Here is a 72,089-nt window from a genome sequence, read left to right on the forward strand (position 1 = left end):
TCCTTGGACATAAACATCCGAGTCATCTTCTGTTTCCACTGATGCATGATAGCGTTTGATAAATTTTTTTTTGTACGACCGTCATACCACCGCATAGAAAATCGGTTGTTCGTATGCGAAACGACATTTTTTACTGTTGTTCAACCGGATTTCGTTCACAATATCGTAATCGGGTAAAACATCCTGCTCATCAACGAAGAGAAAATCGTCCGATCAGTGGTTTCGCTAAATTTTTCGTAGGATTTTCTTGTCATGTGTACGGGGCATAAGGCTCCTTTCACACAAAGTTCCAATCAGGTCTGCCTGTCAGTTTTTCAGGCGGACCTGATCAGACCCTCTATTAACCACTATGGACCAGTGGATGTAAATGGACTTGTAAAAAAAAAAAAAAAAAAAGGCGGACCCGTCCCCTCCAACTAGACATATTGGAGGGCAGTTGGGCCTGTCCGTCCATGTAGCAGAGGGGGCTCTGTTTGTGTTCACTCTGCATAAACTGAATGGACAGGGATGTGACATCTGCCTGCTCTGCTCAGTAGGGGATCAGCGGACAGATCCCTTGCTGATCAAATCGGATTATCCCAGTGTGAAAGGGGCCTTATGCTGCAGTGATCCCGGAGATTGCAGCTATGGTGGCCATATTGGTTTTCCCTTGCTGATCTCCCTGATCTTACTGCAAGTCTCCCAGACAGCGCATGTTTAAAACAGACCTCTATTGAGATGAAACAATGCTCGTACAAGCAGTTGATCCTTGGCTATGTTGCTTTTGTACCATGCATGAAAATACTACTGTACTTTGTTACTAACGCTTTCTATGTTACTTGGCAGTGCTGATACATGAAACCTGAATTTTAATGTTAGTTACATTTTAAAGCGAATCAGTCACTGTTAGCAGGGGATTCATGGAAAAGCTAGAGCTGTTGCCATAGCAACAAATCAGATGCTTGTTTTAAAGAGCTCCAATAATCACTGCTATTTCAGCCTAAAATAGTTGCGTGACCCAGTGTAAGTTCAGATCTAAAATTACTGTTTATGGTGTTCTTCGACCTCATGCGCACTGTGCTTAAATATCACTGAATTTACCGGCATTTGGCATTCTTTTTCAGCATGAAAGTCTGTGTCTATGCACACATAGGCATTTACAAGGAGTATTAGAAGGGGAGTGTTTACAGGCTGAAAAAATAAATCAACAGCGCATTCAGGAGAAGAGATGAAGAGCAGAAAAAAAACACTTTACACACCATAATGCATATAGAAGCGTTTCAGCATTAAAATGGTTGTAAAGTCACTGATGACAATTACTGGCATCCCCTCTGTTATACAAGCTATACATTACAGTGTGTGCGTGTTCTTAAATTATGAAGCTAAATATCTCATTTCACTGTGCCGCTGTGTGGTCATGTGACCTCCCGACTCTCCTTACCTGATCTAAGGTCACGTGACCGTACAGCAGCGCTGTGAAATATAGTATTTAGCTTCATAATTAAAAAAAAAAAAAACACACTGTATAGCTTGTTATAACAGAGGGGATGCCAGTAAATGTCATCAGTGACTTTACAGCCACACAAAATAGTGGCAGGAGTGGAGGGGCAGGGAAGAGATCAGCTCACACACACACAATAGGAACTGACAGGCAGGGAGGGAGGGGGAGACTCTGAACACAGTGGGATAACAGAACATGGTATCATGGATCAGCAGTCATGATTTCCGTGGTCAGTACATACAGGGGGACACTGGAACAGGCAGGATCAACTAGGTATTTTACAGCATAGAATGGGATAAATGACACTGCGGAAGCAATATGCAGTTTAACGTGTTTTAAAGGAACAGGATCTTTTTTTTTTTTTTTTTTTTTTAGGGTTACAACCTCTTTAATGCATTCCAGTGGCTAGAATAAATTAATATTCTGGCCAATGGAATCCATTAAAGGGTTACTTCACCTTTACCAAAAAAAACCTGCCTATGTCGATAAGGGACATCTGTAGATAAAAACAAACTGTGCAGCTCTAACTAAAGTTGAATAATGTCCTTGCTATATGTGTAGGCCATTTATGTGTGGGCGGGGCTTAAGAAGCCCTAGTGGGGACATTGTGGAACTGTACTTGCTAATGGCTGTAATACAGGCAGCAGCCATGGTCATGTGAAATCAACATTAAGGCGGTACTCCAGACTTAACTTGCACAATTAACATTTTGTAATCCATGGCCATAGTTCTCTGATAACTACGCAGATGACACTAATGCACTGCAGACAACTTCTGTTAGAGATCACCTCTCCCCAGGTGTGCAGCATTTCAAAGTTGGTACCACAGAGAGTGTACCGGTTGCCGCTAACTCAGAAGTCCTGTCACCTGACTCCCAGTGACAATGTTCCATATCTTACTAAAGGATGCAAAAACCACTTCTCCATAACTCCATGCTTGTTCTCCTCCAGGCTTCCCCACTACATCTCTCTCAGTGACTCCAGGTTAGGTCCCTAGGTATAGGGGCCAAGCATAACGCCCCTTCACTACCAGCATGTCTGTTGTCCCTGCCAAGTCACCTGTTTCCTGGCTGGATTGCTGCTTTAGCAATTGACACAAATATGGTAGTCATGAGAAACAGGAATATAGCCTCCCTAGGTCAGCTTCTCTGCTCCTAATACCTATGCACTCTATCCTCTCTAACTCTTCTCATCCCTAGTTGTAAGCCCTGTTCTTTTGATCTGCCATGCATGCACCCCTTAGAGATTTCAAAGCAGGTGGATAAAATGAACCATGCAGATCTTTTACTTAGGTAGTTAAGTAGGACTGCAGAACAGTTCTCAAAAGACATCTTCACATACATTCCTAACAAAGTTCTCTTGTGCCCTTGAAAAGTGCCCCATGTGGCAGCCATACCTTTTTTAGGTAGCAAGTTCATAAAAGAGTCCATTTCAATGTAAAAGTCCATTATTGGCAGTAAATCCACAAGAGGTAGTAATAATCTATAGGAAGGGTCCAACATAAGATAGTACAAGTCCATATCGCTCCAGACCCTACTGGAAACCCTGATTGGGCTCTCCCCTCCCTCCAGGGCACTAATGAGCATTTATTTATATGAAATGACCTGTAAAGGGTGGTAGCCTTCATGGAGAGAGAGGAAAAACCTGGCCAACAGTGTTAACGCTTCCTTCTCAGGAACCACCAAGTCAACCAAGGACACAATATAAATTATTAGGCTTACATTGTATTGAATGGCGTTTACACCCAAATACAGTTGCAATAACCAACCCCAGAGCAGATAACACAATACAAGAAAAACCTTTGACATACAATAGATAATATAGGATCTGGGATTAAAAATACCGTTTCAGCTTTTGTAGATGACACCAAGCTGTGCAGTGAAATAACGTCCTTACAGGAAGTCTCCAACTTACAAGCCGACCTCAATGCACTGTTTAATTGGGCAACTATGTGGCAAATGGGGTTTAATGTTGATAAATGTAAGGTTATGCACTTGGGGGCCAAGAATATGCATGCATCATACATACTAGGGGGGAATACAACTGGGGGAATCAATGGTGAAGGATCTGGGGGTAGATCCCAAGCATAATAATGGCATGCAATGCCAAGCTGCGGTTTCTAAAGTTAGCAAAATCCTCTCTGGTATTAAAAGATTTATAGACTCCAGAGAGAGAGAGATATTTTACCCCTGTACAAATTTAGTAAGACCTCATCTGGAATATGCAAGTCAATTTTGGGCACCAATTCACAAAAAGAACATTGGGGAACTGGAGAAAGTACAGAGAAGGGCAACCAAACTGATAAGAGGCATGGAGGAGCTCAGCTATGAGGAAAGATTAGAGGAACTGAATTTATTCTCTCTTGAGAAGAGGAGATTAAGGGGGGATATGATCAACATGTATAAATACATCAGTGGGTCATATAGTGAACTCGGTGTAGAGTTATTCACCCTGAGGTCATCACAGGGGACAAGGGGGCACTCTTTATGTCTGGAAGAAAAGAAATGTAATCTCCAAATACGGAAAGGTTAATTCACAGTGAGAGCTGCGAAAATGTGGAATAGACTCCCTCAAGAGTTGGTTCTGGCCAGCTCAGTGGACTGCTTTAAAAAAGGCCTGGATTCTTTCTTAGATACACAGAATATAACTGGATAATAACATTTATAGGTAAGGTTGATCCAGGGAATACCTGATTGCCTCTCGGGGGATCAGGAAGGAATTTGTTTTCCCTGCAGGAGCAAATTGCATCATGCTTTGCTGGGTTTTTTGCCTTCCTCTGGATCAACTGTGGGTGTAGAATTATAACTTTTTTTTTTATGGTTGAACTGGGTGGACTTTTTTCTTTTTTTTCAGCAAGACTAACTATGTAACTATATATATATATATACACAGAATGTTTCAGAAACACCTACCTACAAACATACTTACTGAAGCTTGGCCAGGAGGTTGCTAAGTGAGGCTTAATTGTTAATGCTCACCTCCACCATCACAGGAGTGAGCTCTCAAATGCTGAGCTCAGAGCTTCTGCATCAAGGAAGAGAAAGAGAACGTGAGAGCGTCTGAATCAAAGAAAGAGCTCACTCTTGTGATGGTGAGGTGAGCAGTAATGACTAGGCCTCACTTAGCTATGTACTCGGAGTATTCCAGTCAGGCCCAGATCTAGGGGGTGCTGGGGTGGGCTATGCACCCCCAGTTCTTAGATGAGCCTCTCCAGATCTCTGAGAGCGCATCCAACTGATCCATCAGACCTAATGGGGACAATTGATGTAAGGGGGCACTCTGATAGGGATAGTTGATGCAAGGGGGCTCTCTGATGGGAACAATTGATGTAAGGGGGCACTCTGATAGGGATAGTTGATGCAAGGGGGCTCTCTGATGGGAACAATTGATGTAATGGGGCACTCTCATAGGGATAGTTGATGCAAGGGGGCTCTCTGATGGGAACAATTGATGTAAGGGGGCACTCTGATTGGCACAGTTGATGTAAGGAAACACTTTGTTGAAGCAACTGATGTAGGGGCACTTTGGGGGGGATTAATATCAGGGGGTACTCTGATGTACACGTTTATATAAGGGGCAATCTAATGAAGACATCTAATGTAAGAGGGACTCTTATAGGAACCCTGATGTGACGGGGAAACTTTGAGGACTTCTTATGTAAGGAGGGACTCTGATAGGGACACTTGATATAAGGGGCCACAGGTTCTATTTAATCATCCTAATACATAGTAGCGCTCTCTATTCACTCCCGTACTGCCTCTGCCCTGTCATTTGTTACTTCTGAGTTATGACTCTGTGGTACAGAAGCAAGCCAAGTGAACAGGGAATACTGGTTCCATGCATCTCTGTCACACTATTGACATTATGCCCCAACTTTTTTTTACTGCACCCCCAGATCAGATAGGCTAGATCCGGTTTCCAGTCATGTGATAGACCCGCTAGCCTCTTGCCTACTGAAAAGACCCTGTCCCGGTTGGGTCTGTCACAAGTCAGACTTAGGGAGATATGTAAATGGCCCTCGCCTATAGCAAGGACATTCAACTTCATTCAGGGCTGCACAGTTTGTTTTTATCTACAGACACCTCTTATCTGCATAGCCAGTCTTTTTGCAAAGGTGATCTAAACCTTTAACGCTCAAATGCTTGACGTGCATCTAAACCTGCCTAAACGTGTGAAATGGGCAGCACAGTGACTAAATGGTTAGCACTTCCGCCTGGCAGCACTAGGGTCGTTGGTTCGAATCCCAACCACAGCACCACCTGCCTGGAGTTTGCATGTTCTCCCTGTGCCTGCGTGGGTTTCCTCCGGGTACTCTGGTTTCCTCCCACACACCAAAGACATGCTGGTAGGTGAATTGGATCCTGTCTAAATTGGTCCTAGTATATGAATGTGAGTTAGGGACCTTAGATTGTACGCCCCTTGAGGGTTAGGGACTGATGTGAATGTACAATATATATGTAAAGTGCTGCGTAAAATTGATGGCGCTATATAAGTACCTGAAATAAATAAATACAGGGCTTTATGTGCGGTTTTTTTTAAGTACTCGAGTTTGTACACGATACGAGGGATGTCCTTTATAAGATACAGGAGTTAGAGATCCCTTAGGGGGCCCTTCTTGTTGGGATCGATGTGGAATCTCTGTATACTTCTATACCCCATCAATGTGGTTTACAGGCTGTAGCCTTCTTTCTTGAAACTTAATTTTTAGACTATGGGGCCTGAAATGAGTTTATCTTTGAGCTGCTGGATTTTGCACGTTTCAGCATAACATACTAGCACATTATAACATTTCCTTGCAGGGGGGAGTTTTTTTTTCATCCCTTTTTGCTCAGTTTACTACTGCTCCAACTCTAGGCTTCAGAGACAGGCAGAGTGCCTATCTCTGTACACAGTGTAGCAGAGAATGGCTGCTGTCTCTACTATGGCTGTCACTGTTCTCAATCCAACAAGCGCACCAACCATCCCAGGAAGGTGAGGGAAAGTGGTGTCACAGCTGTCACTCTGCGACTCCCATGCTGGGTTTGTTTGATGTGGACTGTACCACTAGGAAGGGGGTGAACAGCGCGTTACAGCAGCGAATTTTAGAGGCGGCTAGGACAAAAGTGAACAATTCTCTGTAGGATGTGATGTGTGTCGTCCGGGTGTTATCCAGAGCCATGTACCGGCACACAGAGTCCAGCCAACCGGTATGAGTTGTGCGGCCCCTCCCTGACCCCCCTCCTCTCTCCGCGCCCGGTCCTAATACACGTGCAGCCCCGCGCCACTTCCGGGTTTCCGCACACTCAGCTCTAGGTATGGCGGCGGAGCAGGAGGCGGCGGGGAGGGAGCTGCTGGCGGCTGTGTTGCGGGACCTGGCTGCTCCGGAGGGACACCCGAGGCCACAGAACCGGAAGCTGAGCCGTGAGGAGGCGGAGGGCGAGCTGTGCGAGGCAGTGCTGCGGCTGGTGGGAGGAAGGTGAGGCTGGTGCACGGAGAGCTGTGTGGGGGTGAGCTGGGGTGAAGGTGCATGCTGTGTATAATACCTTATTGGGTGCCAAGAGGGAACTGGCTTTGCTGCAGACACAGGAGTTGTATGGGCTGTGTTGTTCCAGCAGAACACTGAGACTCTGAGGGCCAGTTCACACTACATGCGTTTCAGTTGCTTTCTTCTCTGCATCCAAAATGCACAGAAAGTAGGTTATATGGTTGTCAATGTCATAGTTCACATCTGCTTGCAGAAAAAAAGTAGAACAGGCTGCATTCTTTCTGCACAGAACTGTATCGGGACGTGGTAAAATGCATCAGAAACGCACCGGAATGCACCAAAATGCATCATGAATGCACATGTCCCTATTTAAGGGCTAGTTCACACTACATGTGTTTCAGTTGCTTTTTTTCTGCATCCAAAATGCACAGAAAGTAGGTTATATGGCTGTCGGTGTCATAGTTCACATCAGTGCTTGCAGTTCCAGTGCGTTCTGGTTGCAGAAAACAAAGTAGAAAATGCTGCATTTTTTTCTGCACAGAACTGTATTGGAACATGGTAAAACGCAGTGGAATGCACATGTCCCTATTTAAGGGCCAGTTCACACTACATGTGTTTCAGTTGCTTTTGTCTGCTTCCAAAATGCACAGAAAGTAGGTTATAGGGCTATCAGTGTCATAGTTCACATCAGTGCTTGCAGTTCCAGTGCGCTCCGGTTGCAGAATAAAAGTAGAACATGCTGCATTTTTCTGTACAGAACTGTACCAGAATGTGGTAAAATGCATAAAAAATGGACCGGAATGCATAAAGAATGCACATAGTTCACATCAGTGCTTGCAGTTCCAGTGCGTTCTGGTTGCAGGAAAAAAAAACAGGCTGCATTTTTCTTGGCCAGAACTGTATTGGAACACGGTAAAACGCACTGGAACGCACATGTCTCTATTTAAATTAAAGAAGAGGGGGAAAACATGAACAGGAAAGCATCAAAAATGCACATGCAGAAATGTATCTGGAGTGCATCTGGACTGTTTCTATAGTGTGAACCGACCCAAAACTGAAGGAAGAGTTGAGAAAAAATGAACTGAAATGCATAAAAAACACACTGGAATGCGTCAGAAATGCATCCGGAACGCATCTGCGTTTCCATAGTGTGACCCAGCCCTGAGGAAGTCTTCACTGGACACTTAGCCAACCCTCTTCCTGACAGCGGCAGAAAATAAACCGCTTGACGCATGTAATTGTGTCAAGTGCTTGGGTGTTCATTTATTTTGTTGGCCAGGATAATGTATTCTGGTTATTGAAGTGAATTAATGCTCAAGCACTATACATGCCCAGCGTTAACATGCATTTACATGTGTCAAGCATTTTTTTTTTTGTGCACAAAAATACTGCTGCTCCTAGATGCACTGGCAGTGTTTTCTGCCTCTAAGCATGCATGGACACATAGGCTAATGCAGACCATAGACGGGTTGAACATCGGCTGATTTTTTTTGAACGATAAACAAAAAATCGGTCGTTCATTCAGCCGACGTTACCACCGAGTAAAAAAAAAATTGGCCAACTAAATCATAAAGTTCACCCCATAACTTCTGTACCTTGCAGGTCACTGCTCATACACCGATTTTTTTTTTTTTATTTTATTTTTTTTATCGTTTTAAACGATCGGCCGATTTTTGCCATCATTGCCGGGAAAATCGACCGATCGTCCAAATCGGCCTAAAATTTTCCAACATGACCGATAATACGATAAAACGGCAGACCAATTAACCCACTAACAGTGCGAAAATCAGCCGATTTTTTTTTTTTTTTTTTTTTTTTTTTTTTTTCCAATCGATTTTCGAACCGTCTATGGCCGGCATTACATGCATGGGCATTTAGAGGCGGAAAAAAAAATGCCAGACGCTGCTGAGAGCAGTGCTAAAACCGGCTGAAACGTGTGACACAGCAGGCTCTGCTCATAGGGCATAGGGAATATGTGTCAGAATATTCAAGGAAAAAAAAATGTGGGGGGATCTTCACAAAATAAGTTTACACACTTCAAGATTCTTCAAATTATTAGGATGGGGCTTGAAATACAATGTGGAAACTGATTCCACATTCTGACCATAGATACGCTTTAACCATGTGCTGACCGCGCTGTAGCTGAATGACGCCTGCAGCACAGTTGTCATGTTATGGTCATATGACATCCTCCCAGAACCATGCCCACTGCGGTGCACACCTGGTGCTCTCTGTGATCACTGTGTCTTAAGGACACAGCTGATCACATGACACATAAAAGGCCCTTTACCATGTGATCAACTGGGTCCAATTACAACTGATTATGATGTAAACATACTTGCTGTTTAGCAGTACTCTTCTCACTGTCACAGCATGAGGAAAGTACTGCCGATAACTGGCAAATGTGAAAGGAGACATCTACAGTGATAATCAGGGCAGCCCCGACAGTGCCACCTATCAGTATTGCCAGTCAGTGCCACCTATCAGTGCCCACCAACGCTGCCTATCAGTGCAGCCTCATCAATGCACCTCAGCGAAGGCGAAACATAACCTGTTTGCAAAATGTTGCAATATAAACTAAGAAACTTTTGTTTTTTCAAAATTTTTCGGTGATTAAATACCACCAAAAGAAAGCTCTATTTGTATGAACAAAATGACCCAAATTTTCATATGGGTACAGTGTTGCGCGACCGTGCAATTGTCATCCAAAGTACGACAGTGATGAAAATTGGCCTGGGCAGGAAGAGGGTAAAAGTGCCTGGTAGGCAAGTGGTTAAAGGAGTTCACCTTTGGGAACATGTTACATGTTCACCTGTTTTTAGGGTGGAACATGTAACATGTTCCCGATCCTGCAGCTGACACCCGCTTCCCTTCCTGTGACAGAAGTACGGGAAGAAGTTCTTTGTACTAGCTGTCGGTTTTCAAAAACAGCGGGGATCTGCCCACATGGCCACGTCATTCATTCATAGTGTTCTGTGAATGGACTAGAAGTACCAACAACCTCAGCGGCTGTCGGCTTGTAGTCCTCAATGAACTACCGTGGCGCTTTGAGCACTGTGGTAGCTCACTGAGAGCTGATTCACACATGTGCGGTGTAGATTGAAGCTCAGGTTTCATAGCTAATTGACGCAGCAGTTCAGGTCAGGATGTTATCCTGTTCATACATATGCAGTTTAAAACAGTTCCCATAGAAGTTAATAGCCTGTAATCTGCACCTGAACCAGACTGCACTGCTCAGAAATTGAACAGGACTCTTTTTTCAATCCACACTGCCATTGCACCGGACATATGTGAACAGGCACCATAGGGCGCAATGTTATTTCACATGTCATGCAGATTGGATGTGGTTCATATATCCGCATATATGTGAACCGGCACTTAGTCTTCCTGTCAGCAAGTATCGGCTTGCCCGTATGGTATGTACGACTAGCCATATATACTGACAGATCTGCAGGAGACCTGCTCGGCACCAGCGACTTGCTGATCGCTGGTGCAATGGTTTACAGGCTCCTAACACAAAAAATAATAAACGCATATTTTTTTTACCTGCAAAAAAAATAGTGCATTTATTATTTGTGGAAAGGTGAACTTAGTGGATGCAAATAAAAACATCTAGAACAAACAATAAGCTTTTAACCACCTCCCGCCCGCCATATAGTCCAATGACGGGTGCAAGGTGGTACTCTCTTTCTGCATGTGCGGCTCAGGGAGCGCACGGTGATCGGCGGTGCGCTGTGTCCCTCGGACACAGCGGTTCACCGATCCACGGAAAGAGCCGAAGATGTCGGCTCGGTCATGTGATCAGCTGTGTCCAATCACCGCTGATCATATGTAAACAGGGAAATGGCAGTTATTGGCATTTTTCTCCTTACAAGCTGTCACATTGATAGCTCGAGAGGAGAGCTGGTAATCGGCATTCCGCAGAGGGGACATGTACACTGATCATCAGGGCACTGATGATCAGTGTAGCCCCAGCAGTGCCACCTGTCAGTGTCCATCAGTGCCACATATCAGTGCCTACCAGTGCACATCAATGCCACATATCAGTGCCCATCTGAGCTGCCTTTCAGTGTCATCCATCAGTGCTAGTCAGTGCCGCCTATCAGTGCCAGTGATGCCTGTCAATGCCCATCAGTGCCACCTATCAGTGCCCATCACTGCAGCTTCATTAGCGCACATCAGTGAAGGAGAAAAATCACTTATTTACAAAATTTTATAACAAAAACTAAAACGTTTTTTTTTTTTTCCAAAATTTCAGTGGTTTTGGTTTACGAAAAAATAAAAACCCCAGAGGGGATTAAATACCATCAAAATAAAGCGCTATCTGTTTAAAAAAAAATGATAACATTTTCATATGGGTACAGTGTTGCATGACCGTGCAATTGTCATTCAAAGTGTGACAGCGCTGGAAGTTGGCCTGGGCAGGAAGGGGGTATAAGTGCCCAGTAGGCTAGTGGTTAAAGAAAATAATGCACATACAACCCCATCAAAAAGTATGGAATAACCACTCTTGGAAAATGTTTGTTTCATTGTGTAGAAAATATTCAGTTGTTTAATTGTATAGAAAAATAATCAGACATGCCTCAAAACTATTTTCATTTAACATTCCAACCTTCTGGCTTTAATAAACACTTATAAATAAAAAAAGAAAGAAAACTGTAGTCAATTGCAACTTTTTCTGCAGATCAAGCAGAGGAAAAAAATATGGAATCACCATATACAGTAATACCTCAGTTAACATAATTTTCGGTTTACGAATGAAAATCCATTGAAAAAAATGCCTCTGTTTACAAATTTTTTTCGCAATACGAAGTGTATGTTGGTGCCGATTTTTAAATGCAATTGCCAGTTTTTTTATTTTCTTCACTATAGCTCACAAAATTAGTTTTCCCTTTCCCCGGAGTTAATAGATACTTTGTTTCTTTTAAGAAACTAAAAGGAAACATTGTTTCTCTTAACTCTGGGAAATAAACTAAAAGAAAACGTTCTTTCTTTTAGCTAGGGGAGGTTGTGACAGCTGAATGTCTGAGCTGTAGTGAAGGAAAAAAAAGCGATTAATTACATTTAAAAACCGGCACCATAATAAATAAAACACCGTGGGATCCCCCCTCCCATCCATACCAAGCCCTTCGGGTCTGCTATGGATTTTGAGGGGAACTCCCATGCCAAAATGAAAAAAAAAATGGCATGGGGGTCCCCCCCCCCCAAAATCCATACCAGACCCTTATCTGAGCATGCAGCCTGGCAGGTCAGGAAAGGGGGGGGGGGGGCGAGTGAGCACACCCCCTTCTGAACCATACCAGGCCACATCCCCTCCACATGGGGGGGTGCTTTGTAGCAGGGGGGGCTCCCCCCACCCCAAAGCACCTTGTCCCTATGTAGGTGGGGACAAGGGCCTCTTCCCCACAATCCTGGCCGGTGGTTGTGGAGGTCTGCGGGTGGGGGGGCTTATCGGAATCTGGAAGCCCCCTTGAAAAAGGTACTCCTACTCATTCACATAAAAACAAAGTGTAGTGTGAAAAAAGACAGGACATGGTCTTTGACAAGTCCTTTATTAAAAGAAAAAACTAAAAGAATGTCTCCCGCAGTGTCCAACTTCAATCACTGTTGGGAGACATTCCCCCAACTGCAGACCCCCACAGCCACAGGCCAGGGTTGTGGGGAAGAGGCCCTTGTCCCCATCAACATGGTGGAGCCCTCCGTGCGCCAAAGCACCCCCCCCATGTTGAGGGCATGTGGCCTGGTATGGTCCAGGAGGGGGGGAGTGCTTGCTCGTTCTTCGTGCATGCTCAGATAAGGGCGTGGTATGGAGTTTGGGGGGACCCCCACGCCATTTTTTTTTTTTTTTACTTTTGGCATGGGAGTTCCCCTCAAAATCCATACCAGACTCGAAGGGATTGGTATGGATGGGAGGGGGGACCCCACGCCATTTTTTTATTTTTTTAATTGCCGGCAGTTATTTTACATTCAGCTGTCAGTGGGGAACGCCGCTTACAGCGGAGACATTAACATATGGCTGTCACTACTAAAATACCTCATGACTTAGTAAAATAACTCATGCGGTATTTTAGTAGCGTTTACTTTTTTTCTGACCTTCGGAACGGATTCATTGGTTTTTAATGCATTCCTATGGGAAACGGCATTTCGGTTTACGAATTTTTCACTATACGAAAAGTCCTGCAGAGCGAATTAACTTAGTAAACTGAGGTATTACTGTACTTTGCAGTTCTAAAGCAAACATCTGCATCAGATTACATTTGCTAATTAGTCTGCAGTTAAAAATGAGTGCTTACACTCCTTGGTGAGCTGATTGACATGAATCATGGCTCCAACACGAGAGATGTCAGTGGAAACAAAAGAGAGGATTAGAAAACCTCTTCAAGAAGGTAAATCATCACGGAATATTGCAAAAGATGTTTGTTGTTCCCAATCACCTGTGTCTAAAATCTGAACCAAGTACAAATCAAATGGGAAGGTTATAAAAGGGAAGCATACTCCTAGACCAAGGAAGACATCAAAGCGTCAAGATAGAAAACTTAAAGCAATATGCCTTGAAAACCGAAAACAAATGAGCAGAAACTGGAGTCAGTGTCTGTTACCAAACTGTAAGACATCGCCTAAAGGAAATGGGATTTAAATACAGAAAATCCAACCGAAAACCATCATTAGTTAAAGAAAAGCAATCATGGACTGTGGCTGACTGGATGAAAGTGATAAATCACAAATCTGTATTGGGTAGGGTGATGATGCTGGAACTTTTGTTTGGTGCCATTCCAATGAAATAGACTATTTCCTGAAGAAAACATGCAAATGTCCACAATCATTGATGATATGGGCTTGTATGTCAGGTAAAGGTACGGGGGAGATGTGCATTTATTGAAGCTATTGACCAATCAGTGATCACGTGAATCGGGTCTTCACACAGAGGTCCCGTACAGCAATCGTTGTTCCCCTGGGTGCCGTCCGCAGTGGCTCACTCCCAGGGAGCGCGCACAGGCACTGCATGCAGGGGGGGGCGTTTAGAAACGTTCACCTGCTCTGGCAGCGCTCCTATCTGGCTGTTTATGTACATGGGCCAGATGGGAAGTGGTTAATGAGACATGCAGGGTCTAAAAGACCCTGCGTGTCTCCCCTGTCCTCCGCTGAATGTAATGCCGATCACACTGCATTACATTGTTTCCTAGCCATGCTGGCTGGGGAAACTGTCAACGGGGACCAGGAAGTGACATCATACATGTTGCTTCTGGGTCAGGGACGAGATGGGGAGGAGAGTGGATGTGTGTGCACTCTCTTCCCTGCCCTCTACCTTGCAGCACCCGCTGTGCTGGTCCCGGGCCAGAGATGGCCAAGCAGAGCCCGGGATACATAGTGGGGGAGCTATACCCTAAGAGGCATCAGTGTTGTACAGCTTTCCCTTTTTGAATGTGTAAAGAACTGGCAGCTGCAGACAGCCAGGACTAAAGGTGCCTACAGACTTTAGATGGTGGCTGACAATGATCTTTCCTTTTGAAGGATCATTGTATAAACATGCAGGTTTGCGTTAGATCAACTTGAATTTTTGTGCCTTTTGTATTTGTTGTCACCAGAATGTTTTAATGCCCCCATCACATGCTTGGCTTCACATTTTTATGAACGCAGAGTCCTGCAAAATTGCTGCAGGTTTAAAGAAGTTTTTGGAACTGTAAAATGCAACATGCAGGACTCATTTGCCAGCAAACTGCAATACAATACATTTTATTCAAGTTATATCAAAATGAATAGCAATTCATCAAGGGAAAACAAACCAAAAAACTAAATATTTATCTCAGAAGATTTTATTAAAAAGTAACTTTCCAATATGGCAGCCTGGGGGCTTCTGCCCATCACTGACCTAAACCATGCTCTCAGCAGTCATATTTTCTACTAGTTTGATAGGTCCACTGATTTTCCTGAATTTCACATTTCAGTCATCCCTGCAATAGAGATGATTTTTTTTTTTTGATAATTCCTAAGGGCCCTTCACACCATTGTGGTGGGGTAACGTTCATTTTGAATGGCACCTCACTGCACCTACTTTACAGTGGAGCGCAGTGATGCATTATTGTACAATACAATGCACTGTCAAAAATTCATAATGCTTCATTTCTGGTCTATAATAGTGCTTTGGGCAGCTTATTATTTGAATTGGCTGCCCAACTGGGCTAATGTGAATGAACTCCAAGATTTGTCCTCCTCTAAGAGAATTCAGACACTGCATCTCATTACAAACTGAGCTTGATCCAGTGATTACAGTAAAGGCACACTACAAAAAAAAAAAAAAAACACTTTGAGAAAGGACAAGGTGAACAAACTGCAGTTTCCTCAGACTAGAGAGAAGTATGAATCATTATAATGCAGAAAGCATTGTCAAAATTCTTGCAGTGAAAATTCACCTGAAAAAGATAACCCCCACCAACAGTGTCATACGTTGTTAAAGTTGATCTCCAGGCTTTACAAAGAAATACTTGCCTGAAATGATGGCCTTGTTCCTTGGCAGGTTCCAGTTCTTTCTTTGCTATTTGGGAGGATCCTTCTTGCAGTATCCATGTCTCTTCTTGGTGATGTGGGCACTGCCTGTTGGCTGCTGATGGTGACAATCCCCTGGATCCTTAAGGTGGTTCTAAAGTCTCTAAAGGTGTAGGGTTGTGTGTTTTTTTGTTAAACCTTTAATGCATTCTGTACTTTAAGGTTACCTTCCACTGTGTGTCCCCTCTCTTCCTCCCTAACACTTGCCTATCTCCTGTATCTATCCAGCGCTATGCCCAGCTGCTGGTCTTCTCTCCCTCTTTCTGGTCTCAAAGACTGCCAAGAACAGTGGGAGCCATTGGGTCTTGCTGATTTCAGTCAAATCCAATGAGCATAGAACAGGGGGCAGGGCTGAGCCAGGTTGTGTGTCTATGGACACACACACAGCTTGGCTCAGCAGCAAGCGCACGTCTGCCCCCATAAGTGGCTTGCTATCTGGGTAGTTAAAGAAGAGGAGCCAAGACCACTGGCAGGGGAGACCCCAGAAGAGGAGTTTCAGGACAGCTCTGTGCACTACCATTGCACAGATCAAGTAAATATAAATCTTTGTTTTTTTTTTTTTTTAAAAAGAAACTTTACAGTCACTTTAAGTAGTCAGTTCTGTAATTTGTGATAGTGATGACTTTTTTCTTTTTTTTTTTTCTTTCTTTCTATGAACGAAAATGCCAATTCCCAGTCCTTTGTAAATTTTTTTCACCTATAGATCAAATACTATTAGGCCTCTTGCACAAAGACATAATATTTTAATGATGTTTATACTTGTTGGCAGGTCCTGAGTAAAATGTTCTGTAAAGACCTTGAATATAAGCACGTAAATGTGCTTTTGCATATACATACATAAAATTCTTCCTTTTCTAGTTGCCAGTGTTGCAATATTTGCATGCATGTGCGCCTAAATTGCTGCACGCAAATGTATGTTTTTTTTTTTTTCTTCTAAGTCTCTGTACTTATCACTGTATTACTGATTACACAGCTGTGTGCATTGTTCCAAGGACAACAGTGCAATCGTGTTCAGATCAGCAAAAAAGTGGTGATTTTTAATTCTGTTTGCAAGATGCCTTATTTTAAGTATTACGTGCAAACATAATGTTGCTTTAAAGAGAATAAAATGTACAGATCCTCAGACAGTAGTACTAAGTAGTAAATCAGTGAGTGATGCAAGTTAGCTAGGAAGAAATAAGTAACTGTGAGTGAGCAGTCAGATGTCTCAGCAGGCCCAACCTTCATACCTATCATACCACAAATGCACTTTGCCTAATACCAGTTGTTTTCTCCTTGTGTAACGACAGCAATATTTAGTCTCTTTTTAAACGAAGAAATCTGCTTAGCTTGGACACCACCTTGTTTGTGGGTTTTGCTTCTTGGTGTATAATATAACAAGCACTAATAGGGAAGTGCAGAAGTCATAAAAAATATTCAGGTTAATTTGAAAATGCTGAGTATGCCAATAGATTATTTTAGCCTTTACTTTGCTTTAAGTTTATATTTGAAGGACACATAACAGCCCTGATACCTTGAGCTCACAGGAAGTTGTTTGAGTGATGCTTCGTGCCCTGGAATCAAGTGTATCATCTCTTTTCCTTTATTTTTCCCAGTGCATGTATCGGCAACTCATTTTATTTGATTTATTTACTTTTTTAAATGTAATCCTAATACAGTAATCCAATTGCAGTTCTCAGGTAATCTTTAAAGGGCAGTTGTACATTTTGGTACAGTTTTCCTTAGACTCCCCTCACCTCTCCTGCTGGCTGCATCATTAGTGTTTTGTGAATGGGAAAACTACAAGTCCTGACAGCCTTTGCAGTTTTCTGCTTGTATTTCTCAATGAACTACCAGTGCGCTGTTGATCGCTGTAGGTAGTTCATTGAGCTTCCTGCCAGAGTGTAACTGCCTGCCCCTATTGGAGGTAAGGGTAGTAGACAGATACAGTCTACAGGACCGTAGCATTACGCCCATGATTTGCTGATTGTGGGTGCAATGCTTTACAGGTCCCTAACAAAACAAAAAAACAATGCATATTTTTTTACCTGCCAAAAAAAAAAAAAAAATATATATATATATATATATATATATATATATATATATATATATATATACATATATACATACATACATACATACACACGCACATTTTCATACTCTTAGATTGTAAGCTCCAACCCTCTTGTATTGAACTGTATTGTCTCCTGTTATATTGTAAAGCGCAGAGCAAACTGTTGGCGCTATATAAATCTTGTATAATATTTATATAAATATATATACATTTATTTTATTTTTTGGGGGGAAAGTGAACTTATCTTTTTAAGACAACACTTTGCTTTACACTTTTCAGTTTAGCACTTTTTATTGTTGTCATCTGTATTTAGCCTGTGATTTTTATCAGTGGATATTGCAATTTGCAGGATCTTCCTTTTCACATACTGTGGTGATTATCTTGGCTACCTAGTTTGTTCCTGATATGTTTCCTCTGTATTACAATTGCATCTGTCTCAGCATACTTCCTGCTATGACAACATTTCCTCCCAGACTTCCTTCCGCCAATGGCATTTCCTGGCGTGAAGCCTTTAGAATATGATCGAGAATGAATGACCATTTTCACTTATGGATCCTGATTGATATGTCTACCAGTAAAATCTTTACTCATCTGTTGTAATTAAGTGACACGGACAGAAATCTTATGACTGTATTTCCAAGTCATACTATGCATACTTTTTCTAAATACCATTGTTCTATAAGAAAATACAAAGCATCAGCTTCAGTCCACCCAAGGCCAATTGAATTATTTTTTTATGTACTGGAGAACAAAATTTTTTAAGCTAACATTTCAGGATATCAGACATCAGGTAAGGGTAAAACATGCAACTGTGTGACAGGTATATTGGTCTGAACGAGTACATCTTGCATCACTTCTTTTTTTCACCACTAGATTTAGCTTTTTGGCATCTGTTTCCCATTACTGTAGGTGGCCAAATTTATTGCAGATTAAACCACTGAAGTGTAAGTTACAGTGGGTATAGAAAAGAATTGCCCCCCCACCACACTTTAAAATAATCACATTTTTTTCCTTTGCAGCCTGAAATGGGAACATTATCTAGCTGTGTTTACACAGTGCAAATTATAACATCCAAGTGAAAGCTAGAACACTGTCATGTCAGAAAAAAAAATTAAAAAACAGAATTACTGAGTTGGAAAAAGGATCACCCCCCCTCCTAAAAAATGACTCAATTGGGTGTAGCTAATCACCTTCTCAATGGCACACAAAGCTATTTGACTATCAGCTGTGGTCATTTTCATTAGCTCAGCATAAAAAAGCTTTCCTGAAGCATTTTAGTCCCTGGTCGTGCAACTGAAGCAAACAATCAACTATGGGTGGCAAGGCACTGTCAAAAGATATCCGGGATGAAGTAGACGGGCACAAATCGGGCGATGGATACAGAACAATTTCAAAGGCTTTATCAATGCCTAGAAGCAGAGTGAAGTCTATTATTAAGAAGTGGAAGATATTTGGTACAACACAGTCTCTGTGAATCAGGATGTCGCTCCCAACTGGATGAAAGCCAGGAGGAAGCTGGTCAGAGAGACTATTAAGAGGCCTACTGCAAATCTGAAGCAGTTGCAGGAATTTATGACAGAGTGGTTATTGTGTGCATGTTACAACAATAGCACAAATTCTCCACAAATGTGGCTTGTATGGGAGGGTTGCAAGGAAAAAAGCCACTCAAGAAAGGCTACCTACAGTCACTCCTCAAGAAAGACCACATGGAAAAAGGTGTCAGCTGAGACTGAAATTGAATTATTTGGCCTCCACACTAAATGATATGTCTGGCAGAAATCCAGTATAGCTCACCATTTAAATAACACCATCCCTACAGTACAGCATGGAGGTGGTAATCTCCTCTTATGGGTTCTTGTCACAATAGAAGGAAAAATGGATGGGGCAAAATACTGTCAAATTCTTGAAGAAAATCTGCTGCCTTCTGGTAGAAAGTTGTCAATGGGAAGAAGGTTTACCTTCCAACATGACAGTGACCCAAAGCACAGCGAAGTGACCACACAGTGGTTGAAGGAGAAAAAGGTGAATGTCCTTGTAGTCCTAGTCAGAGCCCATTCATAAACCCCACTGAAAATCTGTGGAATGACTTGAAGACTGCAATCCACAAACTGTCACCACCAAATTTAACTGAACTTGAGCAGTTCTGCAAAGAAGTATGGGCGAGTATTGCAAAGTCTAGATGAAGTTAGTAGACTTCTCCCAACTGACTAAGGCTGTAATTAAAGCAAAATGTGTTTTTTCCAATTCAGTGATTCTGTTTTTTGTTTTTTTGTTTTTTCCTGACATGTTGGTGTTCTATCTTTCATTTGGATGCTATAAGTTGCACTAAGTAAATACAGCTAGAAAAAGCAAAAACTGTGCCTGTCTTAATTTCAGGCTGCAAAGCAACAAAACGTGATTATTTTAAAGGGGGTGATTCTTTTCTATACACTGTATTTGGTCTGCCTTTTTATTATGTTATAGGTTGTTCGATTAAAAACGAATGCTTTGTGACATTTTCAGTTTTATTGATATTGTGTTTATTTTCTGTTCTTATACAGAGGTGGTCCCTCGTGGCTTATTGCCAGCCTAACCAGGGCTGCTGTTGACCAGACGCTGCAGAATGACCTGGCCTCATTTGAAGAAAAGAAAGGGGATGTGGTGGAGGGATCACAAGGTGATGGCGAAACTGAAAATTGTGAGTATTTGAGATTTGTGTGATTTGAGATCTAATCTTTGAGATTTACCTCACCTTGTTATGGTGCATTGCCTGTATTTTGTGATCCACAGAGTCAGATATTGAACTTTAACCTTTTTGCTGCCACTGGTATATGTGGGTAGCAGCGGGGGGTGGAGGGCCCTGTCTCTCAGACACGCTCCCAGGTGCAACAGCAGTCAGCAATGTGTGTAAATCTTACAAGTTGGATGTCCAGTGGATCAAGACCCCCTGATGCCTGAGTTAGAGAAGAGGTCACCAACAATTTGTATCACAGGCTTTTCAGGCTTTGATACAAAGTTTAGTGGAGAAAAAAATACTAACCACACTTAAACCCCCAACGTACACACATAGGAAAGTAACCGCAAGCATTGGGGGTGCATATGTATGAAAACCTTGATTACACTACGTATGCTGCATATTTTAGGACCTTTATTCACAATGAACTCTAAAATGATGGGGCTTTTAAATCACGGTCTATGGAAAATATAGGGTACCAAAATTTGTTGCAGTTTCACAAGCCCACACAAAAATTGGAACTACCACCATTTAATTCTTCACATCTTTGGCAGTAAAAGGGGTGTACAGTTTGAAATATGTATGGCCTTTTGAGTTGTTGCACTTTAAGCGCAAAAATGTCCTCCGAATGCATTCTGAATGCTTTTTTTTTTTTTTTTTTCCCCTTTTTTGGGTCATTTCAATTGCAAAATCTTTTTTTATTTTCATCAAGACAATGCTTCTGGGTGACTTTTCCTGTGTGGCTCCAGGAAAATGGGGAAACTAGCCACGAGGTGGCTGTCTAACCCACACAGCACCCAGCAGCAAACGGGCACTGTCCAAACGATCCCAGATTTATGCCCAGGGAGGTCTGCCTATAGGAGGTGCCGAAGTTTTTTTTTTGTTTTTTTGTTTTTCTGCCCAGTGTCCTACTCCTGTAGGTGGGGCTATACAATCCTGTTTGGTCATGGATAAAGAAGATGATGCTGTGTCCATTAGTGAACGCAGAGAAAGGTAGTTTACGGTGAATCCCGTTTTTCATCAAGGCAATGCTTCTGGCACTTTTTCTGTCACACCACTTCCTGTTTATCCCTTGGAAGTGTCCTTTGCGTGTTGTGTAGAGAAGATATCTAGCAGGCTTATTTATGGCCATTGCAATGCTGAGACTGCATGCCTGCAACAGAAGGCATTATTGGGTCCATCCATTATTGATGGAGCTTGTCATTGTCCAGATACAGCCTTCTGTGCTTCATTTGTCCAGATGTGCATGTGGGTTCAGATCATTTTTTTAATTCTTTTTTAATGCGTTCCAGTACAGTTCTGTGCAGGAAAAATGCAGCATGTTGTACTTTTTTTTTTTTCTCCTGGAACTGAAATGCACTGGAACTGACTGCACTAGTGTGAAGTATGCCATTGGCACACGTGACATACTTTTCATGTGTTTTTGACGCAGAAAGCGCTGCATATGGTGTAAGCTGGCCCTTAAAGGATAAGTTCACCTTTTCAGGCAGAATTTCACTTTTCATAATAAATAGAAGCGTTTTCCAGTGCTATTTCTGGTCCAGCCATCCCAGTGTGCTTTTTTCTCACTTACCCAATCCAAAGGACGTTTAATTTTTTGAAAGTTTCTGTGAAATTTTGAACAGAATCTCAGATTGCATAATTTCCTGTAAATGGTCTCTCAGCATTCACTTCCTGTAGGCCACTTCCCAGAAGCCTTCACTTCCTTGTTGCATCACAGAAGGTGTGATAGGGTGTGTTCACCACTCTGGACCTCCTTCATTACAATACTACCTTCCATCCATCAGCTATGTAGTGCAAGTGCCTATCTGATTGGATACAGATTGAGTATTTTGTTCGGGTGTGTCCTCCTATTCCATATTTCTGGTAAGTCTAAAGGAAATTACAGAGATTGAACGATCAGATTTCATAATGTATGGCCATTTTTATACAAGTACATAGGGAGTGGACGGAGACACTCAGTTGTCAGGCCATGTAGTGAAGACTCACCTTCCCTCATGCATTTGTTTTGCAAGAAAAGCTCCAGAACTTTTTTTTGTGGAGTGGTGCGTTACTGAAGTTTTTGGTGCTTTTGCCGCTCTTTGTGTTGTCATTACATATTAAAAGGCACACCAACAATGCACATTAGCAGCGTGTTCCTGAAATGCTTGGCAAAGCATGCATTTTCTGTGCAGTTTGCCATGCGTTCAGACACACAGATGTGAATGGAGCCTTTTTGTTCTGTGTAAACGCACCATATTCAGTTTCAGGCCACAGTCACACCGACAGTAGAGGGAGTGCATGTTTTTTTTGGCTAGTTTTACAAGTGAGACACATAGGGCAGCCCGTTGATTTCAGTGGGCTGCACTACACGTGGCAAAGTAGCTCATGGTACATTTTGGCTTGATGCGAGTTGCACATTGTTTACTGCGCATTTTTTCCTGCATTTGTCACCCCTTTTTCATGTGGCAAAATGTGTGCTTGTTTCTGTGTTTAGTGTGCCCATAATAATTGACACTGTAAGCGCAACTAGTTAATTTTAGCTGTATAAATGTGGCCATACACTATACAATCTAATTGTACAATCACCTTTAGAATTGCCAAAACTATATAATAGGAGGACACAGCACCTATCCAATCACACCATATCCAATCAAGCAGGCCCTTGCGTTACATTAGGGGTGTCCCATGGGCTGCATGCGGCCTGAGCTCGTCTGAAGGGACGCTGGGGTAGCCAGGCAAATGCATGTGGAGAGATCCCAGGGATGCAGTGAAAAATAGTTGATGGGTGAAGGGTGTGTACTAATGAGGTCAGTGCAGGATGTGTGCACTAATTAGATCAGCTGGTAATCTGCTTACAGGCTTCTGCTGGCTCCTCTGTCCTGTCTACATTCCAGGAATTGAAAAAGCTTTCTAAGAAATTTACCAAGGGCTAAGGCAAGGCCTTTTTCTCCAGATCAAAGAGAGCTTGAATAATTTTTCCAACTGAGGTGTGTTATTCCCACTTCGCTGCCAGGTCCTTGTGCTGTACGGACCTGACAGCTAGGGGTTTTATATACAATCCACTGGCTGCAGCCCTCAGGATTGTGCATAAATCTGACAGGTAGACTCCTGCCTGCCAGGTGGAAGCAGTCAGGCGACTCTGCTGCTGCCGATCACTTCCACAGCCCCATGTTCCGGTGCGTTCATGACTTCACTTCCGGGATACGGTTGTCACTTCCGGATCATGGCTGTCACTTTCCTGGCTAGAATAACCAGATAAACATGTATTGCAATGCGTTTTGCATTGCAATACATCTAATGGAGGCCAGAGGAGATATGCAGGATCTTTTAGACCCTGCATGTCTTACTAAAAAGAATCTGTCACCAAAAATCATGTCCACTGTGTCCCTTGGGGGGGGGGGGGGGGGGGGGAGTTACACCCAAGTACACCCCCCCCAAAAAGAAACATTTAAGGCGCGCCCCCCCCCCCCCCCCCCGTAAATGCACGTACAAACATAAGTGCACACGTCGGGCGCCTACGGAGTCAGCGTTTGTTTTTCATTTATTTACCGGCTTTAATAGCTCAGCGAAGGAGCTGTCATTCTTGGAGGGCTAAAGGAAACAAAGGGCGCGGTCACCCAGTGACATTACCCAGTAATCCGCCCCTTAGTTTCCTTTAGCTCCGGGGAAAGTGAAGAAAAAAAATCCGATAATTACATTTAAAAACTGTCACTGACATATAGTGACAGCCAGTGAGGAAGCCTTTCTGTATACACTGCTCCTCTCCTGCCCCCTCCTTGCACACACTGCACCCCCCCACCCCCTCCCCGCTACAAAGAGGACCTGTCACTTTTATGTTATCACATAGGGGACTGTTGGTCCCCTATATGATAGCAATAAAATAAAGTTAAAAAAATATATACATTAAAGTAGAAAAAAATACAAAACAAAATTGGAGCCTTCCCACCCCCACATACACCGACCTTTTGGTTTTCGGCCACATGCATTCTGAATTTTATAGGTTTTGGCACCAGAATTTTCAGTTCGGTGCACCACTAATTGGAACTACCGCTGTTTTATTCTCGAGGGCAGGGGTAGGCAACCCTAAAGAGGTGGAAATCTACCTGAACAACGAGGGAGAAGTCAAAGATCACTGGGCACAATGCCGCCTTCTCACACCTTATTTAACCAGTTGCCATATGGCGTCCATCCAGGACGTGCATTGTGCATGCCCAAAGGGCCACGCTGTGGCGAGATCTGTCACCGGCCGTGTGCCTCGCACACAGCTGATGACAGATCTGTGTACTGACCCAGTTGCCAGTACCATGTGACCTGCTGTGACCAATCACAGCAGGTCACATGACAGTTGTATACAATGGATGGCTTCCTTTCATCACTGATCACTTCCCCAAAGTAGTACAATGTTACTATGGTAACATTGTGCTACTTTGGTCATAGTGTAATATGAAAACAAATCTTAAAAAATAAAAGAGAAGAAATGTAATAAAAAAATAAAAAGAAATTATATATATATTTTTTTCATACTGTCACCAGTCAGTGTCACTGATCCCTGCCACACCAGTTATATGATGAGGCTGTATTGCACTGGTGACAGTATGCAAAATTGTGAAAAATGTTTTTAATTTCTTCATTTACCTAAAAAATTTCCAAAATTGCAACTTAAAAAAACTCGCCATGCCTCTTATGAAATACGTCGGACTGTCTACTTTGCAAAAAGAGGTCATTTTGGGAATATCTGTACTGTTCTGACATTGTTTGGGCCTCAAGAAATTAGATTGGCTGTCAGTACTTCAGGATTGATCATTTTTCAGATATATCCCATAGTTTGTGAACTCTAACTTTCCTACAGACTAAATAATAAATACTGATTTGGGTTATTTTCACCAAAGAAATGTAGCAGAATACATCTTAGCCTAAATTTATGAACAATTATTTGCAAACTTTTATAACAGAAACAAAGAAAAAAGTGTTTTTTTTTTTCTCTTTTTTTTTTTTTTGTTAATTTTAGCAAAAAATAAAAACCCCAGCGGTGATTAAATACCACCAAAATAAAGCTCTAGTTGTGTGAAGAAAATGATACAATATTAGTTTGGGTACAGTGTTGCATGACCACGCAATTGTCATTCAAAGTGTGAGAGCACTGAAACATGAAAATTGGCCTAGGCAGGAAGGGGGTAAAACTGCCCGGTGTTGAAGTGGTTAAACCTCTAATGGCTGTACTACCTTATCAAAATCACGTGCACTGCACGGCAATCATGGGTTTAAATCAGACGTTGAGAAGGCAACATATCACCTGCTCACCACCTGTCAAACACACTTGGATTGCTTTTCAGAGGAGCAGCAGTGCCCACTGCACTTATGAATGAGCCCTTAGCCATTGGCTTCAGAGGTAGTTCATTTATTCAAAGCAGAACTCTGTACATGTACATCCTCTAGGTTGCTCTGCTCTGGGATCGCTGTGTTCGGTGGAGAAAGCGGATGTGGATCCTGGTACGTGGGGCCCAGGGATCATGTGGTCACATGATCAGTGTCAACAAAACTGTTATGAATAAATTCAACTAGTTGCTCTTAGTTCAGTTAGGATGCACAATAAAGTAGCTACCATTCAACCCAACTGTGGCCAAAATGCTCAAAAACTCTTAGGCTGGGTACACCATATATTGCCTGGTTCAGCAGGAACCGCCCGACATTCAGACCATGTGTATAGCTGTCCTTCTGGCAGAAGCTGGTCTAAGGACAAATATGTGGCAATAAAAACAGCAAAAAGTCATTATAAAAAGCAAGCTGTACAGTGGGGAAAATAATTATTAGATCCCCTGCAGATTTTGTAAGTTTGTCCATTTACAAAAAAATGGTCTATAATTTCTTAGCATGTGTATTTTAAATGATAGAGACGGAATATCAAACAAAAATCTGGGGAAAAACACATTTTACAAATTTTATAAATAGAGTTGCAGTTCAGTGAGTAAAATAAGTATTTGATCCTGTACCAACCAACAATAATTCTGGCTCGTACAAACTGGCTGTGTGCTCATGCATTACACCTATTAGTCCTGTCAATTTAAGAAGGTGCTCCTAACGACAACTCATCTGTATGAAAGACATCTGTCTATCACCCTAGGCAAGACCAGAGAGCTGTCAAAGGACGTCAGGGACAATATTGTAGACCTGCACAAGGCTGGAATGGGCAAGAAGCTTGGTGAGAAGGAGACAACTGTTGGAACGATTATTCGCAAATGGAAGAAATACTAAATAATCATCAGTTGCCCTTGGTCTGGATCTCCATGCAAGATTTCACCTCATGGGGTAAGAATGATCAGAAGAAAAGTGAGGGAGCAGCCCAGAACTACACAGGAGGAGCTTGTGAATGATCTCAAGGCAGTTGGGAGCACAGTCTCCAAACAAACCATTGGTTACACAATACACCGCCATGGATTGAAATTCTACAGTGCCCACAAGGCCCCCCTCAAGAAGGCACATGTGCAACCCCATCTGAATAAACATTTAAATGATTCAGAGAAGGATTGGGAGAAAGTGCTCTGGTCAGATGAGACCAAAATTGAGCTCTTTGGCATTAACTCAACTTGCCATGTTTGGAGGAACAAAAATGCTGACTATGACCCCAAGAACACCATCCCTACAGTCAAGCACAGAGGTGGAAACATTATGCTCTGAGGCTTTTTCTTTGCTAAAGGTACAGGCTGACTTTGCTGCATTGAAAGGTCAATAGATGGGGCCATGTATTGTAAAATCTTGGATGAGAACCTTGTTCCCTTAGCCAGAACACTGAAGATGGGTCTTGGGTGGGTCTTCCAGCATGAGAATGACCCAAAACAGGCAACAAAGGAGTGGCTCAAGAAGAAGCACATTAAGGTCATGGAGCGGCCTGGCCAGTCTCCAGACCTTTATCCTATATAAAATTTATGGAAGGATCTGAAACTTTGAGTTGCCAAGAATCCTTAAGGATTTAGAGAAGATCTGTAAAGAACAGTGGACCAAAATCCCTCCTGATATGTGTGCAAACCTGGTAACCAACTACAAGAAATGTCTTACCTCTGTGCTTGCCAACAATGGTCTCTCCACTAAATAGGAAGTCATGTTTTGCTTGGGGATCAAATACTTATTTTACTCATTGAACTGCAACCTAATTTATAACATTTGTATCGTGTTTTTTCTGGATTTTTGGTTTATATTCTGTCTCACAGTACAGGAGATGACCAGAGGCTGCGGACACAGTACAGGAGATGACCAGAGGCTGCGGACACGGTACAGGAGATGACCAGAGGCTGCGGACACGGTACAGGAGATGACCAGAGGCTGCGGACACGGTACAGGAGATGACCAGAGACTGCGGACACGGTACAGGAGATGACCAGAGGCTGCGGACACGGTACAGGAGATGACCAGAGGCTGCGGACACGGTACAGGAGATGACCAGAGGCTGCGGACACGGTACAGGAGATGACCAGAGGCTGCGGACACGGTACAGGAGATGACCAGAGGCTGCGGACACGGTACAGGAGATGACCAGAGGCTGCGGACACGGTACAGGAGATGACCAGAGGCTGCGGACACGGTACAGGAGATGACCAGAGGCTGCGGACACGGTACAGGAGATGACCAGAGGCTGCGGACACGGTACAGGAGATGACCAGAGGCTGCGGACACTGTACAGGAGATGACCAGAGGCTGCGGACCTTTGGGGGGGTGGGGGCGTATACTCGAATTTGACAGGTACCCGCTCCCACGTCCGTTGTCTTCTGGGACACGTGACAGGTCCCAGAAGACTACAGGTGGCCATTCACAAAGCGCAGCCGGGACAGTATTCTAACATGCCGGTGGCGGGAATATCCGGCCGCTCCATATTCACTCCATAAGACGCACAGACATTTTCCCCCATTTTTTGGGGGGAAAAAAGTGCATCTTATGGAGCGAAAAATACGGTACTTATTTCCCCCACTGTAAAGCAGAAACTGTTGCTTTTTTCACTTTTGTCGAAACGTGGTAACAATTTGTTAAGTAGCTTTTAAATGAGCAGAAATTAAAAAAAAATAAGTGAATTTCCATTCTGAGTTTGCAAGTTTCTAAATACTTTCTACATGCAGTATGTAGTATGTACTGTAGTATGACCCATAATAAACATAGCAGGGCCATAAATGAGAATGTTGGTGTTCATTTCAGGACAGGTAGAATTTAGTCCTTGGCCACTTTACCCTCCCGAAGATTTACCCTCCCTTCCTGATCAGGCCATATTTTGCAATACGACGCTGCGTTACTTTGCACGGTCATTCAATACTATACCCAAATTAAATTTATTTTTCTTTTTTTCCCACAAATAGGGCTTTCTTTTGTTGGTATTTCTGCGGTTTTTACTTTTTGCACTGTAAACAAAAAAAAAATCTGCTATATAACATATCCAATTAAAAAAAAATTAAATCAAATTTCTTCATTAATTTAGGCCAAAATGTGGTGTTCTTATTTTGGTAAAAAATAAAAAAATCTTGATAATTGTAAATTGATTAGTTTGCACAAAAGTTATAGCATCTACAAACTATGGTACCTATACTGGAATTTTATTTATTCTAGTAATGACTGTGATCAGCGACTTATAGCGGGACTGCGATATTGTAGTGGACATTTTAACACTGACACTTTGTGGGAACCAGTTACACTAATACAGTGATCAGTGCTAAAAATATGCACTGATCACTGTACTAATGACACTGGTTGAGAAGGGGTTAACATCTAGGGTGATCAAAGGGTTAAGTGTGTGCCCCGCTATGTGCTTAGTGTACACTGGCTGGTGCTTTTGCTATGGGAAGTGATGGATCATGTTCTCAGCTCTGCAGACACAGGAGATTCATGACTCCCTCCTGTCACAGCAGAACTGTGCCTGTGTAAACATACACACAGCCCTGTTCTTGCTCCCAGACTGATGACCTGCAAGTCGCTAGGACTTGTAGATCGGTTTGTGAAGTGATATTTCACAGCAGAAGCGATCCTCCAGTGACGCATGCGCACCACCATGTGGCGGAATGGCAGAATCGTGTGTATGTATGTATGTATGTGTGAGATTTATGCACAGGAATCATGCCCTGCAGCAGTAAAACTGCCATAAGGCGGATATAAAGTGGATAATGCCAAGTACAATGTTAGCAGAGGGTAAGCTATTGCTATTCAGACATACTCTTTGGCATATCAGCTGGTATACAGAATTTTGAAGTATCTGGGAGAAGTACATTGGTCAACAATGGCAAGTCCTTTCTGTCTCATTGACATAAGTCCATTACAAAATAATGGTGCTGTGAACCTACTACGCCTAGTCATTTAGGCTAAAGGTATAAACATTGACAATTAACTTCTTCTTTGTTAAATATCCCTCTTAATCTGTTAAATATACTATTGAAAACTAAAGATTCTCTACATCTTCTGGTAGTGTCCCAAATTGTCCAAACTTTTGAAAGGTGGTTAAATTGATTTGCTTAAAAAAATTTACATTTTCCTGCTCCACAATGACATTCCATGGAAATTGTAAAATTGTTCTCTTAAAGTGAAACTGCACTTCATCTGAGCATCGAAAACCAAAACGCTATTTAAATTAATTTTTAATATTCAAAGCAAACTCTCCCATCCATATCTCTCCATGTTTTGTTTTGCTGAGAAATTACATTGAAAAGCACCCTCTAGCATTTCTGGCACTGGCCTTCTTGAGTAAAGGTAGATGATTCATGTATCATTTGCTTCCTTGAATCCATCTGCCCTTAGCTCAGGCATGCAGGTAATGGGTGTGCTTAGCTGAGAGAACCCCTCTTGAAGACTTTTGGGATGTATGACATTTGCCTATGCTTGGAAAGCAGGAAGTAACTGAAAAACTGTTTCAAACAAGCAAATATGATATACTTTCCTATCTATTTACTAATGCTAGCAGCATAAGGATTAAAAATAGTCAATGTTGATTTGAGAGTGAAGGTCCACTTTAAAGTAGAACTAAATCTAACAAAAAAAATAGAACAGACATTATTACAGGCAAGACTTACTATATCTGTTTTACAATTAAACTTAAATGTCTGTTAGTAATCGTCTTTGAATATACACTGAGCTGCACACATGCAGCTTAGCATACGTTCTTGGCACATTGCAATGGTGCCAAAATAAATTACTCGCATGCGCAGTAGTCGTGTCCCTCAAGATGGTCAAGGTCCCAGTGCCCATTGAGGGATCTAATAGATGTTTGGATCAGAGAGTAGTATCTGCAGAATTTTAGTTCCCCTTTGATACACCTTGTGAATGCCACTAAAGCTTGTATCCCTCCAGTTTGGCACTTGTAAGAACTCCCTACACTGGCGCAATGGTTCTTGAGAATCAATTATATCAACCTTGTGGAAGACCTTACCTCTATGATCAAGGGAACCAAGGAGGCTTTTCCACAAAAATGGTTTTACTGGACAGGCTATGCCTATACCACTGATTAGAATTATTACCCTAGCATCAACTTTGAAACCCTTCCTAAAACGTACACAACATAGATTCAGATGTACTCCTGACATTACAGCGCAGGAACCTGCCCCTCCTTTACCGTCTCCCAGTTGCAATGCTTTGCAGGCTCATATGCAAAGAAAAAATAAATGCACGTTTTGTTCTGCAAATGTGGGTGCTTTTTATGTTTTTGCAAAAGGTAGGCTTTAAAAATTCCAGCTTACCATTTTAAGTTTCTTTTCTGGTAACTCCTGCACTGAAAAATCCTTCTTGGTTCACTGTGCTGGCAGATTTCTTCTCAGTTGTAAATTGGATTTGACCACTGCTTGTCCTAATGTAGGGTTAAATTTTAGGAGCTGGCATTCTACGTTTTTATAAGGGAGAACTTTTTCTGTCCTTTACCTCTCCCTCTGAACTTGTTTAGAAATGCTTGTAGCTGCCATGACACCTTCTCATAAGAAACACATGAGGCCCCTTGTACACAGGGCTATCCAGCTGCAGTGTGCCTGGGAGGGACAATGCGCTGTCAGGCCCTGCTATCGGCAGCGAGTCTTGTAATGGTAGGCTGCGGCTGGTAGTACCAGCGTTCATGCCTCTAAGCATTCAGGGACAGGGTTCCTGAATCCAGAAGCCCATTAGGAGCAGCTGGACAGTCCTGTGTGCAAGGGGACTTAAGGGTAATAAATATTTTTTAAAAGTTATACTGGTAATAAAAATAGGTATGCTGTGTGAATAAGAGCAAGCCACAAACATGCAGTGGAGCGTTCTCAAATTTGACTGCAGATGTGGAAATTCTTTAAAGAAGAACTCTGGGATAGGCAAAAAATTCACCTATTGGTACAGCCCCTGCACAAAACACTAAACCAGGGGTCTGCAACCTTTAAGACATAAAGAGCCACTTGGACCCGTTTCCGAGAGGGAAAAAAAGACTGGGAGCCGCAAAACCATTGCAACATTTAAAACAAATCCGACACTGCATATATTGCAAAAAGCGCTCTGGTCATGAAGGGGGTTTAAGGGCCCAGTAAGCAAAGGGTTAATCAGGGCCACAGTGTATCGTCATAATCACAATCATAGCCTTAGGTCAGTGGTGGGCAACCTTTTCAACTGAGCCAAATCTCGCCAAAACCACGATTGAAATTTATTTTGAGAGAAACATTTTTAAAACTGAAAATACATCCCCCCTATAGTAATTCATCCCCCCTATAGTAATTCATCCCCCCCTATAGTAATTCATCCCCCCTATAGTAATTCATTCCCCATATTGTGTCAATTCACTTACCTTTGCTCCGCGCGTTCCTCTCGCCATGTTCCCGCGCCGTTCTGGTCTTCAGGGCGGACTGTGAGAGGAGAGGAGTTCGTCACGCTGCCCCGCCTACATCCTGACAGCCAATGTTTGCCAGCGGGCGCCCGGCACACAGAAAAGCTGCATTAAAAGAGCCGTGGCTTGCCGACCACTGAGCTACGGCAACCCTATTGCCTGTCACCTGGTGGGCAGTGTGCTCCGGAGCCGCAGCAAAGGTGAAAAAGCCGCATGCGGCTCTGGAGCCGCGGGTTGCCGACACCCGCACTAAACCGTTAATACATTTGTTAAATTGTTAAATTCATGACCTTTTATGAGAAACCATACGAATTGTCTGGCAGGAGCTGAATTTGGGTGGGCAATGATATATTGTGTATAGAAATTGCTTTGTCCACAATCAATTGATACAAGTCTTCCGTGAAAAACAGCAGAGGGGCTAAATACAAGTGCTGGCAGCAAACGGGGCCGATCCTGCTAACACTATTTTTGGGGACACTATACAAAGGAGACACTAGTACACTAGTAGAGTTCTGTTTGTGATCAATATATTGATCTGTACAAACACTATACTAGTAATGGGGGTGATCAGCTACCTATAGCGTGAGTTTGATAGTGTGTTGGCAATCTAATACTAGCTGACCCTGGCTGGGAGGGGTGCTAACTGACTCTGACATTATCTGATGTCGCTAGTGGTAGGAATACAGTGATCAGTAAAAAATTCTATATACTGACACTGTACTAATGGCATTGGCTGGGTGACAGGGTGATCAAAGGGTTAACCGCTTGCCTACCGGGCACTTATACCCCCTTCCTGCCCAGACTAATTTTCAGCTTTCATCGCTGTTGCACTTTGACAATTGTGCGGTCATGTGACACTGTACCCATATGACATTTATCTTTTTTTTTCACACAAATAGACCTTTCTTTTGGTGGTATTTAATCACTGCTGGGTGTTTTTTATTTTTTGCACTATAAACAAAAAATTAGCAAAAAATGTAAAAAAAAAAATTTTCTTTCTATTAAATTTTGCATAGAGATAATTTTTTTCCTTCGCAGATGTGTGTTGATGAGGTTGCACTGATAGGCAGCACTGATGAGCTGGCACTGCTGGCTGGCACTGATGGGTACAGGTGGGCTGCACTGATCAGTGCCAATCGCTTCTCTGATAATTGCCGGTTATTGGTAGTGCTTTCCTCACACTGTGTGACAGCGTGAGGAAAGTGCAGCAGATAACTGGCAACTGTATTTACCCAGTGATCTGCTGTGTCATTGGACACAGGTGATCACGTGGTAAAAGGCCGCCATGATTGGCCGTTTACCGTATCCTGTGATCACCAGCGGTGCTGGGGGCGCGCAGGGAGCGTGTTCTGGAATGACCTCCATGGACGTCATCCCAGAAACAGACAACTGCGCTGTAGCCGTCCTTCGGCTATAGCACAGTAGGGAACGGGTTAATGGGGGCAATCAAAGAGTTAAATGTTCTAATCTCGTGTGTGTGTGTGTAAAGTTTAGTGGTTTTACTCAGTGCCATGTTTGTTCTCTCCCTGGATGGCATAGGGGGCGCAGTGTATGCGCGTGCATGCACACCTGGGAATAGAAAGCGACGTAAGATTTACATCGGTTTGCCCAGAGTTGCCATTCGCTGCACATTGTTGGCGGATGGCAAGTAGGTTAAGCACCTGCCGACCCCAGATAACCGAATGACGGCTACACTGCGGCCGGCCAGTTCTGGGAGGGCGTCATATGACGTCCTCCCAGAACGCGCCCTCCTGCGCACCCCGGCGATCTCTGTGATTGCTGTGTCCTACAGACACAGCTGATCACGTGATGTGGTAAAAGGCCAATCACAGCGGCCTTTTACCACGTGATCAGCCATGTCCAATGACACGCTGATCACCGGGAAATGCAATTGCCAGTTCTCGGCTGCACTTTCCTCACGCTGTCAGAGTGTGAGGAAAGTACTGCCGAGATCCGGCAGTTGTCAGAGCGGGGATCAACACCGATCATCAGGGCACTGATTATCTGTGCCCAGCAGTGCCATCCACCAGTTCCGCCCACCTGTGCCCAGCAGTGCGTCCACCTGTGCTCAGAAGTTCCACCTACCTGTGCCCAGCAGTGCCACCCACTTGTGCCCATCAGTGCAGCCCAGCAGTACCCAGTGGTTGTGCCAGTCAGTGCCTAGCAGTGCCGCCTATCCGTTCCGCCCATCAGTGCCACCTATTAGTGCCCATCAGTGCTGCCTCATCAACGCACATCAGTGACGGAGAAAAATTACATGTTTGAAAAATTTTATAATAGAAACAAACTGTTTTTTTGGGGTTTTGTTTATAGTGCAAAAAGTAAAGTGCCCAACAGCGATTAAATACCACCTAAAGAAAGCTCTATTTGTGAGAAAAAAATAACAATTTCATATAGGTATAATCTTGCATGACCGCGCAATTGTCATTCAAAGTGGGACAGCGCTGAAAGCTGAAAATTGGCCTGGTAAAGAAGGGGGTATAAGTGCCCGGTAGGCAAGTGGTTAAAAAAAAATCTCTCAATTTCTTCACCATAGGGAGTGATCAGGGATTTATTTATTTTTTTTTTTTTAATACTTTGCAATGCAGGAGTAATGAAGATGATTGCTCTGCAATGCAAAGCTTAATTTGAACTGTCATGAATGAATTAAGTTCATGACAGCTCAATATAATAGTGATCAGTGATTGGCTCCAGCTGGTCACATGGTACAGGGTGCTGTGATTGGCCCCTTGTGTCATGTGAGAGCTGTGGACTAATTATAGCTCTACAGGAACAGAAGCAAAGCTTTTATGAATAAGATTCATAAAAGCTTTTTTGACATTGTGATCACTGGGTCCCGCTTACCAGGATTCTCATTCTGCTGTGTCCTGTGGGCGTCACTGGTCCTGTAGCTGTCGCCCATCCACAGTACATTGCGGGCGGGCAGCCCAAAAGTGGTTATAATAAGACATTACAAAAAAAAATCTTTGCAGTGATTGCTGAGTGTTATGTGATTTCACACAATACACATCAAAATGAGAATAAGACAAAAAAATTTTAAATATCAGGGATGGTGGAAACCCCTCCTACAGAAATTTGCAATGCAGATTAACTTCTAGTGCTATATTTGGAGTGACGTGTGATTACACTTCAGAAGGATAGAAAAGACATAAAAAAATTTATATCCCTAGCAGGGATAGTGGAAACCCCTCCTATGGTTATCTTCAATACAGAGTAAGTGCAGCAATTCACATTATAATAGTAACTAAATAATTTTAAATTCAGTGTAACAATCATTTTCCTTCCCCGCCAATTCAATGCCCCCAGCACAATCACCATCTCACCCCAGTTTAATGTTCCCCAGCACAATCACCAAGCCCCCCTTCCCGCTGAGTATGGTCAGTTGACAGCCAACAGACCTTTTAGACACTTCTGGGCAGCTTGTGATATTTCCTTCCTCTTGGCTCAGGATGACATCACTGCCCAGTGATACCAAAGCTGCCCCCAGAATTGACAGCCACCTGCGGATCCTGAACAGTAACTGGCAAGGGAACACAGGCAGCGAGACAGACAGTGTCACAGTCATTAAATGCAGGCAGCTGTACACAGACAGCGGGCGCAGAGGTGTAACTAGAATCTTCAGGGCCCCGGTGCAGAAAACCCTGAAGGGCCCCACTAACCCAAGCCCAGGGCCCTTTACTCCCTTTGCAGGGCCCTTTTTTTACAGTCCTGCAGTAGGACCCTTTTACATGTTCTTCAGCAGGCCCCCAGCCTGTACTTGTATCACAGTTCCAGTTTTTTCCCAGAGCCCCCTTTTACATTAGAGTTCCCTTTTACAGTACATTAGAGTTTGCAGGTTTGCCTTGCAGTGGTGGTAGATCTTGATGTAAAGGGGAACTGTGTGGACCCTGATGAAAGGGGAACTCTGATTTTAAGAGGTGCTCTGGTCACCAGAACCCCCCCCCCTTACAGAGTTCTTTCTTCTTGCACTGTAATGGTAAACTTTGCTGACTTTGATGTAAGGGGGAATGCTGGGAACTCTGATGTAAGGGGGGGTCACCAGAGAACCCTACATCAGAGTTCCCCTTTACACCAGAGTCTGCAGAAGGAATACACTAAGGTAAAAGGGTTCACTGATGTATGAGGTGAGTGTGGACACTGATATAAGGGGGGACCTTTATATCTGATTCCCCCCTTACCTTAGGGTCTTCACTCGCCCCTTACAACAGTGAGCCCCCAATGAGTGACTTCCCCAAAGACTGTGTGGTCTGGACCTGTCACACACTGACTTCCTGTAATTGCTTGCAGGCATTGGTTCTCCTCTTATCTGCACCCCCTCCTTGTAGTCGCTTTCAAAATTGCTGGAAAAGGGACCAAATACCGTGATGTCATTGTCAGTGATCCACTGATCTTGTGTAGTGGCCGTTCATAGAATGGAGACTGGGGTGGGATGGATGGAGAGCTATGAGACTTAGACAGATCTGCAGGCCAATGAATGACAGGGATGGGGGGGGAAGGAGGGGGAAGGGAGAGCAGGGAAGGGAGAGAGTGGGAGAACATAATGTATGTGAGGGATGAGAGGAGGGGGAGCAGCAGCTGTTGCAGGCAGCATGGGTGCTAATAATGCCCATATGAAGGTGGCTTCTGTATGTGACAGGGGTTTTGGGGGAGGGAGAGTGGTGACAGGGCTAGACTGATTGAAGCCAGATAATGCAGAGATAACCATGGGGGCTTGTGTAGGAGGAAAACTGCATCTGGTGTAGCTGAGGACAGACTGTGCATGAAGCTGACCAGTTGATGACGTGAGGGCTGGGGGGGAGGGAGATGGTGAGAGAGAAGAGCAGCTGATGCCGACCGTGTTAGCTGATGGTGAAGGCGAATGGAGGAGAGAGGTTGGGGTAGCTATGGACTCCTATTGAAACATTGGATGAAAAATGAGGAGATGAAAGCGGCTGGTGCAGGCAGTGGAGGGTGCTGGTAATGCGGGGCTGCGAGTGAATGACATGTGAGAGCAGCTCCTTCAGATTGAGGGGATAGGGGAGGCTGGACAGACCAAGGGCATCCTGAACTGTCATTCCTAAGACACCACCTCCATGGGCGGTACAGACTGGGAGTCTGAGTCCCAGTACGCCCACTACAGCAAGCAGGGATGGAAGTACATCACTGCTTGCTGTAGATAGAACTACAAAAGGGAAGTGCTGAGGCTGGTGGCTGACAAAATAGAGAAATAGCAGCCACCAGTCTTTCAAACAGGAAACCTCTGGGAATTAATGGTTTGATTTGAAAATGATCAGGCTATTTCAGAGCAACTACTCAGTTACCAGAATATGGATGACATATTTGGTAAAGGTAGGAAATCAGCAACAAGGACACGTAATAACGTTTTTGCATGGAGTTCTGCTTTAAGCTCAGTTTCTGCCTTTCCCCTATTTACTGAGAATTTATTATGACAATACATGCGTTCTGATTTCTCAGTCCTGTATAACCAGCAGGTTTTGCCATGCCATTGTTCAGTCTTGGGGCTAGTTCACACTAGATGCACTCTAGTGCATTTTGTTTTCTGCATCAAAAATGCATGCACAGTGTTTTCCATGTATTACAATGGCACACTAGTGCAGCCAGTTCCAGTCAGTTTCCGGTGCAGAAAAAAAAGTAAAACATACTGCATTGTTTTCTGCACAGAACCATACTGGAACATGGCAAACTGCACCAGAACTGCGTGTGAAATGAACTGTAAGCAAAAACGTATGCGGAATGCATCTGGAGTGCATTTTTGTAGTGTGAACTGGCCCTTAATCCCTGCTGCCTTCTTTAACTGCTTGCCCGCCGCCCTATAGCAGAGGTACTGCTACAGGGCGGCAGGGCTGTGCAAAATCACGTGTGTGTGTGATTTACATTTCCGGGTAGGAAGCATGGGCGCCGGCATACCTGTGCCGCTATTGACGGTTAAGGTTGTCAATCACCGGGTGCCAGTCGGCACTCGGAGATCGTCGGGTAAGATGTCAGGGGAGAGACCTGTATGTAAACAACACGGGTCTCTCCTGTCAGCAAGGACATGCTGCTTTGTATTTCTGTGCACAGCAGAGAAATACAGAGCAGCAGGTCTCAATAGTAAAACACACACAGCACATAATGTAAAACACACACCGCACACAGTTAACTCTTTGATCACCCCCAGCTGTTAGCCCCTTCCTGCCCAGTGTCAGTGCTTTTTATTATCACTGATCACTATATTGGTGTCAGTCGGGATGTCAGTGGCAGTTCCCACCCAGTGTTTTTTTTTTTTTTTTTCTTTTCTCAAAATTGTCAGTCTTTTTGTTTATAGTGCAAAAAATAAACGCAGAGGTGATCAAATACCACCAAAAGAAAGCTCTATTTGTGGGGGGGGGGAAAGGACATAGGTTTCATATATGTACAGCGTTGAATGACCACGCAATTGTTAGTTAAAGTAACGCAGCCTTGTATTTCAAAAAATGGCCTGGGCAGGAAGGGGGATAAATCCTCTGGAGGGCAAGTGGTTAATAAAGAATTTATTTTAGAAATATACAATGGAAATTGTTTTGTTATATCTATATAAGTGCAAATAAATAACTGTTGCTCCTTCCGGACATCCTACAAGCTGATCCTTTCTGTACGCTCTGCCCATGCTGCAACTCTTCTCTTTTATATCAGGGGTACTGAATTAAAATTCATGGAGGTTCGGTTGGTAACATTTTCTTCCTGCAGAGGTCCGAGTCTAATTTTTCTTCCATTACTCAGGTCTTTCACATCCCAGCCCCTAATTAATGTCCTCAGTCCCCCCTTTCCCATCATAGCTCCCGAACATCAAAACACCTATTCACGTTAGAGCCCCCCAAACATTATAGCCCCGCTTACATCACAGTCCCCCTTGCAATCACAACCCCCGCTCACATCAGTCACCCCCCCCCCCCCTCTGACATCACAGACCCAACATATCACAGCTCCCTCCTCTCACATCACAGCCCCCCATATCACAGCTCTACCTCTAACATCACCGTCCCCCAATATCACAGCTTTCCTTCTCACATTACAGCCCCCATCTCCTATATCACAGCTGCACCCTCAAAGCTCACCCCTTTCACTTCACAGCCCCTATATCACAGATTCCCTCTCCCCCCATATTCTTCCCCCTACCTTAACTCAGCATTGTGGAGGGCGGGAGGAATGGCAGGGTGGACTCCCGTTCTGCATGTACTCACAAGCAACGTCATCGTCGCCACTCTTGTCACTGAAGTCACAGCAGGGAAGAAGGTGGGAGGAATGTAGTGACTTGCCACCACTGAACTCAGAGGAGGGCAGGAGATGCAGAAAATCTCCACTGATCGCATGAGATGCCCAATTCTTGTTAAAAGGGGAGTGACCTGCTTATTAATATAAAAGGTTGGTTCCCCTCCCCTGCTCCCCATGTAGACCTGCAGTGCCTCCCACTCTCCTCCCTGCTCCGAGTTTGGCAGCAGCAGCAAGCCGGTACATTCAGAAGAGGAGTCCTTCCTTCCATTCCTCCCGCTCTCTTCCCTGCTGTGACTTCAACAGCAGCGGCGACTACAGCGGTGGCAGGCAAGTGCATACAGAATAGGATTCCACCCTGCCATTCCTCCCGATTTCAAACAGCTGCAGGAGGAGAGAAGTCCACTCAAGCTGCTAAGTGGTGTGGCTGTGGTCCAGACAGGACTGTCACCTGGTCCGTATGCAGATTGCGGTCCGCCATTTAGTGATGTCTGATTAACAATCAGGTCCATAAATATTGGGACATCGGCACAATTCTAACATTTTTGGCTCTATACACCACCACAATGGATTTGAAATGAAACGAACAAGATGTGCTTTAACTGCAGACTGTCAGCTTTAATTTGAGGGTATTTACATCCAAATCAGGTGAACGGTGTAGGAATTACAACAGTTTGCATATGTGCCTCCCACTTGTTAAGGGACCAAAAGTAATGGGACAGAAGAATCATACTTTCACTTTTTAATACTTGGTTGCAAATCCTTTGCAGTCAATTACAGCCTGAAGTCTGGAACGCATAGACATCACCAGACGCTGGGTTTCATCCCTGGTGATGCTCTGCCAGGCCTCTACTGCAACTGTCTTCAGTTCCTGCTTGTTCTTGGGGCATTTTCCCTTCAGTTTTGTCTTCAGCAAGTGAAATGCATGCTCAATCGGATTCAGGTCAGGTGATTGACTTGGCCATCGCATAACATTCCACTTCTTTCCCTTAAAAAAACTCTTTGGTTGCTTTTGCAGTATGCTTTGGGTCATTGTCCATCTGCACTGTGAAGCGGCGTCCAATGAGTTCTGAAGCATTTGGTTGAATATGAGCAGATAATATTGCCCGAAACACTTCACAATTCATCCTGCTGCTTTTGTCAGCAGTCACATCATCAATAAATACAAGAGAACCAGTTCCATTGGCAGCCATACATGCCCACGCCATGACACTACCACCACCATGCTTCACTGATGAGGTGGTATGCTTAGGATCATGAGCAGTTCCTTTCCTTCTCCATACTCTTCTCTTCCCATCACTCTGGTACAAGTTGATCTTGGTCTTATCTGTCCATAGGATGTTGTTCCAGAACTGTGAAGGCTTTTTTAGATGTTGTTTGGCAAACTCTAATCTGGCCTTCCTGTTTTTGAGGCTCACCAATGGTTTACATCTTGTGGTGAACCCTCTGTATTCACTCTGGTGAAGTCTTCTCTTGATTGTTGACTTTGACACGCATACACCTACCTCCTGGAGAGTGTTCTTGATCTGGCCAACTGTTGTGAAGGGTGTTTTCTTCACCAGGGAAAGAATTCTTCGGTCATCCACCACAGTTGTTTTCCGTGGTCTTCCGGGTCTTTTGGTGTTGCTGAGCTCACTGGTGCGTTCCTTCTTTTTAAGAATGTTCCAAACGGTTGTTTTGGCCACGCCTAATGTTTTTGCTATCTCTCTGAGGGGTATGTTTTATTTTTTCAGCCTAATGATGGCTTGCTTCACTGATAGTGACAGCTCTTTGGATCTCATCTTGAGAGTTGAGAGCAACAGAATCCAAATGCAAATAGCACACTTGAAATGAACTCTGGACCTTTTGTCTGCTCATTGTAATTGGGATAATGAGGGAATAACACACACCTGGTCATGGAACAGCTGAGAAGCCAATTGTCCCATTACTTTTGGTCCCTTAACAAGTGGGAGGCACAGTCTGCAGTTAAAGTTCTTCTTGTTTGTTTCATTTCAAATCCATTCTGGTGGTGTATAGAGTCAAAAATGTTAGAATTGTGTCGATGTCCCAATATTTATGGACCTGACTGTATATCATTCTCCACTAACCCTGAGGACTAGAGAACTCCTCGCTACTATTTGAGAAGAGAAAACTGTTTAGTAGGCATGTCCTAGGGTGACATCGCTACTCCTTCATAGACAGTGCAGTGGGTGTCACCCCAGCACAGAAAGTGTATTACTGGCAGGATCACTAGATGAAAATGGAGTATGAAAAAAGGAAACTAATGCAGCTACCATATTTAAAGTATGCCTGATCTGCAACACTTTTCGATTTAGGGCCAATTCACACTGACTTGCGCTAAAATGTATGGAAAATGGATGTACATTTCCATCCATTTTAGTTGTACGCTGACATCCGCTGGCATACATTTTTTTCCGTCCACTGACATACATTTTTGACGTCCGTTGACATGCATTTCAACATGCATTAAAATGTACTGCATTTTCACAGCATATCCTGTATATTGCATTGACATGAGAACATTTTTCCACTATTATTTAGGAATTCAAAGCACAGTAGCCTGCTGAAGGCATTTGGCACTCTATTTCATTCATTTTAAATCCAAAAACTGTTGTGTAGCCGTACTATGATATCTGTACTTCGCTTTTCATAGTTGCTTTTTGGAGATGTTTGGTAGTAAACATTCTATTTATGTGACATTTACTGGCTTAAACAAGATTTTGCACTGTTCCTGTACAGATTTAGGGCATGTAACCGGTACTTGTAGTTAATGTATGTGTACAATTCAAGTCTGAGGTTTTTTAGATAGATCTATATATCTGAGGTTTTTTAGATAGATATACAGTAGATAGATATTTGGTTCCTTACTAAACGTAAACTTTTTTTTTTTTTCTCTATCTGTAGTTCTCAGCTCAGATGCCTTATTCCAGCGTTGCCTTACCTGTGTCAAAGATATCAGCAGTCAATGGCAAAAGCAGCTGCCTTCTCCACCTACTTCTGAATGTATGTTACACGTGTCTGTCCATGCAATCCGGAATACACGGAGGAAAATGGAGGATCGGCATGTGATGCTTTTGGATTTTAATCAGCTTTTTGGAATTACGGTAAATATGAATGGCTGCTTTCTTTGCAAAAGGTTTGACAACGTTAAGCTTCTCAAGCTTGCTTGCATCATATGCTTATGTTCTAGTTTTAACATCAACAAAGAAACACTGGCATGAGCAAAGCTGTATACATATATCAAAATTATCCAATAAAACATATCCATGTAAACTATGTTAAAGGCCAAGTTCACCTGTTAGGAAAAAATAATAAATGCACATATTTTTTGGAGCAACAAAATGTGCATTTAGTATTGTGCGTAGATCATGGGTGCAATGTCAGGCTCCTGCAGACATTTCCTTCAGCTTTATTGCCCATGCCCTCTGTACAGACTTTGTTTGAAAGGCTGGAAGAAGTGTCAGTGGACTACGAGGGTGCTCATCGGCACCCTCGCAGTCCCTTGAGAATTTACAAGCCGTCTGCTGTTATGGCAGACGGGACTGGTAATTTATTAATTCACAGATTCCTATGAATGATGTGGCTGTGCTGGCAGAGAGACCAGTTATATGATGACACCGTACTGGTGACAGTATGTAAAAAAAGAAAAAAAATTGTGAATTTTTTTTTTTCTTTAATGTTCCAAAAAATTATGACAAAAATTACAACTTCAAAAAACTCTGCCATGCTTCTTACTTAATATCTTGGACTGTCTACTTTCCAAAAAAGGAGTCATTTGGGACATATTTGTCCTGGCATTTTCAAGCCTCAAAATGAGGTAGGCTGTCAGTACATCAGGATTGCTCAAGTTTCAAATATATATACCATAGTTTGTGGATGCTATAACTTTCCTACAGACCAAATAATAAACACTGATTCAGGTTATTTTCACCAAAGAAATGTAGAATTATACATTTTGGCCTAAATTTTACGAAGAGTGATTATTTGCATAATTCTATAACAAAGAAACTTTTTTTTTTTTTCATTAGGAAAAATTTAAATAAAAACTTTTTTTTTTTTTTTGTGGGGGAAAAAAAGATACACGTCATATGGGTACAGTGATGAATGACAGCACAATTGTTATTCAAAGTGTGACAGAGCTGAAAGCTGAAAATTGGACTGGGCAGGAAGGGGGTGAAAGTGTCTGATATTGGAAGTAGCTAAACCTTAGTTTTATTAAAATCCAAACCAAAAGTTTTTTTATATTGCAGCTTATCAATCTTTAGATGCTTTCCTTTTCTTTGGCTTTTTTCCCTCTGTTTTTCTCCTGGTGATCTGGCTAGTAACACACCTACTGTATTAGTGAGAAACCACTTTGGATGATTGAGCCAAGAAACAGCAGACAGAAGCATTGTTAGTCTGGGGGGATAGGAGTGTTAAATGTATTAGCAGATTACAAACTGAAGCCAAACTCCAGCTAACACTTTATAATCAGTTACAGAAAACATTTCTTTTGTTTTGGGATAATGGGTTTACATGAATAAAAGCTGATAATTTTAATCACCCCTGCCAGTGGAAATGGATGGTCTCATCCATGTAAGCTAATACATTCTACAGGACAGCTTGAGCTTCTGAAAAACAGCAGCGTTGCAGGCCGAATCACCAGATGAAAATAGAAGAGAGTCAAACAAAGGAAACCAATACAGTCATCACATCTAAATATTAGTAAGCTGCACTACAATAAAAATAAAATAAAAAAAAATTAAAAAAACCTAGAGTATATTGCACAGCACCTGTTGTACCCACAGCCACTAATAAAAAAAAATCCCTGACAATACAGTCCAGAAGTTTAACTGCTAGAAAAGAAGGAATTCATTCTAACATTCACCAGCAACATTACAGGTAAACATATTTGCGCAGCAAATCCAGTACTTAGTGCTGTATGTATTGCTCCCTGCCTCTACCCCTCTGGTGCTAAAGCTGGCCATACAGTGGTGGGGCTTGTTGTGTGTGGGGTTTTTTTTTTGTTTTGTTTTTTCATCAGAAAGTTAACAGATCTCTCCATTTTCTCCATCTGTACTAACAGTGCAGATGGATGAAGCTGCTCTGCTGGGCTATTGCATTCTGACAGCAGCTTTCAGAATTCCTGACTATCAAGTGCATCTGATTGGATGCAGCCACTGTTTGGTTAAGGTTTTTCTGCCTAGCTTCTTGGATTTTTTTTTTCTTCAGTTGAAGGATGTCAGGTCGGAGGACACTGACAAGGCCAGGAACCAGGTAAAAATTTGCGCAGTGTATAGCTAGCCTGGGATTAACACCTTGGTCATTTAATGACAAGCCAGAATTTAGGGCAACTAATCCATCATTAAAGGGTAAGTTCACTTTTTAACAAAAAATAATAAATACACATTTTTTTGCAGGTAAAAAAAATGCATTGATTATTTTTTGTTTGTGGAGCCTCTAAAGCATTGCATCAGCAATCAGCAGGTCGCTGGTGACATGCAAGTCCTTACTTGACCTATCCGTATATCTGCTTCCTAGTACATCCCATACAAGCAAGCAGATAATACTGACAGGAAGGCGCAATGAACTACCATGGCTGTGGTACACCATGGTAGTTCACTGAAAACTACAAGCCGACAGCTGAAAAGGCTGCCGGGACTTGTAGTTTTCCTTTTCACAGAATGCTGTGAATGAATGGTGTGGCTGGGTGCTCTTTTTAAAATTGTGTCAGCGGGGATGGACCAGTCAGATCATAACATGTTACACCCTGATTATGGGTGTAATGTAACATGTTACGAAAGGTGAACTTATCCTTTAACAAGATTTGCCAAAGATTGCAGATTTACATTTCATCACTATTAGCCAGCCCTGGTAATGAAATGCTGGTCACTAGGGGAATTTTATTTTGGGGTCATGATTACCTGGTGGCTGTGATATGTCCAGTCTAGCATAAAGGTCTATAAAGTACACCACATACTTCATTGGCTGTGCTTTCAAGAGTGATGGGATTTACCGGTGTAATGGCAGTTAAACTCCATCTGCACTTTAGAGCTAATCCAGCTGCTTAAGATAATATATTTTGGTTTTGTTCTTAGGATATTTAAATTGGAAAAGAATCTTTTTAGATGTAGTCAGATATGGCATTATGTGCAAATGTTTTAAAGCTTGGTAAAATGACCAATTACTGGGTAACTTTACTAGTTATTTAAAAGAAAATCCTACTAAAAATGCTCTTTATTTTTAGGATGGTGTTGCACGATCATACTTTGCTGTTTTCGATGGACATGGTGGAATAGATGCTGCTAATTATGCTGCCACTCATGTCCATGTTTCTCTGGCTCGTCATGAAGCGTTGGTGTCTGACCCAGCCAAAGCCCTAAAAGAAGCATTTCAGCGTACAGATGCCATGTTCCTCAGGAAAGCAAAGAGAGAGGTAAATGCTTTCAAAAGCTTAATTTCTTTTAACTAAAGACTTTGGGCATTCTAGACACACCCATAAAAAGGCCATCATTGTACACAAGACGTGTGTAGCACATCCAGTCTGTTTGTCCTACTTCTGCAAAACTCCCCGGTATACTGACTTCTTTTATGAGTATATTGTAATGCCAGCAGTACAATATACAGTAAGTCCCATACTTACAAACAAGCTCCAGAAAAGGAACTCGTTTGTAAGTCCAACTTGTTCATAGGTCCAGCAAGGATAGGTGCTTACAGACAATAGGTGTGAATGCTGATCAGTATGTTCAGGCAGGTAGAGTCTCCCTGTCAGGACACAAAGTCAAAGTCACAGCAGTGGATATCGCGGCACCAACATTACTTGTGTCGGCACGGTAATCTGTCAGGTTTTTTTTTTTTTGCGTACAGCCTGCTGGGCTGAATGAAAAAAAAAAACCCCCAGCTTTACATGATTGAACATGCAAGCACATGTTCGCAAATTGCACGTTCATATGTAGGGGACTATTGCCGAGTAAATGGATACCGGACTTGTCATGCTTTAAAATTGCACACGCTCGTGGTTTGGTGCCAAACTATGGTACTTCAAAATCTCCATAGTCGACACTTTAAAATTTTTGCAGTTTACCAATTGAGTTACAGAGGAGGTCTAGTGCTAGAATTATTGCTCTGGCGTTTGCCCTGATACTCACGTGTGGTGCCAACAGTGTTTACATATGTGAGCATGACCTCTCTATTTGTTCACCACTGTGCAAGATGACATTGTAAAAATTTTTTATTTTATTATTACTTTATTTTTACACTATCCCTTTTATTTTTATTTTTTTTAAGGTGACTGGGTCACTCTCCAGCTAATATTTGCCAATTTTTTTTTCATCTTAACTATTAATACTTAATTTAATTTTTTTTTATATTTTTGCATATTTAACATATATTTACGCATTTTCGATCTAAACTGCAAAATTGAATAAGAAACTTTGCAATTCTTTCTACCAGAATCATAATTTCAGTGTCGTTTTAAACAGGACAAACTACAGAATCAAATATGTACATTTTTTTTTATCTGCGGTAACACTATTTCTACATTCACACCCCTCCAAGAAAAAGAAAATGTGTTTTATTGTCTAAGAAAAAAAAATTGTTGCAAAACTATATCACGAAAAGAAGCCTTGTTTGTCCTTAAAAAATAAATAAATAAATTAAAAAATATGTATTACATTGTTATCTTTAGTATTGACAGTTATTGCCAAATAAACAGGTCCATGGTAAAAATTGCTTTGGTCCATAGGCAGTGAACAGGTGTGAGAGGCGAAGTGGTTAAATTGACCATTTGTTATCCTGAAAAGGTGCATTTCAACGTGTACTTTACTTTCTTGTTAGGCTTATATACTGAAAAATAGACCAACACGTCTGCACCTCTGTTGTGAGTGTCTAATGGATTTTAAGCCTGGGTTCACACTAATGTGCGAGAAAAGGCAACAATTCCTGTGCGTTTCCCGCACTGCATGGCAATTGCACTGCGATCTGCTGTGGGTATCAATGTTGACACCCCTAAATTAGGTCGCAAAATGCAGTTCATTTGCCTAAATCTGATCGCGTGGCTATGAATAACCATGCGATCTGATTCCAGTGCAGCAAGAAAACAGGTTCCTGCACCTTTTTCGTGAAGATGCGGTGTGGTATGAGTTAAGTCATACAAAATGAATGGGCTCAAATCGCACCGCACAGAAGTGCATGTGATTTGCACAGGAATGAGGTGCGATTCCTGTACGAATCACAAAAAAACTAATTCTGCAACACCCAAGAGCCCTTTGGAGAGCGTTTTAAAGGGATTCTATTAGCAATTGTATGGGTGACTACAAGGGGAGAGTAGTACATTCCCCTGTTATCATCCTCAACATACTTGCCGGCAGTATCACTGTTCTTTAAGGCTGCTTTCAAACTGATCTGTTTTTGTGTTAAGAAAGCCAAAAACGCACCTCCTCATTGAAATGAGTGAAAAACGCATGAAAGATACAGCTAAAACACAAAAAATGCACCCAAGGTTTCGTTTCGGTGCGTTTTTTTTTTTTTTTCAGGTGCATGTTTTTTTTTTCTCACAGGTGAAAAATGCACCAAAAAACACATCAAAAACATGTGTTTTTGCAATGGAGCAGTGTGAAAGCATCCTTACTCCGTCCTTGCATTCATTGTAAAGTTTTGACACAAAGATCAGACATACAACAATCGTGTTATCACCCATGTATACGTATGTGTCTGCAGCATCACTATTAGGGTGCTTATATAATAGGAGACTAGTGATTCTTCTACTATAGGGTAGTAAGGTGACCAGTCAACCAATGCATAGATAGCTGGCTAGGGTTACCAGTCTGCTGAATGGGAAATAGATCATTGCAGCTGTTGTGAAAGGAGGATTTCTAAAGGATACAGAATAAAACTATTTCCCTAGACCAGGGGTAGGCAACCTGCGGCTTTCTAGCTGTTATGGAACTACATTTCCCATGAGGCATTGCAACATTACAAAACTGACAGTTACGGCTATGACTTGCAGAGGCATGATGGAACTTGTAGTCCTGCAACAGCTGGAGAGCCACAGGTTGCCTACCCCTGCCCTAGACAATGAGCTTGCTGCTGCAATCCTGAAAATGTTTAATTTGTCCAGAGTTCGGCTTAAAATTCAGCTGAGGTACTGTATATCGACAGCATATTATACAGACAGAAACAAATGGTTATATGTACTTCATCACTACATAGTACACCTTAATTTGTTTGGCAGGCGGGCAAGGTTTGTGTGAAATGCCCTCCAGTCTTACAGTGGAGCTTTATCCCACTTGCCAGATTTCCATAGCACTACTTAATTTTCACATTTTTAGTGAAAACTCAACAGGACCCCTGTGACTTTACTGTTATTGGGACGTACCCCTTACATCATTTTGGATCATGTCCCGAAGTCTGGTTTTGTAGGAGTGATGCTCACACAGGTGAGGAATAGCTGCTTTTGTTGAACTGCCGTCTTTGGATTCCTCCAGTTAACAGAAGGTGAAAATGTTGCAATCTGAGGACAATGAAGAGTTGTATTTAGAAATACAGATGTCTGACTTGGAATTTCATCTGTCTTCAGAGACTACGCAGTGGTACCACTGGTGTGTGCGCCCTGTTGGAAGGTGAGCGCCTGCATGTGGCATGGCTGGGAGATTCCCAAGCACTCCTTGTACAGCAGGGAAGTCCAGTCATTCTCATGGAGCCCCACAAGCCAGAGCGAGAGGTGAGACTTGGAATTCTGTTTGCGTGTATATGTATGTGTGTATATATAATCATTTTGATATATCTATCTTTTTGTTTAATTTTTTTTTTTTTTTTTATGTGTAGGTTTTGATGCATATAACCAGTGCATTTTGGCTATGGCAAGCAGGTTAAATAGAGATGAGACTAATGTGTTAGGCAAAAATCTATGCATGCTTGTGAAGCAGCAAAAAACCAAAACCCCACAAATTTCTAACTAGGCATTGCGTTAACCCCTTGTCTACAAACTTATGTTCAGAAACAACATCATGGGTTTCATGGGATTAAAGTCAGCTTGCTGCTGCTGCAGCCATGAGCTTGGTGTGGATTTCCAGAATGAACTATAGGCTTTCAGGTAAAAGCGAATTGGGTGGCTCTAGAGCTGCTCAGTTATTTTTGTGGTACTCTGAAGGTTCTGGAAATTTACTAGGAGAATGTGTTTATATACAGATGGCACATGGGAAAAGGGTTAATTGCCTATATTAATAGGTTGTAAGAATAGGTAAATTTGCTTGTAACAATTGGTACATTTTGTCGGAACATACTTGGCTAATGGAAGTGGATAAATGTATAAGTAAGGGTTTAACGTGTGTCGTATTTATTCAGCATTTTTAAAACCTCAAAACTGCTTTTCAACAGCTGCCATTAATATTACAATGGCAACACACGGTGCTGTTCACACAGGAGTGGTAGCGTTGTATTGCGTTGTGTTAAAAATTAAGCCGCATGCTGCATTCATTGTATGATGCAGTGGTAGTGCTCTGTAGCCACACCTTAACAGCACGAAGAGCATTTATGGTGTGTTAGTGAACAATTTATACATTTTTAGCTGGGCATTGGGAGAGAGACAAAAATGTCTGCTGTCACACCACACCCTACCCACGCATCAGTATAGAGAATTTCCTCTACATCACTTCCCCTTTTAGGCACTTCCCACTAGAAAAGCGACACATGGCCATTTATCAAGGATTCTTGAAGCTTTCAATGCTTCATAAACTCAATGAAAACCGTCATAAATACTATATGCACGTTAATGAGCATTGCTCTATTCATTATCGGCATACATGTGGATGAGTATGAAGTAGTGCAGCTGCTTTCATTGACAGCTGGGGTCTAGAGCTCAGCCCAAGGTTTAATCTGCTCAGCTTCCAGGCCTTGCATTGTTCAGTAAAGTGCTTTTTTTGCTTTGTTTAGTAGAGTGCATCATATAGCGCATTGTGTAGCCAAAGTGTGTTTGCTAGGAAATTGCTGATGACATACGATTTAAAAAAAATTCTTGTAGAGATCTAGGAGGCATGTAGAAGCAGAGCTGATCCACTAGAGAAACTGATAAATTTAAAATTTTGTATTGCTTTAGTGATTACAGAAATAAATGTACTATTTTAAGTGATTCATATGCGCAATCCTCTATTTTCATTTAAGATGGGGGGGGGTTCTCTCTCCTCACCCCCCCCCCCCCCCAAAAAAAAAGGTTGATCTCTTGGTAAAAAAATAAAAATTAACCAGCAGTGACACTTATGTAGTGCAAGCGACTAGTAGATTGTATAGAAATCACATCATTCTTGATACATCGAAAGAAGATTGTGCAGTGCGGTTGTAATAAATATGGCCATCTGAAAACCTTGTTTATAGCTCTACAAAATCTCAGTATATTTACAGCAGACTGTTACATTTCATGTTTTGGGTTTTGCCACTCTCATAGGATGAACGCGAAAGAATAGAAGCTCTTGGTGGCTGTGTTACTTATATGGGGTGCTGGCGGGTCAATGGTACCCTTGCTGTATCCAGAGCTATTGGTATGTACATTATACAAATTGTTGTTTATTTATTTTGACCCTGACATTATTTGCTAGCTAGAGTGGTACTATAGTAAAAGAGCAGTGTTGTAAATCCCACCGATGCCTATGTTTTATACCTTTATACCAACTATGTAAGTTGGGGAAATTTGGATCAGCATCTAAAGGCTAGCGATGCTCTGGACACAGTTCCGTAGAAACTCCTCATTCTCCTCTGACTGTCCTATGAGGCTGAATAACTCCTGACCCTCTGTCTGAACAGTGCTGATTGGCCCTGTGTTGATCACATGCACCCTTCCAAAGAAAAGAAAAGCTCTCTACCCATACACACTAAACTGAGCATGTGCAGAGTGACTCCCAGAGCTCTGTACTATCAGCAGATGGATAGGGGACAGTAGAAGAAGGGAAGAATCAGAGAAGATGAGATCAATCAGCCTTTTTATACAATACGGAGGATTAACCCCTTATGTTTCACAGTGAGTATAACAAACATGTTTTACTGCATATACAGACTGATTTTACCATTGTGGGTTTAGTAACACTTTAATTCTGTGGTGACATGACATTGTGATCTTAAAACATGTCTTCTGTATGAAGGAAGAGGAACTTTTTCAGGGATTTACATCACTGTCTGCAAAATGTGGACACTTCCTATTGGCTGCCCAGCAGCTGCGTGCTAATACAGTCCAGGAGTGATGAGGTCAGTGTAAGATGACCGGTAGGCACAAGCACAACTGCAGTGCAGGATTACAGTTCACCTGCAACCTGAAATGGTGCTGGAGAGGCACATGCACATTGAATTTATTCAAGAGTAAGCAGACCTCATCCAGTATTTTTTTTTTTTTTTTCTTTCTATAAAAGATCAATGCTAAATGAGTAAAGGGTGGTAATGTTGTTTGGAAATTTGCCCAGTCACTAAAATCTCATATTAACTTTTACATGCTAATGTAATTGAGGGCTTTTCTGCTGAGCTTTACCTTTTTGTTTATTTTTTAATTTTTTTCTTGCCTTGGAGCAGTATCAAGATCCTTTCATGAAAAAGATACAGGATTCTGTATTTGGAACTCACCTAGGCATGTTGTGTAGTGCATAGTTAGCTGCAGGTCAGTGGCAGAGGTACACTTATCTGGTAGAAACCATTTCTTGAAGACATAATAGGGAGAATGCCCATTGAAGGCTGTGTGGATGGAGTATGCATTGCCGCTTCCTCTTAAGTGGTTGCTGTGTCTGTTAGCTGGAGAACACCCCCTCCCCCAGGAGGTAAAGTACACAGCTCTAGTACTCCAGCTTGGTAACATCATTTGGTGTGCTGGAGCGTGATAGGCTTATGGGATGAGAGTGCCTAGGGGAGGGTACTAGCGCATATGCACTGCGGCACAAATGCCCTCCTGTATGTTCGCATTTTTTCTCAGTTTCTCCAGCTTTCCGCCTGCACAAGACACAACGTCCTCTCCACGCTTGGATTTAGGGTCATTTATGATTGCTGACTCCGTACACATAAGCTGAAAGCGTTTGTGTACACCCTCTGCACCAGAGTCTTTCTCATACTCCTGCAGCTGCCATTGCATATGCAGCTGAGGGCAAGGAAGAATCACTCCTTTCCTTTATGATTTTGTGCCTTAGTAGGATCAGTCCCCTGTGCTGCCTTCCAGGTTAATGGCATTTCAGGTACTTTATTGATAAAGTTCACACATGGCTAGAGCTCGGAGCAACACGTGTCTGTATTCTATGGTTGCTAGTCTGGCTTCCCTCAAAAGCTCCCAACTATTCAAAACCTTTCCAATACATGCTCTACTACGATCAGTCAGGCTACTGACCCCCCCTGCACTATGGTGGAGGTGTTTTAGAGGGCCCTCCCTGTGGTAGTCACAGCCCCTGTCCATGTTGAGAACCATCTGAAGAAAAGCCTGGATTTTTTTTAAAAAAAGTTTTTCCCCTGTCGGTGCACCAAAACTCCTGCATGCTGCATCTTTGGTTTGGTTTCAGAAAGTGTACCAAACATGCAGGACCCATTATAATTATGGGGAAAAGTCCGCTAACTGCTCCAAACATGCGGGCAAGCTGCAGTGCAGAAAAAACACACTGCGGCAGTGTGATGGTGCTCAAAGGTTGATTGCCGAGAATGCATTAAGGTAAATAATCTTTTAAACCTTTTAGAACAACTTTAATTTCAATCCAGACCATAGCTGCTTAACGTTGTAGCAGCATGGGACAAGAGGGCACAGTCTCTGGATTATCCTGTACCACCTGACCAGCCTTGTCTTGGCAAGGTGGGTCACAAGATTGGCGATGGAATCAGGAAAATCCAAACCTAATGGTTTGTAAGGATCTTACAAACAATGCTAACTTGTTGGGCTTGGGTGGATTTCTAGAAACCCCCTCAGTACAGGGAGATTTAAAAAGAAAAAAAAATCTGGAGTCAGGGTGATTTGGTTATCCCCTCAACGCTAGACCTCTTGTCTACAAGGTCATCTGACCAGGATTCAGTCAAGCAGTGCTATGGCAGTGGCTTAAATCCATAATTGGCAAAGAACCAGATGTCTTGAAATTCAGGTTCTGGCTTGACCAGAATGTTCTGTTCCAATCCTGTTTGCAGTGCATATCCTAGGATGTGGAAAACTGGCAGGTGGACTTCCTCAGTTGAGTCACTGTTGGGTCTCAGGGGAACTGTCTTTTCATCCCCTGATGGTTTAACACCTCTGTCGCATATGGGCAATGCCGAACATAGACCTGGCTTCCAAGTTTGTCTCCGGGTCTGAGGATCCTTTAGCCTTCACAGTAGATGTGCTGGTGACTCCATGGAATCAATTCACCCTGGTCTACGCTTTTCCTCCTCCTAGGTTCCATCCTTGCTTACTACACAGGATCAAATTGGAGGGCATTGTGATGATTTTAATTGCACCAGACTGGCAAGGAAGGCATTTGAACATCATAAGGTTCCTTAAAAAAAAAAAAAAAAGTCCTGAGGTACTGGGGGTCTGGTTCGACTCCTAAAAGCTAGGAAATCAACTTCTCACAAAGTCCATCAACTTACCATATTTCATTTACAATGATTTTTTTCTAAAAATGCGAGTATGCTTACTAACACTTTCACGATACAAATAATGTTGCAGTTTGAATACTGAATACTAATTGCCCTATATGTCTAGAACGCCCACAGAAAAGTATTCAAGTTGTAACATTTATACTGTGTGTTTATACAGTATATGTGTAATTTTTTTTTTTTAATGAATGCTGCATTTTTATTAAAAATTATTGGAAAAGAAGGCATATTTCTCTTGGTGCAAGACCATGACATGCAATCCCTCTGTTGAATGAATTCTCTCCCTTCTCCAGTCTAGTCTGGATCATCTTTTGCTGTTTTGAGTTCCATCAAGAGTCAAACCTCTTTCTTGGCAGTTCTTTTCACAGGCTGCTTGCCTCCTATCTTATGAAGGCCTTCATACTGGGTATCACTCACATTGTTCCTCATGTACACTCCCTTGTGAGTCTTTGCGATCTCAGCCTGGTTCGTTTGACTCCTCAGCGACTGCATATTGACGCTATTAAGTAATATCCCTATATCTTAGTACAGGCAAGATTGCCTTTTCTGTCACCAGAGCTTTTGCAAGATGAGGTTTTTAGGTTTGCAGCCTTAACCTGCTTAGAATCTTCTCTTGTGCTACACAAGGACAAGGTTGTTTTGAGGCCCAGAGTCTTTTTTTTTTTTCCAAGGTTGTTTCTTTTGACCTTAACTAGGACATTTTTCTGCAATCTCTGTCCTGTTACTAAATATGCTAAAGAGATTTCAGCCCTCTGTTTGAATGTAGTGTGCACTGTTCGTGTTCATCTTTCAGCTACAGCTCCTTTTCATTAGTCTGTTTGGGATGGTTCCCATAGGGGACAGCCTGGTTTCCTTTCCACTCTTGCTAGGTGGATTCGTCAGCTTATCATTAAAGCTTATGATCTCAGACACATGGTTCCCATTTCGCAGCTAAAACACTTGCCTCTAGGTCAGTTAGTGCTTCATTGGCTTATCGTTATCTGGCATCATTTTCTCAGTTTTGCACAGCTGTCATCTGGTCTTCGGGTCATACATTTGTTAATTTTATCAGGTTCTTCAGTTGGTGCTGTAGGCTTTCTTCAGCTTTAGTTTACCTGTGATTTTTCCTTGTGGGCCTGTTTTGCTTTTGCCCATCCCTCAATCGGACATCTCATTGTTTATCCTGTGTCCCCTAAAATGTGTGGCTAAGAAAATAGGGTTGTAAAATCCTTTTCTTGGAGGGAATTAGGGGACAGGTCCTGTTCTCATTCCTATGAATCCTGTATCATTGCTTGTTGCAAAATGGAGGCATACTAAGAGAACGAGAATTTCTACTTTGAAGTCCTTACAGCTTTGCATTGCCAGTGTCCAATTCTAAAGGTGTCAGAATACTATCCTGTGTCCAAGAAAAGGATTTTATGGGTAAGACTCCATTCATGCTAGGGCATTTCAAATAGCGGGTGGAATTCATGTAATTCTGCCAGTGATTGGAAAACGCGATGTGAAAACATGCATTTGCATGTTCAGGTGCCATTCATTTCAGTGGCACCTGAAAACATGGGGCGTTTTTTTCTGCGGTCGTGAAGCGTTTTCCACATGATAGACACGCCGCGATTGCGCAAACAAAATTGTGGGACACATGATACCCTAGAAAGGTACCGGAACAGTTTTTTTGGCGTCGCCCATCCTGCAATTTTGCTGCGATCGCGGCATGTTTGTTGTGTGGAAAAATACGCCACGATCGTGGCAAAAAAGCCCTGTGTTTTCAGGTGCCATTGAAATGTAGGCCACCTGAACACACAAATGCATGGTTTTCCCAGCGTGTTTTCATCCGCGGTTTGAAAAGCCCTAGTGTGAATGGAGCCTAATACAAAACTGATTTCCCCCCCCTCATAGTCTACTATACGTTTACTTTTCTTTTTTTTCTTTTCTCTATATGGCAGTGGGCGGTTTTCTGCTTTATTGTAACAGTGTATTCCTGTTTCCAGGTGATATTGACCAAAAGCCGTACGTTTCTGGAGAAGGCGATGTTACCACTCACATTTTCAGTGGCACTGAAGACTTTCTGGTTTTGGCGTGTGATGGATTTTACGATGCTGTGACATCTTCTGAGGTACCCAGCCTTGTTCTAGGCCACCTTCAGGAGAATGATGGAGATGGACAACATGTTGCTGAGAGGCTGGTGTCTGCAGCAAAAGAGGGTGGCTCTAGTGACAACATCACAGTGATGGTGGTCTTCTTGCAAGATCCAGCTAAAGTCTTGGAAGATTTTCTAGCCCATGCAAGTGTGGAGGCAGAACCATTGTTTGATTTTGGAGGTGGTGGGGCAGAGGCTGGATCAGACCATGCAGGTTGATGCTTTTTCTTCCTGCTAATCAAATTCTATGGGCCATATAGATGTAACAATCTCAGGATGTTTTGTAAGGGAGAGCAGCAGAGTACTGGACTCATGTAGACAGTCACATCTCATACTGATCTTCAAACAGTCCTGTTTGACCCTCAGCTAAGGTCAGTTCAACAGTTTCTATGTCAAATACAGGATATTTCTCATGAGATACCCAAGGCATTGAAAAGGATGGTAATATCGGAAATATTGTCCATTTAGATAAAGGAAACCATTTTGTGTACATTTTAATGCAGTTTGAGGAATGATTATACCATCATAGTCAGCCTAAACATTTGCTCCATGATTGGAAAATCATAATTTTCCTGTCATTTTACAGTTTGGAAGCTTTTGTTGTTATTTGTAATCCTATAAGTCAAATATTTCTGCATCAAATTATCTGACCGCACATTGTTGCCATCGTTACAATATAGTTGGTTGTTGGCTTTGCCACTGACTAGTGCTACTACACACATACACACACACACACATACACACATGATGATAAAATTCTGCAACCTCTATACAATCTACTTTAGATTTGCTACAAACTGTGTAGCTTGTGGTCCTACTAAACATTCAATTTTTCTATCATCAAACCTTTCTGCAACATGAAAGCACTGGTGCTCGGTGGTTAGCCGCTGAAAGAACCAGTGCTGTCCCATGGAAGTGTGGATGTGCTGACACAGGGCCAACTGTTTATTCCAATTGTGTAAAATGAAGGTATTTTTTGTTCTACTTTTTTGGGCCAGGATCTCGGTCAGTATGTTATGAGTGCGCTTTTGTGACCAAACCGCAGGCTTTCACGGATGCATATGTGCAGCAGTTAAGCGTTAAAGTACACATTTCCTGCTTCCACATATATGCATTGTGACGTCTGCAAGAGGTTTAACAAAAATGAAATATTTCATGTCAATGCTGTTTACATGGAACGGTTTTAACTTTAAAAATTGAAATGTTGCATTCCACATGGTTGTGAAGGCCTAGTCTTGTCTTGCTTAGTCTAGTTGGTAGGAAAGAAAGGGATGTCTGCAGTCAATACCCCACCTTTTCTATGATTGCTTCTACTTGGTGTCATTTATAAAATGGCTGCCTCCTTAAAAATCAATTGGATTTAAACATGACATGGACATGACCATTTGATGGTGTGATCAAATCAGGGTTGGCTTCTATAAATAGAGCAAGAATTTTACAAACCATTTATTGGAAAGGATTTTCTTTGCATGTAAATTAAGTTATTAAAGATCCATGATTTTTTTTTTCCACTTTTTTTCTCCCAACTAGGTTAAATTCCAAAAATGCAAATTACAGTAAATACCCAGATACTCCCAAAAACAATCAAATTATACTAACAAATGATCCACTACAAGCAATAAAATCACTTTCTCCATAGACAGATTCCCTAGGTATCAAAAATCTGAGTGATACACAGTTCCTCCAGCTTGTTTACTTAGTCAATATATCTCAATAACTTACATTTGCCTGGTTTTAATGCAGTGGTTTTGAATTCATTCACAGCTGTATTAAAAGTTCAAATTCATACATTCCCATATGCCTACCTGTTGTGAACGTGTCTACAACAATTTCTGTGAATTCCTTGCACTGACACACTCATTCTCTGCCTGCACTTATTCCTCTAGGGCAGTGGTGGGCAACCTTTTTTTTCAACTGAGCCAAATCTCGCCAAAACCATGATTGAAATTTATTTTGAGAGCCACATTTTTAAAACTGAAAATACATCTCCCATATAGTAATTCATCCCCCATAGTAATTCATCCCCCATATAGTAATTCATCCCCCATAGTGTAATTCATCCCCCATAGTGTAATTCATCCCCCATAGTAATTCATCCCCCATAGTAATTCATCCCCCATATAGTAATTCATCCCCCATATAGTAATTCATCCTCCATATAGTAATTCATCCCCCATAGTAATTCATCCCCCATATAGTAATTCATCCCCCATAGCAATTCATCCCCCGTATAGTATTTCATCCCTCGTATAGTATTTCATCCCCCGTATAGTATTTCATCCCCCGTATAGTATTTCATCCCCCATATAGTATTTCATCTCCCATATAGTATTTCATCCCTCATATAGTATTTCATCCCCCATATAGTAATTCATCCCTCATATAGTATTTCATCCCTCATATAGTATTTCATCCCCCCATATAGTATTTCATCCCTCATATAGTATTTCATCCCCCCATATAGTATTTCATCCCTCATATAGTATTTCATCCCTCATATAGTATTTCATCCCTCATATAGTAATTCATCCCTCATATAGTATTTCATCCCCCCATATAGTAATTCATCCCTCATATAGTATTTCATCCCCCCATATAGTATTTCATCCCCCCATATAGTATTTCATCCCTCATATAGTAATTCATCCCTCATATAGTATTTCATCCCCCCATATAGTATTTCATCCCCCCATATAGTATTTCATCCCCCCATATAGTATTTCATCCCTCATATAGTAATTCATCCCTCATATAGTATTTCATCCCTCATATAGTATTTCATCCCTCATATAGTATTTCATCCCCCATATAGTATTTCATCCCCCCATATAGTATTTCATCCCCTCATATAGTATTTCATCCCTCATATAGTATTTCATCCCCCCATATAGTATTTCATCCCTCATACAGTAATTCATCCCTCATATAGTAATTCATCCCCCATATAGTATTTCATCCCTCATATAGTATTTCATCCCCCCATATAGTATTTCATCCCTCATATAGTAATTCATCCCCCCATATAGTATTTCATCCCCCCATATAGTATTTCATCCCCCCATATAGTATTTCATCCCCCCATATAGTATTTCATCCCTCATATAGTAATTCATCCCTGATATAGTAATTCATCCCCCATATAGTATTTCATCCCCCCATATAGTATTTCATCCCTCATAAAGTAATTCATCCCTCATATAGTATTTCATCCCCCACAGTACTATTCCCCCCCCCCCCTTCTAGTAAGCCAAGTCCCCCGTGTCAATTCACTTACCTTTTGCGTTCCTCTCGCTGTCTTCCCGCGCCGTTCGGGTCTTCAGGGCGGACTGTGAGAGGAGCCTAGCTCCCCTCCCCTCACGTTCGGCACGCTGCCCCGCCTACACACATCCTGACAGCCACATCCGCAAGCCGGATTAAAAGGTCCGCGCGGACTTTTGGGGCTGCCAACCGAGAGGAGGCAGGGGAGCGGCCGACCGAGAGGAGGGAGGGGAGCAGGCGCCCGGCACACAGAAGAGCCGCATTAGACTGGGTAAAGAGCCGCATGTGGCTCGCGAGCCGCGGCTTGCCGACCACTGCTCTAGGGGATACAGTAGAATGAGCAAAGAAAAACAGATGTGCAAAAAATTAAAATAAAAAAAAAATGATACTTTGTTAGTAAAGGTTGACATAATTTAAGCACCCATTCACACCATGTGCATTGGGCTGTGTTGCAGATGCATGGATAATTCCTGCCCAGGTCCTGCTGCTCCTGCTTTTCAGTTGGTTGCACCACCCACTTTTTTTTCCCCCTGCTTTGCTGCCCCCACAAATCCAGCAGGGGCTTTTTGCACCACCCACTCGATTTTTTGTCCCAGGGTTGCACTTCTTCCTTCAACAACTAACCCCTGTGGCATCACCCACTGTCTGGGCTTCTGGTGCCATTTTGCCAACTGCAACTGGACAGCCAGTGGGACCCCCAACCTTAACAGGCTTCACCTGGAGCTGCTACTGGTGCTTGCCTGGCCAAAAGGAGGGGGGCGCAGTGCAGAGTAGAGTATCAGCGTAGAAGGGGAAGGTGGGGTGGTTACTTTTCGATTTTACCCTAAATGGGTTAAGTGTCTTACTGCGTGTCTTACTGCGTTTTTCAGTGTTAGAGCGTTTTTACAGCTAAACTCCTCTAGAAACCCACTAGAGTTTTTTTTTTTTTTTTTTTTTTTTCAGGCAAAAAAAAATCCCAGCCAAAAAACGATGATTACAGTTTGTGTGCATGGACACAGGATAACATGCCGGGGGTTTACTAGCTGTAGAAAAAAATGTTAAAAGCCAAAAACAGCCACTGTAAAAACATCCAGTTTGCATTAGGACTTAATATAAAGGAAGTTTAATTAGAAAATTGTATAATGTATGGGCAGCTTTATACAACTGTTGAATTTTTAAAGTTGTTCTATGTGCCAGGGCTGTTGCATAAGATTCTCTCTGTCCCCTTTAGCAATGGTGCCCTCTACTTCTGCTTGTGTAATACAAGTGAAGATAATTATCTTTGCATATTTTAGAGTACCAAGGTAGATTGGCAGTGCATGGAATTAAACAGAGCTTTGTCGCTTCATAAACACACAAAAATGAATTCAGTCTGTAAACCTAACAGCTGAAATTTTGTGGTGTTTAAATGATACGTAGCGCCACAACACGCAAAGAAGTGTTTATAAATGAGTCAAGGACAGCAGTGTGGAAAATGCAGGTTAAAAGTTGTTAAATTGTAAGCATTTGTGCACCACATTTTTAGAAATGAGACCTTTTGGCCTAAATTCACAAAAGTAGTATTTGACAATTCACTTTTTTCCCCATTTGATTTTGCTGCTTTTTTTCTATACGTGAACCTTCTATTTTTTAAGACCATTCGCAATTAGTGAATGTGAAATTTATTTTTGTTGGGTGAATATTTTGATGCAAAAAAGATATTGAGATAAAACAACTTTAAGTTGACGTGTATTTCTTTAGTAATGGTTGCACATCAATTAGGTCGAACATTCTCAAAATGGTTTAAAAAAAAAAAAAAAAAATGGTGGGGCATACAAATTTAATGCAGTGTGGCGAAAATGTATGCATACAGCATAAGCTGGACTCCGGGATAATCAAATATTGCTTAAATACAAGGGGCATATTCTTGAATCTTGATGTGCATGTATATAGCTTCCAGATCTGTGCAGTAATACAGTGTGACTGATCAAGTCTACTGCTTTAGTTTTCTGAAGGCAGCCTGTAGTGGATCGACCTGTCCCTCCCACAGGTCTGCACTTTGCACAGGCTGTGTACAGCACAGTGATGATGTCACCACTTTTACAAAGTAATAACTGGGATTTCAAATGCATTTTGTGCTTGCAAAGTAGATTGAATAGAAACAAAGTTATCAAATAAAAGGTTTAACTTTGCTGTGGTGAGCGCACACACGCTCAGACGAACTCACATGACAGTGTGAGCTGACTTTTATTAGATTTGTACATTTCAAGTTGCAACTCAGAAAAACCTTTTAGGCTCCATTCACACCTTTGCACTGTGGAAATGTGCATTGGCATGCATGAAAATGTGCATGTTGCAGTGACATGAACTATTAAAGTTGAAGTTTAGGTATGGGCTTTTTTCTATAGATACGTTGATCCAGCTTGGACCACTGCAAGTATACATGTTCATACATAGCTGATCCCTGTGGAAATTGGAAATCGCTGTAATCGGCACTGCAGTTGCTGTGCCGCTTGGTGACTGTAGGAGGTCACTTGCTCAGCAAGGTTGCCTTTCAGAATATGCTTTTTGTATTTTCTCAATAAATGCAAAGCATTCTCTGATTGGACAAGTTGGAGAGGCAGGGTGATGATGTCACAATCTTCACCTTGTCCAAACAGATTACTTTGCATTCATTGAGAAAATGCAATGTTCTCCGAATGACACTTATGCCAAGCAAGTGACAACCTGAGTTGACTAAACAGCAGGGCAACCACTTAGCACAGGACCTGGAATCTAGTGGCAATCGCTGTGATAGTGGTGCGTGCTGCAGTGATTTCTAGCCTACATGGAGATCAGCCAAGTCTGGCGCATGCATGCCTACATACATACATACATACATACATACATACATACATACATACATACATTACTCCAAGCTGGACCAATGTAACTATTCAAAAAAAAAAGTCCATACCTAAATTTAATGGCACCCCAGCACAACTTGCCAGCACAAGTGCACTGTACGGTCTTTAAAAAAAAAAAAAAAGTACATGCACATTTTTGGTGCTTTAATGTGTCAGGGAGTTCACAAAGATGAATGGGCTGCACTGTTGCAATGCACATTAACATGCTTTTTTATGTTAACATTTTGCAAAGGTGTAAACATAGCCTTAGATTAGGTTTTAAGAAACCTAAGCAGTTTTTGCACACCAAGGGCATTAGATTGTGCATGTTTATGTTTTTGATTGCCAAACTGTTCACCTGTACAGTAACGTACACTAGTGGTGGAGGGGAGATGAGTAGCTTCTGTGCTGTATGTAGCTAATTAACCAAGCTTCCTTCATTTATGGACTACATTTAATACCTCCACATCGTATACCTGTAGAGGCGAGTCTAAATTACCACTATTTGGCAATATTAATTGCATGTATTTAAGAAAAATGTTTGGAATATATATTTATATATTTTTTTTCTTTTTGGTTCTTTACAGTGTTAATCTTTTTTTATATGGCACTCCTTCCATATCTCACTGGCTATTTAATAAAGACTCAGAGCCTATCACTGTCTACATACCATGGATGTAGTATTGTATGAATCTGATCTGTGTGACAATTTAAAACTTGTTTTTGTAACGAACAGTATTAATGTTTTTATACCAGTATGCCAAAAGGTTTTTGTTTTTATAATTTTGTAATATTTACTTCTAACCATTACTTGTGTATTACCTCTGTCTTGGTGTTCACTAGCTTTCTTCGAGGTGGAGGACAAGGAGTGCCAGGCATACTATGTTAATGTTTGATAAAGCTACATAATCTGCCCAGTATTGCAGTAATAGCCCAAAGAGAACCAGACTGTTATGTAACCTCTGTTTACTTACAAGTATTGTAAAAAATAAATAAATTGTCTCCTTATATAAGCAGGTGAAAGTGATTATTTTTTCAATGCACTTAACCTCTGTGGTAGATTGGGTGTAACATGTTTGGGTCCTTTTTATAAATTGCGAAAAGTGAATAAATTGTAAATGTGCTTTTTTTTTCAGCTGATCAGTGTTTTTTTTTTTTTTGTTTTTTTTTTCTGGTCTTTCAAGAGCTTTACTGTATGTTGCACTGATACATTATTGGTTATTACAACCTCAATCCTTGGTTGGGTTGTCTGCACTGAAAATCAATACCTCTTCCTTAAAATCAAAGTGCACATTTGATTTGATTACTTGCATTGCTGCTTAGTAATGTCTAATGGCAGGTACAGGGAATCATCTTAAAAGAATGCTTGAGGATTATGTAGTGGTCACTGTTGGATACTAGTCACCACGATTTTTCAAATTTTCTGTCTGCTTAATCTTGTAAAGAGTATGGTAGACTACTGCAGAGTTTCTGAGATGTGTGGTTTAGTTTAAGACGATTAACATTTATGCTCTTGTGTTGCAGTGTGATTTTAGGTGCAGGTTTGATGTGCTTCATGATGTGGTGTCATATATGTCCAAAGTCCTTATCACACGCTTCAACATACCCGCGTCCCTTTTAAAGGGGAATTAAACCCAACAATTTCTCAAAATCCTTACATTCAAGGCTGGTGTCATAGCTGATCACATGTGCAGTACCATGGCAACTGCAGATCAAAAAGAGGCTAAGATGGGAGCTTCCTTGGCTGTAAAGGGTAGGAAGGTTTAATTGTGCTTTAAAACCTTTACAGCTCATCAGGTTAGAGGTAAAAATATTTCTGTGAATGCATAAAATATGTACCACATCCCAGCATAATACGATTCAAAAACTGGAAGGTAAAGAATGGGACTTTTTAGGTGCGGATCACATCATCAATGTAAATACAATAAATGTTTGTTTTTATATCATTCCTAGATTGTAAGCTCTAACAAGCAGAGCCCTCTGTTTCCTCTTGTACCAAATTGTATTGTAACTGTAATGTCTACCTTCATTTTGTAAAGCGCTACGCAAACTGTTGACGCTATGTAAATCCTGTATAATATAATTGGTGGTTCTTTTCCCCTGATGTCATTTGCACCTCAACGGTCCCATTCTTTATCTTCCTGTTTTTGAATCCGGTTATAGAGGTAAGTGACAGGTTCTCTGTAAGGATACATCAGGGAGATTAGACCCCTAGGGGTTTATTTACTAAAGCTGGAGAGTGCGCAATCAGGCTCACTTCTGCTTAGAAACCAATCAGCTTCCAGGTTTTCTTGCCAAAGCTAAATTGAACAAGCTGATGGTAGAGGCTGATTGGTTTCTATGCAGAAGTGAGCCTGATTTTGCAATCTTCAGGTTTCGTAAATAAATTCCTAATGTCACCCCTGCACTCATTTGTCTTTAGTAGATTCTGTCATGGTCAGAAACTTGCAACCCTGTGATTTTGGCAGTCCACAACCCAGAAGTGTACAACTGGCAGGTGAATTATCTCAGCTGCCTCTTGTACTTTTCAGAATAGTGGTCCATTCATCCAGATATCTTCAATATGATACGCCAAAAATGGGGAATTCCAGTTGTGTACACCCTAGCCTTGTATACAGAACTAGGGGACCTCTAGTTACCCCTTTTTCTCAGCTCAGGCTAATTTGTTTTCCCTTCACAAAGCATTCTACCTCACCTGCTACACCAAATATAGTAAGAAAGGAAGACCATGATTCTTCTTGCACTGTATTGACCCAAAAGAACCAGGTACACAGACATGTCTTTCCAACAGAACAGATCTGCTATCACAAGGCCCTCTATTCCATCCTGCATCACAGACTCTGACTTTGACAGTATGGCTGTTAAAACCCAGGTTCTAAAGGCTGGAGTGGTGTCTGGGTCTGTGATTTCCTACCTTGCTAATGGCATAAAAAGCTACTTCCAGAAAGGTTTATTATCTTGCCTGGAAAACGTACTTGTTGTGAGCCTAGTCCAGTGGTGGGCAACCTTTTTTTTCAACTGAGCCGAATCTCGCCAAAACCACGATTGAAATTTATTTTAAGAGCCACATTTTTAAAACTGAAAATACATCCCCCATATAGTAATCCATCCCCCATATAGTAATTCATCCCCCCTATTGTGTCAATTCACTTACCTTTGCTCCGCGCGTTCTTCTTGCCGTGTTCCCGCGCCGTTCCAGTCTTCAGGGCGGACTGTGGGAGGAGAGGAGTTCGTCACGCTGCCCCGCCTACATCCTGACAGCCAATGTTTGCCACGCTCCGCGGGCCGGATTAAAAGGTCCGCCGGGCCGTAGTTTGCCCATTGCTGGGCTAGCTGCAGAGTCCTGACTTTTGGGGCGGCCGCCCGAGAGGAGGGAGGGGAGCGGGCGCCCGGCACACAGAAGAGCCGCATTGAAGTGTGTAAAGAGCCGCATGTGGCTCGCGAGCCGCGGCTTGCTGACCACTGGCCTAGTCAATTCAGTCCCTGGCATTCTGACTTTATTACAAACAGGTCTTGACAAAAATCCAGTTCTCAATACCCTAAAAGGGCATGTTTCTGCTTTTATCCATTTTTTTTCACAGGCCTTTGACTTTGAAAAAAACACAAACACTTTTTTTTCATGGTGTGTTTTTTTTTTTTTTTTTTTTATATTGGGCTCCCTTTCCAGCGCCAGGTGCTTTGCTGGGACTTGGAGAAGTATGGCCAAAGCTCTTTTGGTCATATTTCTCCTGTGAGTCCTAGGAGTGCACTTAGCTCTGCACTGCCGTGACCCAGATTCAGTGGACAGTGAGCTAAGGCCCGCTGTTAGCTGACATCACAGAGCCAGTTCAAGCTCTGCAGTGATCCTGACAATGTCGGATCTGACCAGATGCTGGACAGGCAGCTAGCTCAGCCTCTCAGTGAGCTGTTCCTGCCCCCTCCACAGTTTGGTGCTCCAGTGAGGGATGGAGGAACAGAATTCACTGAAGGCTGAACTTGGCAATCAGCAGTCTTTGATTTCTCAGTTCTCTGTGTAGAGCCAACAGGGGACAGCTGCTACATTGGATTGATTCTGCAGCCATCTAGGTAAGTATAAATGTTTGTTTCATTCCTGCACTTCCTCTGCCTTGCATAAACCACCCTTTGATCCCATCAGGGATATCCCCTTAGAGATTATTGTCTTTTTGGTCACTATATCTTCTGTCAGACCTGTTTCTGAATTGGCACACCTTTCCTGCAGAGAACATTTCCTTCTACTTCACAATGACGATGTTGTATTACGCTCAAGGCCATCTTTTCTTCCAAAGGTGGTTTCAGCATTCCATCGCAGTGAGGACATTTGTGCTGCCATTCTTGTGCCCTGCTTCTAAGCATCCAAAGGAAGTCTGTCTGCATTGCCTGGATGTAGTTAGAGCCATTAGAGTGTACTTAAAATCTGCTGCTTTCATTCCCTGTTCTTTGTGGGACCTCGCAAAGGGCACACTACTTCAAAATCCAACGTTGCACGGTGGATAAGGAATTTGATTACAAGAGCATATGCTCAAAAACTAATACCTCCTCCCGAGGTGCTATATGCCCACCCCACCAAATCTGTTGAAGTGTACTGGACCTTTAGGAATTAAGCCCGTCACCCAACTCTATAAGGCCACACCCTGGTCTTCTGTTCATACTTTTTCAAAGTTCTATCAGGTGCATGTCTAATCTTAAACAGATGCAGCTTTTAGCTGTAAGGGTCCTACAGTGGCATTCTGAACTTGGGGTTTAGGCAGTTTTTTTTTTTTTTTAGTTTTGTGTACCTTGATTTGCATTTTTTTTTTCTAACACGTGAACTAAGTTGTACAGCAAACAGGATTTTAGGGCTGGTTCATACCAAAATGTGGTGCGGGAGATGCGTCTTTCCCGACAGGTAGGCAGGTGAATGCGCTGCCCTTGTAAGAATGTGCATCTGCCAATTCATTGTTAATAGCACCGCAAATACATCTTGAAAATGCAGCACATGGAATTGGATTACTGCAGTGTGTTCTTAAAAGAAAAAAAAAAAGCGTGCTTGCACTACTTCTGCGTTCCAGTGTCTTTTGCAGCGCATTCCAATGAATAGACTGCAAAACCAGACTGCACGGGAAATGCATGGTAACGTGTGTTTGGGTGTGAACTGGCCCTTAGCCAAACTCTAATACCACACATGGATGCTTTAAAAAATTTTCTTCAAATCACTTTGTGTGTTGTAGTTTGCCCAAATACCTTACTCAAATTAAGATGAAGGGTAAAACACACATGGATATCATTTCATATATTAACCTCTTGCCTGCTGAACTATAGTAGAGGTAGTGCTACAGGGCGGCAGAGCTGCACAAAATCACGTATGTATGTATGTATGTATATGTGTGTGTGTGTGTGTGTATATATATATATATATATATGTGTGTGTGTGTGTGTGTGTGTGTGTGTGTGTATATGTATATGTATATATATATATATATATATATATATACACACACGATTTGCATTTCTGGGTAGGGGGCACGTGCGCCACCCTACCGATTGCTGGCTAGACATGTCAGTCACTGGGTCCTGGCCGGCAATTCCCCGCCGGCACTTGGTAATCATCGGGGAAAGCTGACAGGTTAAGCAACGCAGGTGTCTCTCCTGCCAGCAAGGACATGTTGCTTTGTATTTCTCTGTAGTAAAGCACACAGTTAACCCTTTGATCACTCCAGATGTTAACTCCTTCCTGCCCACTGTGATTTCCCAGTGACAATAATAGTTGGTTCCCACCCAGTGTCAGAATCCCCGCCGCAGGCCTGCTAAAAGGCGCTGACCATTACTAGTATAAAAAGATAAAATAAAAATTCCAGTGTGTGTGTGTAGATAGATATATCTATATCCCCATTTGTAGACACTATAACTTAAACGTACACCTATTGACATGTAGCAGAATAAATTTTGACCTAAATTTATGAAAAATTTAGATTTGTTTTTTTATTGGATATGGTTTATAGCAAGAAATCAAATATATAATATATATTTTTTTTTTTCTTCCAAAGTCACTTTTCTGTTTATAGTGCAAAAAATAAAAACCGCAGAGGGTGATCAAATACCACAGAAAGTTCTATTTGTGAGGAAAAAAGGATATAAATTTAATTGACGTGATGCATGACCGCGCAATTGTCAGTTAAAGTAATGCAGCTCCATATCTCAAAAAATGGCCTGGTCAGGAAGGGGGGTAAATCCTCTCTCGGGCAAGTGGTTAAAGTAGTTTGTAAACCCCTGCAGAATTATATTTTAGTTCAATTGATCTCTACTGCCAAAGATGTGTCTTATACGTCATGGTAGTTAGACTTAAAACAAGCTGATTGTTGCTGCAATTGTACAGCAGTAGAGAAGTGATCTTAATTGCAAAAAGTTGCATTTTAGTATGTTTGTGTTTTTAAAAAAAAAAAAAAAAAAAACCACAAAGCTTTGGGGTTGCATTAACAAAACAAATGAATGACAGGCTGGCAGCAGCTGCATTTAATTGAACATGGAACAATTGCTTGTGGTTAGGGTTATATGATTGGTCCCAACCCCAGAAAGGCTGATCCATCTGTCCGTAACAGCAAGTAGTTGCTTCATGTGTGCCTAAATGCCGCTGCCAGCCTGTCATTCATTTGTACAGGTTTCCCAAATACACCTGTGACTCCTGCTGTCGGAATCTGCTGCCTGTTCCTAATTGCCCTTAGGCATTTAGCCCAAGGGCCTTTTCACAAGGGTGTCCCTCAGTTCAGTAACATTTTTTTGGCCATGAAAAAAAAACTGATGAATATGGATTTAGGTTCCATTAGTTTGCATATCTGTCCTCCGTTTACATTCATTTTTGAGTGTTTTTTTTTTTTTTTTTTTTACATTGGTGAGAAAAATTAACCACTTGCCCGCCTGAGGATTTACCTCCCTTCCTGACCAGGCCATTTTTTTGCATTACGGCACCGCGTTACTTTAACTGACAATTGCGCGGTCATGCAACACTGCACCCAGATGAAATTTGCGTCCTTTTTTTCCCCCACGAATTGAGCTTTCTTTTGGTTGTATTTGATCGCCTTCGCATTTTTTATTTTTTGCACTAAAAAAAAAACGACAATTTTGAGGGGAAAAAAAACAAAAAAAAAACATCTTTGACTTTTTGCTATCACCCACATCTCTGCTGCCCCATAGCAGATATACTGCTACAGGGCAGCAGGGGTGCGCAAAATCACATTCTCAAAACTTTGCTCACCTCTCGTGGGGTGCTTTTTCTTTTTTCTTCTTTAAAAAGCTTTGATAACAGTTTCCTCCACCCCCCCCAAGTGTTAGAATACCCTTTGCAGTCCCACTATAAGTCGCTGATTACCGCCATTATTTGTAAAAAAAAAAAAAAAAAAAAAAATTTCAGTATCTATACCGCCATTTGTAAACGCTATAACTTTCATGTAAACCAATTTACACATATTGGGATTTTTTTTTTTTAAGCAAAGACATGTAGCAGAATACATTTTGGCCTAAATTTATGATGAAATTTGACATGTCTAATAGCAAAAAGTCACACATTTTTTTTTCTCAATTGTTTTGTTTTCTTTTTTATAAATATAAAAACTGCACAGGTGCTCAAATGCCATCAAAAGAAAGCTAAATTTGTGGGAAAAAAGGATGCAAACTTTATTTGGGTGCAGCATTGCATGACCGCGCAATTGTCAGTTAAAGTAACGCAGTCCCGTAACGCAAAAAGTGGCCTGGTCCGGAAGCGGGGTAAATACTCAGGAGGGCAAGTGGTTAAACATGTCCAGTAAAACAATTTTAAAAAAAAAATCAAATTTCGGCATAAATTTAGGCCAAAATGTATTCTGCTACATGTCTTTGTTAGAGGAAAAAAAATACCAATATGTGTAAATTAATTGGTTTACATGAAAGTTATAGTGTTTACAAATGGTGGGGGAACTGACTTGCCCTGACATCTCCCGTGACACTAATACAGTAATTAGTGCTATAAAAAAAAGCACTGACTGGAAGGGGTTAACATGAGGCGCGATCAAAGAGTTAACTGTGTTCTGTTTTACTAAGTGCTGTGGCTGTGTGCTTCACAGTAAGCACACTGCTTTGCATGGCTGTGCTCTGCAGAGCCATCCAAAGCAGTGTGCACACGCTGACAGGGAGGGGAACGGTTTTGTTTACAAACAGGTCTCCCCGTTAGAGACGCTCAGCAATCACAGGGCGCTGGCAAGTAATCACCGTCTGGGACCTGGTGATTGATAGCCGCGGGTGTGCAGGGTGTGGGAGTCCCCTACCCGGAAATGCAAAATCACGTGTATATATACAGGATTTTGTGCACCTGTGCTGTCCTGTAGCAGTATTTCTGTTATAAGGCAGTTGGGAAGTGTTTAATTGTCATCTATATAACTATAAACAAAAGTGTTTCTTGCCTGAAAACAGACATAAAGGGGGACATGATTTGCTCAGATCCATTTAAAAGGAAAAGAACACCACTTTTGTTTCTTTAAAAAAAAAAAAAAAAAAACTTCTGGATGTAAGTGAATGAGCATCTGGGTGTAATTACAATGAATTATTGTCTGTTATTTTGAACCCCAAAAATGGACAGATGGAAAAACAGATTGATGGAATGCCTGTGTGAAAGGACCCTAAACCAAAGCCTCCAGCTGACTTCATCTATAGCTGCAGGCACTTTGGAGTAGCTGCTCCTGCACCAGCACAGTCTACTGCCCACTTGGTTTTGTAAAAAAGATCATTGCAGGATGCATGCACTGACAAAAGGCCTTGCATCTGGAACCCCCAAATAAATACTAAGCTGTATCTTTGGATTTCCTTGCATTTGCCTGTTTGCAAAGCTTCTTAGGCAAGATACAGCTACTAGTGTATTTCTAAATAGCGGTGGATACAACAGCAGCAGCAGCCTGGAATCAAACATTGGGGCTTCTGTGCTGCAATGCTAATGTGCCAAATCTTCGCATCGCTACAAGTGAAATCTACCCTTTAATGGCAGCAGTGTTTCCAGGAACTGGCTGTGACTAGTTCCAAGTCATATTGAGCATGTGTCAGAGGAGATGGAACAAGCTATTAACATTAGTGATCTATCACCATCTCCTAGAATAACAATGCATTCAATATGGACAAACACCAGTGTGTGGTATACTCATACAGCAGATTGGTAAACTCCAGCCATGATTTCAATCTGTTGTAAGGAGAAAGCAAATTTAATCTAACAGCACAGCCCGCCCACTGTACACATTGAATATTGAAATATCAAGCTTAATGAGGAGCTCAATAGCCACACTTAGCCAAAAAGACTAATTGCTTTTTAACGGGTACTGTGGCCTCCACTCACCCATTTGTGTATAGCTGAAGAATAGTCAGCCTTTCCCGTAAATATGACTGAGATCTGACTCATGTCCAGACACATGGAAACAGCAGAGACTTGCAGAGTTCAGCCTATGTAATAACGCCTCTGGCAGCAAGCAAAGCAAACGCTCCCAGTGGAGCAGCAGCAAGCCCCAAGTAGTTAGGACTTAAAGACACATGAAAGTGCTAACGTGCCAGCTAAAAAAGGGGAAAAACACAGGAATGATGGAACACTTAAACGTGTTTGTGAACATGGCTACTCCTCCCTGGAATTCATGATTGTGGATTCTTCGTTTTATCTTTTTTACTAAACAAAATGTGAAAATAACTGCATTCGTGTGCCTATTGCTCAAAAGACAAGCCGCAGTGGGGATGCAGATAGAAATTAACCTTTTACAGTGATGGAAACCTTTCAGAGATGCTAGAGAATTGATTGTGCTCCTCCCTGATACTCGTCTCCGCTCCATAGCAACCAACATTCACATCTCATGATTTGATCCTGTCCATTGTAGAGCTTAGTGACCGATCCCATGATTCACACTGTGTGAGGGCAGCCTTGTAAGTAACAAAAAAAAAAAAAAAAAAAAAAAAAGCAACAAACACATACACAGTCATTTTCAGTAAACGTTACTCAATGCAACCTGCTCCATTTAAGGATAGATCCCTTGTCTAAGTTGTTCAGGTTTTATCATATTGCCTATACAGCTATAATAGG

The 72,089-nt window shown here is 42.1% G+C and overlaps 1 protein-coding gene across 1 annotated transcript; it reads left to right on the plus strand.

The window, feature by feature from the left end:
* The first annotated feature begins 6,750 nt into the window (after positions 1 to 6,750).
* PPM1F (protein phosphatase, Mg2+/Mn2+ dependent 1F) lies at positions 6,751 to 57,840 on the plus strand. The gene is made up of 7 exons (XM_089690600.1): positions 6,751 to 6,934; positions 20,081 to 20,217; positions 42,164 to 42,363; positions 45,486 to 45,674; positions 48,816 to 48,959; positions 50,679 to 50,772; positions 55,783 to 57,840. Exons 1-7 carry the CDS (start codon positions 6,774 to 6,776, stop codon positions 56,148 to 56,150), a joined length of 1,293 nt encoding a protein of 430 aa, XP_089546726.1. The 5' UTR covers positions 6,751 to 6,773; the 3' UTR covers positions 56,151 to 57,840.
* The last annotated feature ends 14,249 nt before the right edge of the window (positions 57,841 to 72,089 follow it).

The sequence above is a fragment of the Staurois parvus genome, unplaced genomic scaffold (genome assembly GCF_062004578.1).
Source record: "Staurois parvus isolate SC_StPar_1 unplaced genomic scaffold, SC_StPar_1.0 ptg000535l, whole genome shotgun sequence".
Taxonomy (NCBI): domain Eukaryota; kingdom Metazoa; phylum Chordata; class Amphibia; order Anura; family Ranidae; genus Staurois; species Staurois parvus.

Coding starts and splice junctions, on each gene's coding strand:
- PPM1F (XM_089690600.1), top strand. CDS start 6,774: ATGGCGGCGGAGCAGGAGGCGGCGGGGAGGGAGCTGCTGGCGGCTGTG. Junction 20,218..42,163: donor TGATGGCGAAACTGAAAATT/GTGAGTATTTGA, acceptor CTCTATCTGTAG/TTCTCAGCTCAGATGCCTTA. Junction 50,773..55,782: donor TGCTGTATCCAGAGCTATTG/GTATGTACATTA, acceptor TCCTGTTTCCAG/GTGATATTGACCAAAAGCCG.